The sequence below is a fragment of the Papaver somniferum genome, chromosome 1 (genome assembly GCF_003573695.1).
Source record: "Papaver somniferum cultivar HN1 chromosome 1, ASM357369v1, whole genome shotgun sequence".
Lineage (NCBI taxonomy): Eukaryota > Viridiplantae > Streptophyta > Magnoliopsida > Ranunculales > Papaveraceae > Papaver > Papaver somniferum.
The window spans coordinates 235,265,945-235,326,250 of record NC_039358.1 but is presented as its reverse complement, the minus strand read 5'-3'; the positions used below and the strand labels follow the sequence as shown (position 1 = coordinate 235,326,250).

The window sequence follows — 60,306 nt, the reverse complement described above, 5'->3', positions numbered from 1 at the left end:
AAACCTGGTGGTTGATGCATATATACTGTTTCAGCCAGATCACCGTGAAGAAAGGCATTTTTGACGTCTAGTTGACGAATGCCCCAAGAACGAGATGTTGCGATACTGAGTACAGTGCGTATAGTCGCTGGTTTAACAACCGGACTAAACGTCTCAAAACAATCAACTCCAACCTGTTGAGATTTGCCATTGGCCACTAGTCGAGCCTTGTAACGTTGCAAAGTTCCGTCAGCGTGAAACTTGTGACGGAAAAGCCACATTGACCGAATGATATGAGCGTTACTAGGGCGAGGAACCAGCTCCCAAGTGTTGGTCATAATCATAGCATTATATTCGTTCTTCATGGCAGCATTCCAGTTTGGGTCCCTAAGTGCATAAAGATGAGAACGGGGAAGAGGGGAAATGGGAATTGTGGATTGGACATGAAGATTGAGTTTTTGGATGGGACGGAAGATGCCCCGGGAGGCCCTGGTGGTTGGACGGGATGCCGCTCGAAGCTGTGGGCAGGAAGGTGTGGGTTGGTGAAGTGGGCTGGAAGAGGCAGGCACAGAGATGGGCTGAGTTTGTGAGGTTGTTGGGCTGTCGAGGGAGATGGGCTGTATAGAAGTGGGCAGAGGAGAAGTGGGTTGAGTGGAAATGGGCTGAGGAGAAGTGGGCTGAGTAGAAGTGGAAGTGGGCTGAGTGGAAATGGGCTGAGAGGGATAAGCCAGCCTGCGGTGTGGAGGAGTGTACAAGGTCGAAGGAGATGGGCCTTGTTCAGGAGGTGGAGCGGAAATGGGCGTGGGTACAGGCTCAAAGAAATTTGAAGGCACAGGTGATGGATAGGTGGAGGAATCTAGGAATGAATAGAGAGGATGGGTTTGTGGGTCGTGAGTATGGGAAGAGCTTGGACAAGAGGAAATAGAGAAGGGAAATACGTTCTCATCAAACGTGACATGTCTCGAAATAATGATTTTGTTTGTGGAAATGTCAAGACAACGATAACCACGATGATTGGGTGGAAAACCAAGAAAAACACACCTAGTGGAGCGAGGAGCAAGTTTGTGTGGTGTGGTGGAGGAGAGATTAGGGTAGCAAAGACAACCAAAAATGCGAAGATGAGTATATGTGGGTTGGCGTCTATATAAGATGGACATTGGGGATTGGAAATTGAGGAGTCTAGTAGGAAGAATGTTGTGGAGGTAGACAGCCATAAGGAGAGAATAAACCCAATATTTGGGAGGAACGGAGGCATGAGACATTAGAGTACGAGTGATATCATTGATTCGGAGAATCATGCGTTCAGCCTTACCATTTTGAGATGATGTGTGAGGACACGAGAAGCGAAAAACCATGCCATTTTTACTAGAAAAGTTGTGAAAGTGGAATTGTCAAATTCGCGACCCATGTCGCATTGGAATGATTTAATTTGGCGTTCGAATTGAGTTTGAACAAAAGATTGGAATTCCAAAAATTTGGTGAAGACTTGGGATTTTAATTTTAGTGGAAAAACCCATAAATAATTGGTGAAATCATCCAGAAATAGAAGATAATAACGAAATCCCGTATCTATATTCAACGGAGACGTCCATAAATCACTATGAATAATATCAAAAGGAGCAATACTAGTAGACTGAGAGTCATAAAAGGGAAGACGAACATGTTTGCTAATTTGACAAGAGTGACAAAGATTTGGAGAATTATCCTTATTACATTGAATAAAAGATTTTGTGCGTAAAGTATCGAGGACAGCTTTGCCAGGGTGGCCGAGGCGACTATGCCAAACGGTAGGTGAGCATACGGCAAGAGAATATTGGTGAGGTGGTGGCGAAAAAGAGGATTGCACGGCGGAGGTGGTGATGGGATAGAGCTCCCCAGAACTATCACATCGGAGAATAGTCTTCCTCGAACTCAAGTCCTTCACAGAAAAACCATAAGGATCAAATTCAACAGACACATGATTATCAGTGGTAAATTTTCGAACAGAGATTAAGTTTTTGATGATGGAAGGGACGACAAGGGTGTCGTTGAGGTGAAGGGTGTGAGTTGGAAGATTTATGTACTTAGAGCCACTAGCAGTTACCGGAATGCTATTGCCATTTCCCACCAAGATAGAACGAACATTACTAGAATTAAAAACTTTTTGTAATGTACCTGGATCCGAGGTGATGTGAGAGGTTGCTCCGGTGTCCATATAGAAATCATCATCAGGTGTCCGAATTTGGAAGCACTGGGCCTGTTGGATTTGGAAGCAACGGCGCTGTGCGATCCAGACTTTGTTGATGACGCTGTGCAACAACAGGAAGGTGATGGGAGGTGTGCGGTGTTCCGGCAGCAAGGGCAGCATGAGTATTTGATGTAGATTGATGTTCACGGCGAATCTCTTCAGTGCGTAGTTGAGATCGAGCAGTGTCAAACGATGGCATCGATTGTTGAATGAAGGAGGCAACAGTATTATATTCCTCCGGAAGTCCATTGACAAGCTGGATAACTAGTCGTTTTTCATCCATTGGAAACTCGAGGTCACTCAATCGACTGGAGAGTGCCTGTAGCTTATCACAATAATCATCAACGTTGTTACAGTCAATAAATCTTAGATTGACAAACTTACTTTCAAGGCTGGCAGCGCGGTTTCCTTTGTTGTCTTGGAAGAGACGTTTGAGATGATCCCATAAATCCTTCGCAGTTTTTCCAGTTTTGAGAACAGTCAGCATCAGATCTTTGGTCATGGTGGAGAACATCCATTGACGGCATAGGGCGTCAAGCTGTAGGATGGTGGCATCGTCAAGATCTGGTGTGGGGGAAGAACTATCTATAAGAAAAAGGAGGTTGTGCGCTTGAAGATGAAGTTGAAATAGGAGAACCCATGAAGAGTATTCGTCTTGTTTGATATCTAGTGTAACAGGGATCAAAACTTTGATGTTGGAAACGGCGAAAGCCGGATGTAAGGTGTTTTTATTACTCGGTAAGGATCGATTGTTTGCCATTGATGATTATTGGTGTTGTTGGTGTTTTTAGAGGAAGAAGAAGGAGGACCGTTTTTGGCCTCGTGATACCATATCGGATGTTAATTAATCCGTCGGTTATTCTTATTCCATAAAATCATATAAATAGAGTTACAGGAAAATCTGGGAGACTTTATTGCATATCGTATATTCTCCCAGATAAATAAGGTAACAGAAATATATTGTCTATTAAGAAGTTCCGTACAATCCCGTCACCACTGCGTAAAATCCCTTACAAAGATTTCCGCGTTGGTGGGCTCAGGTTGCTGGGAGATAATTTGTGCGTTTACCACACTGACGAATGCAAATTCGTCAACATATGGAAATGGAAACTTAACAAGGAGAATGGTCGTTGGAATGAAGAGTTCGGTATAACTTTGGAAAACTCCAACTTGGATTGGCCGGTTTGTCATCCACTTGCCTTCCTGAACAGCAATGAAGTTCTGTTACGGTACAATGGAAATCTCTATCTATGTGACCTGAAAACGTCTACTAAAAATATTCAACAAATATTCAAGCTATTCCTCACATGTACAGCCTTGTTTCTCCGAAAGCTCCTGGTGCACCCCCACTTAACCAGGGTGTGTTGGATATTTTCAATAACATAGAAAATAAAATGTTTTCGATTTCGGTTTTCCGCTACGATGGGGGAGCTTCCTATGTTGAATAAACACAATGGATGTTAGTTGGAGATGAAGAGACACCTCTAAAGGGTGTGATGGTTCATAAAAGACACAACCATTCTCAATAGACACCTTATGTGTCTTTTGGAAGTGAAGAGACATTTCCAATAGGCATGAGTTCCCTATAAGTAGTGATGATTTGTTTTCATTCAAACAATGGAAAATACATATCTAAAACACCTGATTTCTTTTCTCTCTAAGCATCATCAGAATCTAAATACTGTGTATTCTTGGTTGGGTCAAGGGAAGTGCAACTCTTGAATCCAATTACGTTGTTAGGGCTTCATTGTATCCTGAAAGCAATATTTTGCTGACCGGTTATACTCGCCAATTATTTGGAAATGGTTGAAATAATTGCTGAAAAGAATCGCAAGGCCTTGAAGCTCCACTGATACAACATTCTTTTTCTGTTTTTAACCCAAATTTCCAAAAGTTTTCAACAATTATCTTTCGATAATGGAGGATGAAGGTTTAACTGATCCCGCAGTAACAGAGACCCTTTCAGCGGTTCTGTTAAGCAAATTCAAGGAGATCAATTGGGTTTCAATAATTGATCTAAACGAGCGATGATTGAAATAAGTTCACACTGTTTTAACTTTTGGTTGGTCGTGCGCACACCTGGACGTCTGGAGTTTCTGGAACATATTAATTTTCTTAACTCCATTCAAATCATTTCTTTCCTTTTCCCTTAATGCATGGGCATTTATATTAATAATTCATGAAGGTTCTTCTTATTAATCGGTTTGATTTTGTTTTCATTTGGTTGTCGGAGGAAATTAAACTAGAAGAGTCAGAAAGGGAAAACATGAAGAGTGCCGCTGTGACTCCTTCTGGTGATGTCAACGATATATCCTAAGAGATTGGAAAATTTCTAATCAAAGTGTTGGGATTCTTTGGGAGACAAAGGGAACGGTTATTACTAGCGGCAACTTCCATCAAATCAGACAAGTAAATTGGTCTCTGTTCACAATTTTCATACCTTGTGATAATATCTTGTGATGATATATTTTAAAATTTACTAGTCATAACTTATAACGTATAATTCATGCATGCATTTTTCTGACTCGTAGTGAGTACACAATTCTCATGTGCTAATGCCATTGCTGTTGTGTGATTGCCTTGCATAAGCACGTTTGATATATATCAGGTGTCCCTTGAATAAATGATTCAAGTGAAAATTTGGGTATTATAACCAAACCTGGTATACGGATGCATTAGTGGGAGAAAATTTGAAGTTGAATATTCACAGTTTTTTTATGGTAAACCCGAGTATCAATTCTGATCATAATTCCTGTATTGGTGCCTTGGAGACAAATGCAGATGGGAAGATTTCATAAATCTTTGACTAATTGAGATCTGCAACAGCGTGATCAAACAAATCATGCTAAGGTAGCCTTTGCGTTTCTAGCAATAAAATTCTGAACGGAAGTTTATGAATGACTTCACGGCATTCATTTGGCTGGAAACTATTAACTTGCTTTGGCATGTTAAGAAAGTGAATGTTGCACTTAGAATTCAAGGCTATGTTTTGAGTTTCCCCATTCACTGGACTGTGTAGAGAGTTACATTTGTAACTATACAGTTGAGTCCAATCTACACTATTATAAGGATTTCACATTTGAAAAAAGTGTGGATTGTTGATTTTTAAAATAGTGGGTGGACTATCTTTGTACAGAAGTTTAGGCAGTAGCCGGTACATGTTATTATGGTGGTAAAGTACTGTCTGTACTATCAGTAGCGCTTTATGACAATTGACATTGGTCATGAAATGTGTGTATCCTTTGGACTGTGTTATACCGGTTCCATTTTCATGTGCAGATTTAAAGAATTTCAATTATGTATTCTTTAGTACCGTAAGGAATTGTTGAGATAACAATTTTTCTAGAAATGCCATGAAATGAAGATGTACTCTGTGCAGGTTACTTACAAAAGTAAAAGATCCATCCGTGAATGTAAAAGTATATTTCGCAATATGGCTGACTGACTATCACAATTTTTGGTGAGCCAAGTCCAAATGACTGGATTTGAAGATTTCTATTTTGAAATCGTGTGTGCCATGTTTTGGAAGTGTCAAAATTTTCTTATAAATTACTTGACACAAATTGGGAAGTGTTAAATGACACATTTTGGTCGCATGACACGGTATTATCATGAATGCTCTATGATTAGAGAACCAATAGAGATCACCAATAATTGTTCCGGAAACAATTTTATGGTACGGATATAATTCTTGCCATAAGAATTATAAATATTAACGCAGTCATAATTATTAAGATAACAATTGCATGGCATGAGCATAATTCATATCACAAGAATTATAGGTTCTAAATTTTGGAAATTGGCATGTCTTAGATGACATCGATAGGAAAATTCCGGTTAATATGTAATGTATTGGAAGATTGGACTGCCGACCAAAAATCCAACAATGAGGTGTTACGATATTACCGATGCATAAATTATGAACATTACATTACCTAATGTAAAATGTTAAATAGACATTGTCTATGTATTTGGGTATAAATTTGTAGAGGACTGGGCATGAGTATAGGAGTTACTCATGACGATATACTTGTTGAAATAACAAGTTGCCTACAATTCTTTTTATGCCTCCAGTGTGTGCAGGTCTATAATGACTACTTGTGAATTAACCGTAAATGTTAATTAGGATCACTAGAGAAGTTACAATTATTTTGTAAAATCAAAGAGGAACATTATGAATATTTCAGAATTGATTGCATGAGTAGATGCAATTAATGAGGAGGAATGGCTTAGAATCTAACTCGTAGAGATCCCATTTTTGGAAGAAGCCATCTCAAGCGGTCTTGATTAATTGTGAATCGGGCTATGATCTATAACGTCTCTAACAAAGACTTATAATGAAAAGTCAAGATATACAAATCGTGTACATTGAACAGTAAGTCAATTACTCAAGAAAGGAGTAATTGCAGTTAGCCATTGAAACAGAGAAAAACTTGGCAGACTTATCATGAAGAGTCTCCCAAAGGAATTGTTTTCAATGAAGTATACAGAATTGGGACTAAGGTCTGTGAATGAAAGTTCGATAACCCATAGCAGCAACCCAACCTATGTTTTGAAAAAGATAAACAAGGTTCAATGTGGTACCAACAAGTTATGGAAGTGATTATGGTGCACTAAGTATAAAACTTCTCATTTCTGTTTAGTGCAGGTTCTGCAAGAAAATAGGATGGATGAAAATCCTTAATAAGTAAAACTTTTATCACAAGGTGTCTCGCAGAAACACTTTTGAGACTTACCTATATGAGTATGGAAATCAGGTCGTTTCCTAAGGAAAAAAGACCGTTCTCTAAAGCAGACTCATGAATCAAGGATAAGCACAGGGCCATTAATGTGTTGAGCTACAGAACACACAATCTATGAAATCATTATGTGTGGAGATTCTGGTTTTATCACATGGGGTACTTGGTTCAAGACTGGTTTCATCACTGAACCCCGATAAGGCTTTGAATTTCTTACACTAAGTGAAGGTTCAAATCCAAAATATACCTATCATTTATGTATTGATTTCAACGATGATGCTTATTTTTCAATTGAGCTTGCTACGTTGGCTTGATCCCACTCGGGTACGTAGGCAGTCACTTGAGTGATGCAGCCACTCCGGTTTTGTAAGTTTTACTTTATTTTCTGTTTTGGTTTTTGAAAGTAGGAGGAGATTGTTGGATATTTTCAATAACATAGAAAATAAAATGTTTTCGTTTTCGGTTTTCCGCTATGATGGGGGAGCTTCCAGTGTTGAATAAACACAATGGATGTTAGTTGGAGATGAAGAGACACCTCTAAAGGGTGTGATGGTTCATAAAAGACACAGCCATTCTCAATAGACACCTTATGTGTCTTTTGGAAGTGAAGAGACATCTCCAATAGGCATGAGTTCCCTATAAGTAGTGATGATTTTTTTTCGTTCAAACAATGGAAAAAACATATCTAAAACACCTGATTTCTTTTCTCTCTAAGCATCATCGGAATCTAAATATTGTGTGTTCTTGATTGGGTCAAGGGAAGTACAACTCTTGAATCCAATTACGTTGTTAGGGCTTCATTGTATCCTGAAAGCAATATTTCACTGACCGGTTATACTCGCCAATTATTTGGAATGGTCGAAATAATTGCTGAAAAGAATCGCAAGGCCTTGAAGCTCCAGTGATACAACATTCTTTTCCATTCTCTGTTTTCTTCATCCTCTGTTTAAAATTTCCAGCAGGGTGCAGATTCCTCTGTTACTCGCTGGGTACGTTCTTTTAAGGATAATTTTTTCTAATATTAATTGTCATGCTTAAATTACTATATTAAAGAAAAAATCTTTTTGGTCAATTAATCATATCAAAATTGTGATTACATCATCGCTTAAAGAATAACAAAAACATCAAAATACAACATTTGCTTGCAACCAGTGGAGACAGAGAAATTTGCAGTGGTGAGTCGTCATTCACAGAATGCTACTGAACTGAAACAAGTAGAGGGATCCAGGAGTAACGCCTGGACTGAAATGCACCGTGAACCCATATAACTTGGACTGTAATTGTCACATCTGGAAAGCTGTCTTGGATAATTCAAGCAAGATGGTATAAAATAAAAGAATTATTCTGGAGGATTCAATTTGTGTATAGTATGAGAGAAATAAATTTCATACCAGATGCTATGGCAAAGAAAGGTGCAGGACTGGGGAGAGGGGTTTGTGAGATGTTCACTACAAGACCTAGTTTTCTCTCTGCACTGGAGATGCCTGACAAAATATATTATTGGTGGGTTTGTTTGCAGAATTCACCGTTTCCGGGAATTTATAATTCTATGGGATTACAAATTCTGGAATTCATATAAATTCCTTATGTGTTTGGTAACTCAATTAAAATTCCTATGATTTATAGAGTTTTCTTGTACTGAAGTCTTTGTACCGTTTGGCATTACCCTCAAATCATAAAATTGCATATATATGGGATTTAGAGTTAAAAAAAAAAAAGTGGATCCATAAATCCCTTGATAAGTTTCCCAGCAAATCTTAGGGGAAGGGGTCGGACTCCGTATGGAGGATTTGCTGGAAAACTGAATCCCGTAGAAAACGTGATTCCAAGGATTCGGGCAACCAAACATACAGTGGGAAACGTAATTCTACGAAATATCCTAGACCTACAAATTCCACCTTTAAAATTCTACATCCAACCCACCATATAAGTTCGGTTGAACTTAGGAGATAATGGGCTTGTTGTATAATTCTGGTTAATGGGCCTGTTTTTTATTTTTTGTTTTAAATTTCAGTTTTATTTTGAACGATTTTTTGGGGACCATGATTTTTTTGAGGGGACCATGATTTTATTAGGCCACCTTCCCTATAGTGATAAGGGGTGTCCTAAAGCATTGAAATGACTAACCTACCCTTAACCTAGTTTAATTTAAAACCAACCCAATGACCACCTACATATATAACCACCACCTCCTCCCACCACCACCTCCCACCATCGCCGATTACCACCACCACCACCTCCGATTATCACCACCACTAAACATCGATTACCACCACCACCACCGCCCACCACTGCCGATTACCACCACCACCACCTCCGATTATCACCACCACCAACCACCGATTACCACCACCACCTCCGATTACCACCACTACCAACCACCACCACCACTATATATATATAGTTTAATTTAAAACATTAACAAAGATATTCTCACAAACCCATTACTTGTCATTCGTTTTTGGTTGAATAAATGAGAAGTAATCATTAAAATGAGTTGAAAATGGAAGTTGCAGAGAGGTTTAATGGAGGGTTTTTTTTTCAGAGAAAAGTTCGGCTGTCACGAATTAAATTTTTAAAATTCGGTTGATTCGCAAAAAAATACGTTTAACCGAACTCCTTGTATTAGAACAACACAAGTCCATAAGTTCGGTTCCTTCGCAAAATAAGGATATCACCGAACTTTAGTTTACGAAAATAATGAGAAGTCCACAAGTTCGGTTCGTTCGCAAAAATATTAAGTTTTCTTTGTAACCGAACTCTACCTTTGAAACTTCGTAACCGAACTCTACCTAATTCACCAAGAAATAAATTTCGTAGTAACCGAACGTTTGCCTAATTGCATATATGCATATGATTCGCAAAATATGTTGAAGTTTGCGAACCAACCTTATAACACTAGGTTACTTTTAACCTGCAGTTCGGTTGGGAACTTGGTTGCATTGAAGTTTGCGAACTAACCGAACACACAAGATGTACCCAAATAAATTGTTAAGTTCAAAGTTCGGTTACCTACCATTTTATCTTAGGTAACCGAACATTACACTGTACGACCAAAACCTCCATTAACGAGCGAGTTTGGTAACCTGCGTGTTTGGAAAACGTAACCGAACTACACTTTCAGGTGTGTTCGGTTACATGTTCTTGACATATGGTAACCGAACTGGCCCAAATCTACATAAAAAATTGCATTTTTTTTGAAAGGTTGGAGCAATTCAACCAACATTATCTATGTTTGAAGCATACCTGGGTACCCCAAATACCCTTCCTCCGGTTGTGGTTGGTAAAATCCATCGTTTTTCATGTTTTCCTTCTTCATCTTCTCTAACTTTATTCTCTCAATAATTCTACTTCTTTAAAAAAAAACTATTTGATTTTTTAATCTCACTAATTATCTTTAACTTAATCATCTCACTAATCATTACACTAACTATTATTAACACTAACTAATCACCAACCAAAATTAATCAGGAGGGTAATTTAGGTATTAATATAAATATCTAGATAAGGGGTGACCTAGATTTACTTCTAATGTCTTTACCCAAAATAAAACAATGGTCCCCAAAAAAATCGTTCTTTATTTTGGATACGTAAATAACTCAGTTTTGACTTTGATTTGTAATTTTCCTTGATGAGTAATAAATTGCAAAAAAAAAAGGATTGTAATTGTCACCGCCACCAATTTCTTAATAATCTTAATCGATATTACTGGAACTCATCTAGTGTGGCTATAAAAAGAAGAAAAAAAAAAGGCTCAGAGAAAATGCATCTTAACTGAGTTAAGAATCTTAAGATAATGCGTCTGATGAGTTTAGAGAGTATATGTAAAAACTTCTGCTGGATATATTTATATAGCTCGGTCAATACATAGTAGTCTCTACCCTTGACGGATCCTGAATGTAAAAAAAAAAACACAAAAAGGTACAGAAAAGACGCAGAAGTGCGCCAAGTAACATTGCAATAATACATCAACTACACTGTACATTGAATATCATTGTGGTTTTTCTTTACTGTTCCTGAAAAACTTAGACTTGCAAAAAAGGATGGCAAAAACCCAGATGATGATATGGAAGAAAACCTCCAATATGTTATAAAAATCTTGAGGAAAAAAAAATGAATTAAATACTGTTCGGTGCTCAAAGGTCAGTTGACCTGACACTAAGAGAAGATAGAAGGCCGGCTGCCTGGACTGGTAACATGTCACCGAATGTCGACATGGCTGCTGCTGATTTGTCCTTTAGCCTTCCTACTTGTCCATCTGTAAGCATGGATCCTAGTTTCAGTGTGCTCTCACCAAATCTACTGCCGACCTGCAAATTTAGAAGAAGAAGATGGAAATCCAAGTTAAACGGAAAGCACAAAAGCAGGACATATTCGCATGTGGGTAGATATAATATGTTGCCATCCGTAAAACATGATATTAGAACAATCTTCATAAGATATATACAAAACCCATTCTCATTAAGTTCATAAGATATACAAAACTCATTCTCATTAAGTAACGGAACTTATGAATTCAAATATGCATTCTCTATCTTGACGATTTTCCTGCCATAATAAGATAGTTTCACTGCTTTCAAATCTATGATCAGAAGATGTTAATACAAACAAATCGTTATTTCACCCTTTTCTTTCATGTAAATCTAGTAGCCTTAGTAGATACTACCATGTAAAAATAAGTGTTTGAGAAATAACTAGGTTGGCCGATGACAGCTGAGCAGCACAGGCTTCCCAATCATCATATTCTATCGTAGCACATATGGCCATCAATTACCACCGTGACAACCCAACCACATTTCCTATAAGAGCTGTACAAACGCAAACAAGAAAGAATGATATACCTGCATGAAAGACTTAAGAAATGGACTGGCAACTCCAAAGCTAGATGTATCGTCATAATCAAGTTTTGGTGAGGTGTCTCCACTCGGATAGCTTTTCCAGGAGCTTCTGGAGGATATATCTTCAGTGGAACTTGGAAGAGCTGATTTAGCTGTCCCTCTTGAAGATAATGCTGGAGCACTGCATACCAACACGTGCAAGTTAGTACTTAGTACACATGTGCAAACAGAGAGTTCAAAGCAAAACCACACGGAGTAGTGCTTAAAATGCTCAAGCAAGCAAACTGAAATCGAAAAAAAAAATATTGTGAAGTTTGTCCAAAATTCTATTGCATTCTAGATCAGCCAGTAAAACAACTATGAAAAAGGATCTAATGCAGGACAATGGAACACCGACCTGATTGGAAGGTATTTGAAGCGTGGGACTACGGAACACCTCATTATGTTTGACTCAGAATTGCTAGGTAATTTCCGCTGGGTGTCAGTGTACATTCGATTAAGCTGCACAAAGAAACCAAAGAGGACAGCATGCCGTAGGTACGCCTGTTTCTCATTCTCCCAGAGATAAGACTCATACCTGTCATGCCCAAAAATAAAAGAATTCAACTCGATAATCTAACGCTGGAATAAAAAAATATATGAAACTGAGATGAGCATTTAAAAGCGCTACAATAAATCTACAAAAGACAAAAACTTAGAACCAGAGGGACCGACAGTTCCCCTGCATCTAAAAGAGTTGGCACAATTGGAATGTTGACTCTAAAGTTTACAAACTTCTATTGATACAATGAAATCATTAAATCACTGTCGTTTGACCCAATTGACCTCCGTGGTAAACACTCCCAACAATGGTTGGACGGTCAATTCAAAGAAATTCATTGGGAACTGAAAAAATGAAATTACTTACGTTTGCCAGTCTATAGGATCCAGTCTTTGTGAGAGACTACTTGTCAATTCCAGGACACGCTTTCTACTCTCAGAGGAGTTCTGTTTTTGCACCTGGCTTTTCATAGAGAGCTTGGACTTGGGAGTTTTAGATAACTCATCGTTCATGTTCAAGTCACCCCCAGATAAAACATCAAAAACAAACCTCAAGTCTAATAGAATTTGCAGCACTCCTCTTTCAGTCACCTTAGGACTGCGAGCATCTAAGGTAGAAACAAAGCTGCCATATATACTCAGCACCTACAACATCATTTTAAAATCAATATCTACAAAAGGTATAAATCATCAGGGCGTCGCAAATTTGGAATGCAGTGCTTAAATTACTAAGGGTTAAAAACAACAGGTCTCTCAAGGAAAAGTAATGAACAAGCTGAGAGTGTTTCCAAGAGAAAAAGTAATCCTACATTATTATGGTATATCTATCCTACTTTTATGATTTCACAAGCTCACTTTTTTATGTCAAGAATATATGCTAATGGTCAACGTAAAAAATTTCTAGTTTGCATTTTAAAAAATATACAGGGAGAAACAATATCAAGCAAGATTCAACCAAATGAAGCAAATCAGTGGCCAAATGTTCAACAAGAACCTGCTAGTGACATGTGAATGAAAATTATGAAGCTAGTAAACTACTTACAAACACACAGATATTACTGATACAGTAAAGTAAAATGTCATTATAAGTACACAACACCCTGTAGTGATTCTACGTAAGAATTAAACTAAGACATAAGGAGCGCATATTTACCCTTTCCAAAAGTCCCAGAGCAAACTTCTGCAGAATCAATTTGTCAAGGACGTGCCCTCCAATTCTATGAACCTCTTCACTAGCTTGATATAGGAAAGATGTAAGATAAAGTGAAGGCATGGAAGGAAGTTCTATCTTCATCTCCACAGGACCCTCACTGGAATTCTCTTGTTTAATTACAGTTTCTTCCCAGCTCTGCACGATAGTCAAATTAGTACATAAACATCATCGAAAAGAACACAAAACCAAAATCAAAAAAATATGATTACAACTCATGTTCTGTGTCCATACTTAACAAGAATGGTTAACTCTTTGGACAGATCAAGATAAAAGATTTTCCAGCTAAAAGTCTAAAACCAACAAAGACTACATACTTCAAAAAATCTCTTCTGATAGAAGTGAAATGGGAGTACAATTACATACAGAGAAGACTTCACTTACCCTCGAGGAAGATGTCAATGACAATGCATCATCGTTATTGATTTCCTTCGATAGAATGGCTGATAATTCATCAGATACCCAAGTAATCCACAAACTGTGAGCCCAAATACATATATCTCGGAATTTCGTGCTAAGTAAATCAAGTTTTGGACTGGCACTGTCAATCACCCCAGACAAGGCAGCCGAAGTAGATGAAGATTGTCTTCTGATGCCATTCAGACTTTGCCTTCTGGGGCTATCACGCATGGGAGAATCAAGGGAAATCCTCGAGTTAACTGGGTGGGGTGATGTTCCCTTATCAAACATCATAGAGCTTGTGGCATTCACCCATAACCTTGGAGAACCGAGTATCAAGGGTATGTGACTTGAGTGATTTCGAAATGCAAATAAGAGACGCCCAATGAATAGAGATCTTTCGACCAATATCGCTGGTGGTTCAGAATCCTCGTTGATATGCCTTATCGAAGATGAAAGGTGTCGAAGTTCCTCTTCAATTTCTCCCACTATAATTGATAAACTTTCGTAACATTCATCCTGCAGATAAGAAGATAACTCTCTCAACCTTGATGCAGCTCTGGGAGACCCTAAGAAGCACATAAAATCTTCTAGAATTTTCTGGCATCTGCTGTCTACTGCATCTCTAATTTGACCAACTTCTGGACCGAAATATGCATTCAGACAACTATGGAAGTCATTTTCATCTGTTGCCCCTCTAGATGTCAATCCTGTACCAGTCTTTCTAACATTTGGCTCCAAAAACCAAACCCCACCCCCTGTAGATGGTCTGTTTAAGTACGTTATGAAATCAATGCGACCTACTCCAGGAACTGGCACAATTACCCTGATTGAATCCCTCACATTAACAACTCTACTTAAATCCTTAAATTCAGAATCTATAATCTCTTTCATCCTCCGAACAAAAGCATCCTCAAAAATACCATCCCAGAGATCTTCGTCAGTACCCAAGACAAGTTCACGAATCCTATTCCAAGGAGACTCAATTTCAGATCCAAAAACACTCTTAAGCCACTCCAAACTCCCTTCCAACACCTTACGACTATCCAACGACTCTCTGATCAGCTTCTCAGCTGACGCTAACTCTTCCCCGCTAATAATACTATCAATTAAGTATCTCCCATTGACTTTACTAACAGTCTCTTCGCCACAAGTCTTCAACCAATTCAAACAAGTTTTAGCAATCAACTCTTTATCCAATACCAACATAACAGATTCAAGCTTCTCCCTATGTAATTTCCACTGTTTCACTTCCTCTTCCGGATTCGGTAACCCACCAAACAACTGCGAACCAGGTGGAGACCCCAATATGGTTTTATAAAACAACGGCATATCATTCAACACCTGCAAAAACATTTCTCCTACCTGCCCTAAACTAACCTGAATTATCTTAACAATATCACAAAAAACCGAAACCACATCCCCCGAGCCCCCTAATTTCAGTGAAACCCATGATTTCCTCGACTCCAAAAACAACCTCAACACCTCCTCCGGCCCCAACTCATCAATAACCGCAACGGCACCCAATGCATCAGCATAAGCCCCAATCCCCAAATCACAATCCATCAACCTCTCTCTACTCCTAGCAGATATCTGGCCTTTAAAACTCTCAACAATCCCCCATTGATGCCCCAACAACGGAAAATTCGTCAAAAACTCCTTATTCTCACTACTCACAACCAAATCATGAACCAATTTCGCCCTAATGTACCTCCCAGAAGCCTCTAAAAACATAGATTCATCTAAACAACCCCAAATATTCTCAGGAGTATCCACCAAATACTTAACCCTACAAGCAATTCCATACACCCTTACTCTAACAGGATTACTGTAATTCATCCCCCTAGGGGTATTATCGCCATTATCATAGTTATTATGCGAAAGGGAATGAATGTAATTCTCAATCATGGAAATGTTTGATGATATAGATTGACATGATGATTTCATACATACAATTGAATCAGCTGAATCGATTAGATCACGGTAACGATTACCTACTAATTGACGGAGCTCTTCTTTCTTTTCCTCGATTTCTTTCTGTGTTTTGACCTCGATTGTTCGGATTTCTGAGATTGGTTTTGTTCGGAAGAGCGATTCTGCGTCTCGGAATCCTGATTCGTCATTCGTTGTTGTAGATGTTGCCGTTGAGGCACGAGGTGTTCTCATTGTTGTATTGGAGAGGAAAAACCTCGAATTTGTGTGTTCTGAGTTCTGTCGGTTGAGGTTTTTGTAGATCAGATCCGGAGATGGAGAAGAAGAAGAGTACGATGATCGAATACAGTTGGGAAATTTTGTGAGTCGGGGAGTCGAGTGTATTTTAAATCTACGGGATTTTGTGAGAGTTTGAGAGAGTGCAGGGAGTTTGAGAGAGTTTTGTGTTTTTGATTTTAGGGAGTTTGAGAGAGTTTATTAGAAGGAGGTTGGGGGAGTTTGAGAGAGTTATTTGCAAATAACATTGATCTTTAATTAAAAGAAAAAAATAAATTAAAATGATCATATCTGTGTATCAATAGTATGTTATTTTGTGCAACGAGATAATTTTTTTTCCCTTCAATTTAACGGTCTCCATACAATTCTAACTCCCTTTGTTCACGAACATTTTCCCACATATCATCCGTTATGCTCTTTCTCCATGCATTAGCTTCTTGACGTTGTTGTTCTTGAGTTTGTTGTGTCAAAATTTCATCGTCATTTACAAGCTTTGATGGATGACTATCTTCCTCTTCCTAGACCGAAAACTCATTTGAACGGCATTCTTTTCGTAAGAAGTTGTGTAGGCCTGCACAAGCTGTCATTATCTCCACTTGCACCTGATACGGAAATGGAGGTTGAGACTTAAAGATCAAGAAACGAGACTTCACAACACCGAACAATCTTTCAACTACATTCCTCAAAGAAGCATGACGCATGTTAAATAATTCTTCAGCCTTTTTCGCATGATTACCCGTACCAGAAAATTCTTTCAAATGATAACGTTGGCCACGAAATGGTGTTAAACAATATCGTCGGTTTGCAAACCCACCATCCCCCAAGTAATATTTACCTGAATAAAACACAAAAAGAAAACTTCGTCAAGTAGAACCCGAATATAACTTAACCAAAAAACTCAAAACTTCACATTAGATAAAAGTAAAATTACCTTGCGGTATTTTCAGTCCATTTCTTTTTGTCATTGCGTCGTTAAGTATTTTCGAATCATGAGCAGACCCTTCCCATCCACTGAGCACGTATATGAACTCCAAGTCGAAGTTGCAAATCGCTAACACATTTTGAGATGTAATTCCATGTCGATTCCGATAAACGGCTACATTTCTTTTCTCTATCATTGCTGGGATATGTGTATCGTCCATAGCTCCAATGCAATCCTTAAAGTAAGGATAAAATCGTGTACTCTCACGAATTTTAAATGGAGTTGCACTTGTTGGCTTAGCCATCATCCTCGGAGCTATAGAATTTAAAGCTCGCAACATCCTGTTGAAGTTTTTACTAACTGTCCACCGAGAGCGACCAAACGTGTCACGTATTGTGCAATATCGTGATCTTTAGGCAACAACGAGTAAAAATGTACCAAGCATTTATTCAATAGAAACACATCTTGTATCACATAATGATGTAGTTTCTTTAATGATACAACATAGTTTTAGAAAAATATCAGGGTACATCATATAACTTCTTCGAAAGTCTTTTGGGTCTTGACGCAAAACTCTCCTTATATAGTTATATCCAAACAAAGTAACTGGGCGTCTCATTGATCTTTCAATACGCTGACTTTGTATGTATTGCAATTGCTTGATTATATTCATTAACCATGAATGCACCGCTGAAAGTATATTCAAAAATATGGATAGTTCAAATTCATTATTGCTGCTTACCTCTTCATCATCACTGCTTTCTTCTTCTGTATCAAAGGCTTCATCTTCACTATCAGTAGATAAATCCAAATCAGACATGTTCACCTAAAATGATGATAAAAGTACTTTTTTTTTTATTATAATCATCATTATTTCAAAAGCATAAAAGTATATGTATATACAAAATAAGCATATAGAATATAAAGTTCATAAATTCAATCATAATAACCATAAAGATGTCAACCCATAAAAATTAGTAGCAATCAATCCATAACAATAAGTTCTCAAATAGGAGAAAAGAAAAATTAAATACTAATAGTTATAAAGAAAAACGATCAAATGTTGTAACTCTAAAAGCCCATTAAACCTAATAGAAACTTGCAAAGATGACAAGTTTATGCTTTTAACTTTGAACCAATCCACAACTTTCTCTCTTTAGGAGTAAAACGTATGAATAAGTTCTTCTTGTGATTGTTGTCCAGCATTTCAATTACTTTCAGCTTATCTTCCAAAGAAATTTCATTCATGCCATAAACAAGATCCCATACTTGGTTATCTTTCTTATCCTTATCAATTCTGCGCATTTCTTTTTCAATTTTGCGGTCTTCTTTCTCTTTCGCAATAAGAGCATGCATTGAATCAATAGAAGAAGCAATCGATGAACTGTTGGCAATCAATTTCTCTAGATAATCAGACTGCCCAGTAGGATTAGTTGATGTAGAAGAGTCACCAATGTCACACCTTGGTCTTTTCTTTGGTGTCGTTTTTCTGACAGGAATTTTCTTTGTGTTCATATCTTGATTTTCATCTTTATCTTGTTCATCACTTTCCTCTAAGACATATCCCACGTATGATACGTTAAAAGCATTATCATATTGCTCTCGTTGAGTATAATCAACATCGAAGTAATCATCTTGTTCATCTTCCTTATCACAGGTTCTAGCACTTGTACCCTCATGGGTAAGATCAACTGTAACTTTTCCAGAAGCACATTTATTCCCAAAAATAATAAGCAAGTCACCATAGTCTTTACCATTATCTTCCCTTAAGTTAGTTTGGTTTGGATGGCTATGTTAACATACAAAAAATAAATAAAGGATAAAGCATGAATTAGAACTCTGCACAAAATAGAAGAAAAAAATATCAAATTTAGTTTTCAGTAAGTAACACACACAAACCTCAAAGTAATTGTTCCACATCTCGTCGGATCCAGTAATCATCTTGTTAGCATCATCCAACTGAATTCAGAAGTACAAGATTTAAACAAATCCTGGTATTGACCAAATCTAGTCTTCATCCATCTATGTTTCCCTTTATAGTTCTCAAAAGATTTGTCACAACCACATGCTTGGTTAAGTTTTGGAAGTATCTCCTCTTCCACTATTCTCTTAGTAAAACATCCACTAGTGTCTTTCTTCTTCTCAAGTGTAGCTTCTACCAACAGTTCCAATAATTTCTCAGTCTCTCGAGTTGTCCATTGTTTGTAATTTGTAGTCACTTCCATTCTATGGTGTGACATGTTAGCTACATTAGTACTTAGACTAATACTAGAACTTAACAAAGCAAGGATAGTAATAACACCAAACAGTCTAATGTAAACATGATAAAAAATTGTGATACTAGATTACACAGTACTAACACGCAGAGCTACTTAGCCAAATTGTTAATCAAATAAACTCCCTTAGCAAGTCCTTGCAACAAAATCACCGTATGAATTGGCTAAAACACGCCAATACGGAATGAAGTACGCCACTGTATTGAACTTTGGCATATAGAATAGAAGAGAAGTATGTGTCTAAATAAGAGGACTTAACAAGTGATAGTGATTCTCAATGACACCCATGAAAATTAGCAAGCCAATTAATGCATGATGACATAACAAATTATGAAGATAGCTGTAAAGGAATTATGTTTCACCGAAACACAGTTTCAGATTGTCCAATCTTTGCAGTACTAATACTTACCTGATCCTCTTTAAATTTTTACGGTACAATTACAACTCAATATTCCACAACACACTCAAAAATCATAGCATTCCAACGTTTCATTAAAAAGATACATTACTCAGAACCCGACTACTTTCAATACGTGCATACAGAATTCAGTTCTGGATTTCTCACACTTTCGTGTACCTAAAGTGATCAGAACTTCATGAAATTTCTACAGTAGGAAACCTTCGTATATACAAACATCATACTAAAATTTCAGCTTTGGCCGATAAGCGGAGAATGAGATAAATAGGAATCAGTCCCCTATTCAGGATTTAAACTCAGCAGACCATAGTCATATATTGTGCAACCTTTGCAATAGCAAACGTGACCTGATCCGCTTGAAAACGTTACTGTACTTCCATAACAAGATACACTACGACATACTCAAATTTCATCATATTCCAACGGTTGAATTTAAAGATATCATTATAACAAAAGCACCGTATGAATTGGCTAAAACACGCCAATACGGAATGAAGTACGCCACTGTATTGAACTTTGGCATATAGAATAGAAGAGAAGTATGTGTCTAAATAAGATGACTTAAAAAGTTATAGTGATTCTCAATGACACCCATGCAAAGTAGCAAGCCAATTAATGCATGATGACATAACAAATTATGAAGATAGCTATAAAGGAATTCTGTTTCACCGAAACACAGTTTCAGATTGTCCAATCTTTGCAGTATTAATACTTACCTGATCCTATTTAAATTTTTATGTTACACTTACAACTAAATATTCCACAACACACTCAAAAATAATAGCATTCCAACAGTTCATTAAAAAGATACATTACTCAGAACCCGACTACTTTCAATACGTGCATACATAATTCAGTTCCGGATTTCTCACACTTTGGTGTACCTAAATTGATCATAACTTCATGAAATTCCTACAGTAGGAAACCTTCATATATACAAATATCGTACTAAAATTTCAGCTTTGTCCGATAAGCGGAGAATGAGATAAATAGGAATCAGTCTCCTATTCAGGATTTAAACTCAGCAGACCATAGTCATATATTGTGCAAGCTTTGCAGTAGCAAACGTGACCTGATCCGCGTGAAAAAGTTATTGTACTTCTATAACAAGGTAAACTACGACATACTCAAATTTCATCATATTCCAACGGTTGAATTTAAAGATATCATTATAATCAAATCATGCAATTTCTTACCAAGATCTTTTGAACCACAAATTAGGGTTTTGACAGAGAGAGAGTACCCACAAAAAAAACTATACACACAATCAAAATAAACAATCATGGATATCAAAGATATGAAAAACAATCAAAATAGTACACAAATCAAACTATTATAAACAATCATGGAGATTAAAGAAGAAAAAAAAACATACCTGGAAAAAAACGTTTCCTCTTCTTTCTCCTATGGTTTTCTACGCACCAAACTCCTTCCCAAATCTCTACTCTTTTGAGAGATTTGTTGTGAGACCAAAATACACTAAAAACTCCTTCGAACTCCCCAAAGCAACCAACTCCCTAGTATTGTAGGGTTTTATGACTAACAGGGAGTTCAAGAGCTTTTGTTAAACTCCCCAGCGACTAACAGGTGTTTTCTAGAGAGTTTAGGAGACTCCTCTAAACTCCCCCACGACTAACGGAGATTTGGAGAGACTCCCTCAAACTCCCTCAGGACTAACAGGAGAAAACCTAAATACATTAAAATCTCTCAGACTCTCCCACGACTAACCCCTGTTAATTTTTGTGAGGAGATGTCCTCTTACATTCCGGTTACACTACTTTTGTTTCAGGCAGCTGCTTTATACTCCCTCCCTGCTATTATAGGCGGAATATTGCTTTTTCGTTGTATCATTTCAAAATGGTTTTTAACTATTTTACCCTTATTTATGTTACTTGGTTATCATTACAATTTGGTTTATGTCTCTAACATAGGAAATATAATAAAGGGCAAAACAGGAAAAGACATAGATATTTGTGAAATCAAAAAACATTTCTTAGTCTAAGAGAATTTTTCCCTCAGCCAATATATGTGATACGGAGGGAGTAGCCAGTTTGGCAGTCAGGATTTCGGAACAAAAGTGGTTTCTCTAATCCAGAATACCTCTTCAAGTCAGAATAATTTTTGCTTCAAATGTTTTTGGATACCTGGACCTAGAATATTTTGCTCTACAAAATCTTTAGAAGTTGTTCCCAAACTTTATACACAACTAACATTTTTTTTCTAAATTGTTTTTAATTTTCAATAAAATTACTCATATGAAAATAAATTACAACAAAAGTTGGTGGGTAGCCTGGCTATAAGTTGGGCACCAACACCCTTTTAGATAGCAATCCCATTTCTATGAAAAATAAAACTACTTATTCTAGAATGAATAGCCATGAAAAGCAAGACAATTTTTCAATCTCTTCGAAGAGATTATAACGTTTTCTCCAAGTTCCTCAAATGTGGTGAAGGCCAAGATACTAAATCATATCCATGCGCAGTACATTTGTCAAGATATTTTTTTGCGTTTACGAAGAATGGCATCGGAAACAACATGACCAAGTGTAAAAGGGCCACTACTTGTGAAAGGCGAAACACATGTGCCATCAAAACACGTGTCTTGTTTGTTCTCCCGATTATAAACCAAAATGTCGACATGACGCAATGCAATGTTGTTATCAGATAAGAACCCCAGAGAAACCTCTTTCATAGCAGCAACCCCGACTTTATAACAAATATCTGCAAAGACATCTCTGACTAAGTCATGAAAAAATTTAAGTCCAACATTATTGGTGCAATGTAAGACATGGTCACTATAAATGTGCATGTCCCGGTCACAACTGGAAAAAAATGTCCTTCTCAAATAAAGGAATGCCAAGTCGATAAGAGCTAGAGAATTTAACTAAATTTCCAAAGCCATCTTGCTTTTTGTTGTTTCTTATTTTTTTTTATTTTTTTTTTTGATGGTAGCTGATAGCCCATTTAGGGACATGCTGCCACAATCGCAAGACTCCGAGGTATGTATTATTTACTATTTTTTTTAGATACAGCATATGTCTGGACCAACCCCTAACATATGCAAAGCCATTGAGCTAACTCCCTTAGCAGACCCATCTCAACCCCATAATTTTTTTTAGAGAAGTTTTTATGAGATCTCCAAACTATTGAACGGAGACTCGAGCTGAGCTCAATTATCAGAGTTGGGCTGCTGGCCAACTGGGCTAATCCCTTTTGGTTCTTGCTTTTTGATTTCTAGAAATCGAAAAGCTGTTTCTAGAGAAAAAAAAATAATAAGCAAAAGGTTTTTTCCATCTAAAATTCGAGAAAATTTGGGAAGTAATCTATGACATTCGCTGTCCTGCCACACGGTCCCAAAAGTTTCACGGAAAATTAAGGGATCGGATTTTTCCTACGATTGGATTAGGCGATGAGAGTTCACTTGGTTAGGCTCGTAATCTCAAGCAAATTGGTGTAAAAATTTGTCGAAAATTATCTTAAAGACTGCGTTACTACAAACAACTTCCTTATTTTCGATTTCTAGAGATCGAAAAGCTACTTCTTGAAGAAGAAAAAAGAAGCTTTCTTGCTTAAAAAATTTGTGAAATATGAGCTTAATAATCTATGATAATTGCAATCTTGCCACCCGGTCTCAAAAGTTTCACAGAAAATTAAATTAGACTTATCTTAACATTATATTAAGCAACGAGAGATCACTTGCGGTTAGCTTCGTAATCTCATGCAAGTTCATGTAAAACTTTGTTGAAAATTAACATATAGATTCTGTTACTATTGAAAGACATAATTTCATTTACCATTAAATTTTTGCAACCATCTAGAGTATTGGGGGGTCTCTAAATTCCAGAATTTTTTGGTAAGAAATACTCTTGATTGTCTTAAAATTTTGATAGGTTTCCACTCACTAGTATTTCAAAACCTCCCTAACGGGTAGGGTCAATTCTACCGGTTAGATTGACACTTTGAAAGAAAACGACCGTAAACTGACAATCAATTTGCTAATAAAACTAGTACTCATTTTGGTTTTTTTTTCCACTCATAGCAGAGGTATCAATTTCGCAAAATTTTTACACTAAGGTTTAAACACAACAACTATCATGGATTTAATCAATTCCCTATCCCAGCTTACACATTAGTATGTTTGGGTATCATTTAAAAAGTTACTTTTCGAGTTTTAAAACCAAGAAAAGAAAAAAATTAGTTTGGATGCACAATTTCAAAAAAAAAAAAGAAAAAAAGGTTTTTTTGAAGCTAAATGTCTCTGCTTCTAATTTCTCTTTTTATGGTACCGAAACATCTTTAAGAGCAAGTCTTATGGTGGAATCCATCCATCTTCCATCTTCCACGCCACCTCAGCACTTGGAACTGTGGATGGAAGCGCAAGTGTAATGGTGGAATCCAGAGGAACGGTATTAAGAATAGCGTTAAACGCTAATAATGATAGCGCATCGGAACGTTATTAAGAATAGCGCTAGACTTGAGTCAACGGTCAGAACGCTATTGTTAATAGCGTCGAACGTTATTTTGAATAGCTTTTAACGCCATTATCAATAGCGCCGAGCGCTATTGTTCAGAACACCATCGATCTCTTCCCTAGTTCAGTTCGTTCATCTTCTTCTCTTCTCTCAAACATTAAGAAAAAACAAACCCTAAACCCCCTTGTTGATTTTTGGCATTAGATGATGCACCAGATGAAAGAATTCAAGAGACACAATTCACCCAAATGTTAAATAATAGTGATGGTTTTACTTGTGATGAAGTGCAAAGGATGTTGGGAATAGAACCGTGTGATTAGTGGGTTTACTGTGGTAACATAGATGTAGTCTTGAAGGTGTATGAATTCAAGAATGTGGGAATGAATGTTTCTTTAGTGTATGAATGTCTTTTCTTTATGGTGTTGCCGGAGTCCATCAAAAATCAAACCAGTTTTGGGAGCGGGTATTCGATACCTATGTAAGCAGCTTTGGGAATAAAAATGACAGAATTGTTCATAAGTTGCAAAATAGATTTGGTACCTTGAAAAATGATGTCAAAAACTGGGTTGGTATCTTAAGAAATTTGCATAGAAACAATGCAAGCGGATGCGGAATTGATGATCTTGTAAGTTTTATTAAGATTTCTTAATGTATATCATTTTATTTTATTGAAGGATTTCTAACTTGGGTTTTTGTTTGTTTTTTGTAGGAGAGAAAAGCTAGATTGGAATATAGTAAGGTTAGCAAGGGAAAACCTTTTCAAAATGAAGAGGTGTACCGACTTTTCAGAGCCCATGTTCTCGGATTCAATCCCGAAGAAATTGATCCTACTCAAAATGTGGAAGATGAATCGGATGCTCCTAGTGTTAATGCTTCAACAAGTAGTGCTCTCGCAAGAAGCGACCCAAAATGGCATGAAGAGGATGGCCCTCGTCGACCAACGGGGAAAAGGGCTCAACAAAGGGAAGCTTCGGATCTATCGGCCATCAACGACGGAACTGAGCGTATTTTGAAACATTTTAGTGAAGAGAATGCAAAGAAGATGGAAAGATTGGATGGACAAGAAGAATATTTATTAACTTTTGCAGAGACAAAAAAGAAATCCGTGGATTTGCCTTTGGAGAAACATGAACTCGAAGTGTTGGATGTGGTGGTTGAGACCTTGCCGGAATGGAAGCAGCAATTTATGTTGGATGAACAAAATAAGATTTTGGAAAAATATGGTTATCCTCCTAGAACACTTGGTTATCCTAGCACTAGCAATGTTCGTCATTTCAATATATGAAACCATGTAGCTTATGGAACTATGTAGCTTCAATTATGTTTTTTTTTTTTTTTTTTTTTTTTTTTTTTTTTTTTTTTTTTTTTGCAATTTGATGTAGTGGAATCAATGTAGTTGAAGTATTTTTAGTACCAATCAATTTTATCTTCTTTTTGATTTAATTTGATTTAATATATGAAACCAAAAAACTAGTTTGTTCAAGAGAAAAAAAATGAGAGAGTAGAAAAAAAAAACTAAGTATAGGATTGGAGAAGTGGAGTGGCTCCTGGATGTTTTTTGTGGTTAGTGCAATTAAGATTGGCGCTGAAAAACGTTATTGTTAATAGCGCTGAACGCCATTCTTTTTAGCGTTTGACTTACGCTATTTTGATTAGCGTTCAACGCCATTCATATTGGCGTTTCTTATCCTCTACTGAGCCAATCTTATTGGCGTTCAGCGCTATTCTTATTAGCGTTTAGATGGATTCCACGAACCCTTCCACCAAACCATGGAACGTTGCTTGGATTTTCTGTGGAAAACCCCAACTTGGAAGCCACTAGACTTGACATTCCATGAATTTTCCACACTTGGAATAGGTTGGATTCCACCATAATACTTGCTCTAAAACTATAATCCTTTATTTTTTTGAAGTTGTTCCGAAATTATATACACAAAATGACTTCTTGCTTTCATTGTTTATCTTTTTTTGTTATTTTTTTATTCATGGTATATGGACGGACCATCTCTCTGACACATCCAAATCCAGTGAGCCAACTCCCCTTAACAGATCCAGCCCAACCCTATAATTTCCATAATAAAAGGAGTTGTAAGAGTCGGGCTACAGGCCAACTGAGATAATCCCTGTTGGTTCTTGCTATTAGATTTCTTGAAATCGAAAGCTACTTCTAGAAAAAAAATAAAAAAAAGAAAAAAAAAGGTTTTCGGCCTCTAAAACTCCAGAAATATGGGCTTAGTGATCTAAGACATTCGCCATCTTGCCACATGGTCCCAAAATTTGCACCAAAAATTAACGGATTGGACTATTCCTACCATTGTATTAAGCGATGAGAGATCACTTGGTTAGGCTCGTAATCTCATGCAAATTCGTGTATGATTTCCTACTTTTCGAGTTCTAGAAATCGAAAAGATACTTATTGATTTTTTTTTCTAGAATTCGAGAAATCTGGGATGAATAATCTATGAAAATCGACGTCTTGCCACATGGACTCAAAAGTTTCACGCAAAATGAAATTGGATTTTTCCTAACATTATATTAAGCAACAAGGCTAGCCTCGTAATCTCATATCGGTTCGTGTAAATAATTGTTAAAAATTAATTTAGAAATTGTGTTATTATAGAAATACACATTTACCATTAGATTTTTGCAACCAGCCAGAGTACTGGCGAGTCTCTAAATTCCAGTTTTTTCTGCAAGAGATACACTTGATTCGTCAATTATTTTTTTTGAAGTTTTCCACTCACTAAAGTGGAAAACTAAAAAAAGAAGATATCTTCTCTTTTTCTTCCTCTTCAGGGGTTGGGAGGCATTGAGTAACATTGAAAAATCTCTCTGACACATCCAAATCCAGTGAGCCAACTCCCCTTAACAAATCCAGCCCAACCCTATAATTTCCATAATAAGAGGAGTTGTAAGAGTCGGGCTACAGGCCAACTGAGATAATCCCTGTTGGTTCTTGCTTTTCGATTTCTTGAAATCGAAAGCTACTTCTAGAAAAAAAAATAAAAAAAAATAAAAAAAAAAGGTTTTCGGCCTCTAAAACTCCAGAAATATGGGCTTAGTGATCTAAGACATTCGCCATCTTGCCACATGGTCCCAAAATTTGCACCAAAAATTAACGGATTGGACTATTCCTACCATTGCATTAAGCGATGAGAGATCACTTGGTTAGGCTCGTAATCTCATGCAAATTCGTGTATGATTTCCTACTTTTCGAGTTCTAGAAATCGAAAAGATACTTATTGATTTTTTTTTCTAGAATTCGAGAAATCTGGGCTGAATAATCTATGAAAATCGACGTCTTGCCACATGGACTCAAAAGTTTCACGCAAAATGAAATTGGATTTTTCCTAACATTATATTAAGCAACAAGGCTAGCCTCGTAATCTCATATCGGTTCGTGTAAATAATTGTTAAAAATTAATTTAGAAATTGTGTTACTATAGAAATACACATTTACCATTAGATTTTTGCAACCAACCAGAGTACTGGCGAGTCTCTAAATTCCAGTTTTTTCTGCAAGAGATACACTTGATTCGTCAATTATTTTTTTTGAAGTTTTCCACTCACTAAAGTGGAAAACTAAAAAAAGAAGATATCTTCTCTTTTTCTTCCTCTTCAGGGGTTGGGAGGCATTGAGTCGCATTGAAAAATCTCTCTGACACATCCAAATCCAGTGAGCCAACTCCCCTTAACAGATCCAGCCCAACCCTATAATTTCCATAATAAGAGGAGTTGTAAGAGTCGGGCTACAGGCCAACTGAGATAATCCCTGTTGGTTCTTGCTTTTCGATTTCTTGAAATCGAAAGCTACTTCTAGAAAAAAAATAAAAAAAAAGAAAAAAAAAGGTTTTCGGCCTCTAAAACTCCAGAAATATGGGCTTAGTGATCTAAGACATTCGCCATCTTGCCACATGGTCCCAAAATTTGCACCAAAAATTAATGGATTGGACTATTCCTACCATTGTATTAAGCGATGAGAGATCACTTGGTTAGGCTCGTAATCTCATGCAAATTCGTGTATGATTTCCTACTTTTCGAGTTCTAGAAATCGAAAAGATACTTATTGATTTTTTTTTCTAGAATTCGAGAAATCTGGGCTGAATAATCTATGAAAATCGACGTCTTGCCACATGGACTCAAAAGTTTCACGCAAAATGAAATTGGATTTTTCCTAACATTATATTAAGCAACAAGGCTAGCCTCGTAATCTCATATCGGTTCGTGTAAATAATTGTTAAAAATTAATTTAGAAATTGTGTTACTAAAGAAATACACATTTACCATTAGATTTTTGCAACCAGCCAGAGTACTGGCGAGTCTCTAAATTCCAGTTTTTTCTGCAAGAGATACACTTGATTCGTCAATTTTTTTTTGAAGTTTCCCACTCACTAAAGTGGAAAACTAAAAAAAGAAGATATCTTCTCTTTTTCTTCCTCTTCAGGGGTTGGGAGGCATTGAGTCGCATTGAAAAATCTATAAAATCGAACATCACCCACAGAGATTGAAAAGTCAGTCTTAGAAATCAGAAACAACACTATTTCGCTTCACATATAACTTTTTGTTAATAATTTGCTTCACAAAAGGTTGATCTTTTTTGCTATCAGAAATCATTTCGAAATTTTATACCCAGACCAACTTCTTGCTTTTTGAGTTTTACATATCGAAAAGCTACTTATGGATGTTCATCAAACAAGCACTTGCAAAATTTCAGAACGAGTTCTAGAAGCAAAAAAATCAACCTATTGTGAAGGGAAATATTTCTGCTTCTGCCTTATGCATCTGTCCCTCCATCTAAGATGTGGTCTGGCCACATACATTTTGTATGTGGCTCATCTTTATATTTTGACACATATATGACTTAAAAACCTTCCCCTCAAAATCCCCTAAATTGCTTCACTTTTTGAGAAAAGTCATTCTGAAATCTCATTCGATACTAAATTTTTGACTGTTCAACTTAATCATGTCGAAAGGTTACTTCTTAGAGTATGTACAAATGCCCAACTGTCAAAAAAAAAAAAACGAAAAATTTGGCCTCAGTAATTCATGAAATTCACCGTCTGTATTTAGCCACCTCCCACGAAGTTTCACTTGGTGTCATAAATTCTTCTATCGCTTACATAAACACTATGAGACATGGACCCTCAACAAACAATAAATTTTTGATAACAAAAGTGCTTTGGTCATTTCTTCCCGTCATAGTGGAAGCATTTGTTTCACCAAATTTCTTTACTAAACTTAAAAAGCAACAACCGTGGCCTTCATTAGTTCCCAATCCTAATTCAACACTTTTTCTTTTCCTTTTGTTGTTTATTTAAACAACAATCTTAACTCAAGACTAAAACACTGGAATCATTAATGCCATCTTTACCTAAAATTTCATCCAACTTCATAAAACTTTTCCTATTACAAGAAGGTTACCAAAGTCCATAGATTCATTAACCTAATCCCACATATTTGAAAGGTTATAACTCCTCGTGAAATTCACCAACCTCCTACGGAAAAACTCTTTTATTTTTGGTGTAAACCGTAAAAAGTGAAAAAAGAAAAAAAACTAAAATAGGATGGAAATAAAAAAATAGACATTTTTTACACTCCCACACACATAGTCTCGTAAAGTGATGATAATATCTTCTCTTTTATAACAGGAGGGTTTGGAAGAAACTAAGGTGGTTGATATAGATAACTACAACCCGAAGGTTATGCCTTTATTTATAACCTTACAATAGAGTGATTACTTGGAAACCGAGTTCTACTTCAATCAGGGAACCAAGCCATTCTCAATTAGGACAGCTAGGATAAACTAGCTAAAAATATGAAACCTTGTTTAGAACTTCAATCTAAAACTCCATTGGCCCATTATTAGGGACTACACCACTTGGGAAGGAATTACAAGACGCTCTTAAGAGTAGAGTGATGAGTGCTAAAAAGTGCATATTTCTATATATTTTTCTTGGAATTTAACTCATCTTTTGTTCATTAATTCTACATTTTAACCCATATTCTGTATTTTCATTGTTTTCAAGAATAAATATTTTTATTAATTAATTTTGCATTTTTAGGTAATAAATAAAGACTAGATGAGTTGCGGAGCGAAAAGTGCAAAGACACGGAGAAAACCGGCGGAAACTCTAGAGGAAAAGAAGTGCAGAATGCGGTATGGAAGACTCAAGGATGAAAATGGGCTCACAAAGGAAGAAATTGTTCTTAAAGAAGAAGTTGGCTCAAGATTGTTTAAGCCCAAACCCATTTTCTAAGTCTAAAATCAATACCCAAACCCGTTTCTCTCCTTCACCGTCAGATTGAATCCATTCCATCATCCAACGGTCGCTCCATCAGAGTCCATCGAGTTTTGATGTTCCTGTCTAACACTATAACACCTAACTCCATCTTGGACCGTCAGTTTTGATGTATCTCAGATCCAACGGTCGTTCCACACCCATCTCCATCGCGCCGTTGGATCATTCCTTCATCTTTTCATCCAACATCTTCCCTTTGCTAAACATCAAAATTTGATGAGCCCGCTCAACACCATAATCTAAAAAGCCTATACCGAAAACAAACACCACCTAACCCAAAAAAAACTATCGGGCTCTTCCTTCTTCTTCCCTCTTCTTCACTGCCTCCTCCATGTCCGCCAACACCAACTCCATGTTCCCGCTCAACCACCACCACAACCACCTCTACTAACTCTCAAATCACTCAACCACTATAACCCATCTCCACCACCATCATTACCATATATCTAGCCACCTATTTTCTCAATTTCTACACGTTTCTCTTCCAAAACCCTAACGTGTAAAATTGATAAATTAGGTCGGTCGAGTTAGAAGAGCAATTGGAAGTAGCTAGAGACGCAGGAGAAGAATAAGAGGCATGGGTCGAAGTCAGTAGCAGTTTTCAGAGATTAGGTATGAATTAATTTCATTTTTTATCAAACCCTAATTTCATAAATTGGGGATTTTGGGGGGAAAGTGATTGAATGTATAATTAGAGGCATGGGTCGACGTATTAGGGCTGTTATCAGTAGGTTAGGTGAGTCAATTTCACTTTTTGGTGAAACCCTAATTTTCTGATAATTTGGGGATTTTTGGGTTTTTGCTTGCTTGTATAAATAGAAGGTGTTGGGTGTGAAATTGGGGCATGCCTGGGCTAGCCAGAGCTTCACCCAAGGGGCCTGGAATAGCCAGTGCTTCCAAGTTGTTTTCAGTTCATGTTTGGAAGTCAATATAATTTCAATTTCAAATGTTAATTATGTTTATCATGTTCTAATTTCATGTGCTAGGGTTTAGATGAAACTATTGATTGTATGTTAAGATAGTTAGTAATCCTGTCACTGTTCTTGTAGTGTTGAAACTAAGTAGGATTGATAATTAGCTAGTTGAGTGAATGCATCTGTGATCAGCTGTGCTGTAAGAAGACAGCTGATTCTAGGGGTGTAAGAGTGAGAGTAGCTAAGGATTCAGTCCATTTGAAGGGCTATGCTTAATTGAAGTAGGGAAGTTAGTAAACTTAGTGATCAAATGCACCTGTGATTGAGTGTGCTGTAAGAAACACTCAATGCTAGGGGTGAACTAGAGAACTTAGGGGATTAACCTTCCACTAATGCGGATTGCTAGATGACTGGTTGAGCAAACAAGCTTGTGATCAGCTGTACTGTGAGAAGACAGTTGATGCTAGGGGTAAGTTAGTAAGATTAGTTAAGTAAATCATCCACAATCTTCCCTGAGATGAAACAAGAACATGATTGATTAGGATCTGCCTTAGTTTAGGATCAAGAAGTAGATTCAAAGACCCTAGTACATTCATTCTATACTTCACTGCCTTTGGCTCATTGCCATTGTAACTGTCACTGCCACTGTCACTGCCACTGTCACTTACTGTCACTGCTTAGCTTAGGAAACTTCAACTACACACACAAGTCCCTGTGGATTCGACCCGTTCTTGCACAAACTACAACCGACACCGTGCACTTGCGGTTTAACAAGTAGGCTTTCTTTTACTCTTATTTTCTACATCTTTAAGAGCCTACCAATTTTTTGTAATACCCCCAAACCTGAATTTTACTTGTCCTCAAGTAAAACAAAACTAAGGAAATCCTACCTATACCACTGTCGCTGGTCTCTCGAATGCATTTAGCGTATGCACTAAGCCTTTTAAACCACTAAGTGTCCCTAGTGGACGAGTGAAGTCTCGTGAAGGTTTGCTTGGAACGTACCTACAAAGTTCTAGGTCAAAATATAAGCTCAGATTCCATCAAATGTGACATGTGCAAGTCAGTTTAAGCTCACAGCAAAATGGAGATGTCAATCTAGCTATCAAAAGCACAATCCTAGCACTGATAACAAATAAAGACATGTGATAAGAGTGTAAAGTGTATCTACACATGTTTCTAGAATGACCTGAAGTTATGACTACTAACCACCAAGAGATAGTTTTTAGGCTAAGAACCGAATTCTAAGCCAAGCTAGCTGTCCGGCTTTACGAGAATTGTGAATGTTCACCCAATGAGTTGGTGATATTTCAGTTTACCCGCGTTATACATCGATGGCTGCACCCTCCTTGCTTATTACAAGACTATTTACAACAAAAAGATGACTCTTTACATGACTCTTATTTACATTGATTACTCTTTTTTATTTTTGGAACAAGAGAGAATATTGTCTTTAACATGACAAAACATGGAATAAATACTTGATTGATTTTTTTTTTTTTTTTGTAAGAAATAACTTTGATCTTTACAACATAGTGACACTTTTGATACATGAACAAAAAGAAAAACATAATTACATGACTCTTAGCAAGAGGTGGCCCTTATCGAATGCATCCGGTCAAATTCTATGGTTGCTTTTCTTAACGTATCCTCCAACTTCTATCCCAGCCAACCAAAGAACAAGCTAGTCAAGTCTTATTCAGTATTCTAAAGTGATTGGCAATCTAACTTCCTATCAAACACCTTGAAGATCGAGGCTATACATGTGTTGGTAAATCGTGCGCGTGCAAATTTCTTATCACTATGTGAATTGTGCTAGAATCAGGGTGCCTAAATATCTAGACTAAGACTCCTAAAAATTACATATTTGCACAAGAGTCAACATTTCAAGGTAAATGAGCTCCATTTTTATGTTTTTTTATCATTTTTTAATTTTTTATTTTCATTTTTTCATTTTTTTCAAAAAGAATGAGTTCTTGTTTTCAATTATGGCATATTATCAAAGTGTCTACTTTTCACCCCCAAACCTAAACTAAACATTGTCCTCAATGTTTCAAAATATGAACAAAATTATAATACAACATATGAAGAGGATCATGTTGAGTAGAGAAAAAGGAAAGAGAATACCCGATTTCGGCGAAAGCAAGATTAGAACTCCGTTATTCAAGGAAAAAAATCCAACATATTTCAGCCGAGATCATATTGGATTAGCAAAATATATACAAAAGGAACAAAAGGGTTTTAAGAAATTTTATCTACTGGATTATATACAAAAAATTCACCATACACTAACAATCTAAAGAGTTGAGGATCAACCCAAAAGACAAAGTGTAGAGGTTTCAACAGCTTCACATAAATATAACAGGAAATAAACGCAAGTGAAACTGTGAAACAAAATGAGCTACCCCCAAACCTGGATTTTTCAACAGATAAAATTTTGGATACAAAATCTCGCAGTTTTTGGGGTTCATCATGCACAAGGTCTAATTCGAAATGAACTTTGCTAGGGACGGGTACACATGCTAATTCCAACTGTGGTTCCTCAAAGATATTATACTTAGATGCAAAATAGTCCAAAAGGACTTGGGAAGCACACAGTTCCAAACCTAGATTAGGGACTCTCAGAAAAATTGGTTTGACAATATGGGTACAAACCAACTCTAGGTTGGGTGGAAGGGTATCAGATTGTGACTTAGGCAAGAAAGTGACATCTAAGTGTCTCACATGCATGAGATCAAGAGTATCAGTATTATCAGTCACATCAACATTATCTAAGTCACACTCAAGATGTGTAGCATGCTCATCATCACAAAAAATTTGCACAAGTCCTAATTCAGAATCGTGGTTATCCGATATATTCAAATTATCATCAACAGAAGCAATATATTGTGCCTTAAGTATGGAATCAGACACATCAACTATGTTTTCCTGCATAGGATCATTAGTGTCAACAGAAGATTTACCTAAGTCATGCTATTCACAGGATAATTGCACAATATCAAAATCAGTATCAACATCACATGCATATGGAATATTAGAAGAAATATCATTCATGCAGGTCGGGGCAGAAAAGCCTATTGTATTTGAAACCAAAGGTTCCACAACATTTTTAGCATAGACATGTTCTTCTAACATAACATTATCATTATCATCATCATAGTAATATGCATACTTGTCCCTATTAGCAGTTGTGGTGTCATTAGTCAACTCATGTTCCTCTATATTAGGTTCATATTCAATATCATACACATGAGAAGGACTAGACATGCTATTTTCAAAGTTCAATTCATTACCACCTATATCATGTGATAGTGTCCCAGTTTCCCTAATGGATTCCCATTGACGGGTTTTCTCCGCAATCTCAGCTAAAAATTTCCATGCATCATCCACAGTTTTATCAAGAAATTCACCATTACACATACACTCAACCATGGCTCGAGGTTTAAAGTCTAGTCCCTCATAGAGGATAGAGACAAGTCTCCACTTCTCAAATCCATGATGTGGACATTCGCTCAACAAATCATTAAAACATTCAAAATAGTCAAAAACAGTTTCCTCATCCAATTGGACAAAACAATTGATACTTTGACGAATAGCGATGGTCCTATGATGCGGAAAGAATTTTTTAAAAAATAGATCTGTGAGTTGGTCCCAAGTGTTGATTGATTGTGGTCTCAAACCGTAAAACCATGTTTTGGCCCTTTCCTTTAGAGAAAATGTAAACAAACGCAATTTCAGAGAGTCTTCGGACATATGATCAGGTTGCATATTCCGACAAATTTGTTCAAACTCTCTTACATGAGTATAGGGGTTCTCAGAATCGAACCCTCGAAATAAAGGAAGTATTTGTATCATGCTTGCATTTATTTTAAAAGGGTTATTGGTTTGAGGTAAGACAATACATGATAATGGAATTTTTATTGTGGGATACATGTATTCATGGAGAGCACGAGGTTGGCCCATATTGAAAAGACACAAAGCCCACTATTTGGTTTTTTATGGGTTTTCAAAACTTTGGTTTTTATGGGATTAAAAATTTGGTTCTTATTGGGATAAGCCCACTGTTTTGGTTGTGCTTTGGTGAGGCAATGGGTTTTGGGAACTGTTGTGAAACAGAGCCCAACTTTCGGCCTAGAGTTTGGGTACACGGCCCACTAACGACTTCAGCAAGCCCAGAAACTAATGAAGCCCAGCTGAGTTGGTAGGTTCAGTTAACCTTGTTTAGGTTGTTTGTTGGGTTTTTGAAACCCAAAATTTTGATAGGGACAATCCCACAGTTAAGCTCAAATACAAACCCAAAAGTTAACTTAAATTACAAGCCCAACAAAAAAAAATGGAAAAAATTATTACAAGCCCACAAATTAAAAACGGAAGCCCACAGGTTGGGTTCTCTTAATGGGTTTAGGCTTACCTTTGAAGCACAGTCCAGCTGTTCAGTTTGGTTGCAAAAGCCCAGTTGGGCTTTGGATCATCCTAAGCTTTTGTCTTTGTTCAGGCCCAGTTGGGCTTGGCTCAACTTGTTAAGCTTGGCAGCAACTTCAGCAGGCCCAGTTGGGCTTGATGGCTCAATTTAGCACCAGACAGCAGGAGTTGCAGCAGACTTGGCCTGGCACCAGCAGGAGCACCAGCAGGAGCACAAGTTCTAGCAACAATAGTGCAGCACCAGCTCCACAACAACAGTTCAGGCTAGCAGCACAGCTCAACAACAGCAACAGGCAGTTTGCAGGCTTGTTTATCAGCAACACCACAAGCTCAGGCACCTGGCAGCTCAGATAAGAAGTTCAGATCTCTGAAACAAATGGGTAAAGCAACAACCCAAGCCAGGAATGGACAGGACAATGATGTAGGTGCAGCTACAAACGGAAAACTAACATGTAGTTATAGAAGTTACAGATGAAAATGGAATGCAGGGACAGTGAAAATAAAAATGCAGTGATGCTAGGTTAACAACTACAAAATGGCAGGTAATCTACAGCAAGCTACACAGCTGATTATGAGAAGCAAGCAAAGAATGCAGCTGGTATGAGAATGCAGCTGAGAATGCAAGATGAGCTACAGCTGCCTATGCAGTGAACAAACTAAGATGCAGTAAAGAACTACAATTTACAGCTGAAACAAATAGGTACAGGAATGAAGTAAAAATCAGCAAAGTGACAGGAATGATGCTGAACTACAATGGTGCAGAACTACAGGTGGTACTAAGTTACAGCTACAGATGCAATATGCAAGATGAGTACACTAAGATGCTTATCAGAACTACACAGCAGGTATGAGTATGCAAAGAACAACAAGAAAAACTTCAAAAACACGGCAGCCAAGTCCCCGGCAGCGGCGCCAAAAACTTGGTAGGCTCTTAAAGATGTAGAAAATAAGAGTAAAAGAAAGCCTACTTGTTAAACCGCAAGTGCACGGTGTCGGTTGTAGTTTGTGCAAGAACGGGTCTAATCCACAGGGACTTGTGTGTGTAGTTGAAGTTTCCTAAGCTAAGCAGTGACAGTAAGTGACAGTGGCAGTGACAGTGGCAGTGACAGTTACAATGGCAATGAGCCAAAGGCAGTGAAGTATAGAATGAAGGTACTAGGGTCTTTGAATCTACTTCTTGATCCTAAACTAAGGCAGATCCTAATCAATCATGTTCTTGTTTCATCTCAGGGAAGATTGTGGATGATTTACTTAACTAATCTTACTAACTTACCCCTAGCATCAACTGTCTTCTCACAGTACAGCTGATCACAGGCTTGTTTGCTCAACCAGTCATCTAGCAATCCGCATTAGTGGAAGGTTAATCCCCTAAGTTCTCTAGTTCACCCCTAGCATTGAGTGTCTTCTTACAGCACACTCAATCATAGAGTTTCTCAATCAATTTTTGGACAGGTAAATTGATAGTTATGCTCTGCCATCAATGCGCAGCTTTATCGGGGGAGGCACCACTTGGTAAGGAATTACAAGATGCTCTTAACAGCAATGTAGTCAATACCGGATTTCGGTGAATATCGGCCAGGGACGAAATACGATATTTCAGGTGAAATATCGACCTCTCGGACAGAAACCGATTATCAACGATATCTCGGCCAGGCCGAGATTTACTACATTGATTTAAAAGTGTAAGTTAATCCAGATGGTACTATAGCGTGCCCCGTAACTCGTATTTTTGAGATTTGACGTGTCTGAGTAGCGGCATCGTACCGTAACTATGTCCCGCGTCAGTGTTTGTGCATCGACGCTCAATCCTAAAACAAAAATATGGGTTCAATAATTCATGACATTCACATTTTTGTTTGTCCACCTCCCAAAATTCCATTTAGTGTCATGATATTATGAAAGTTTGTGCATAAAATTGTTAAGAATTATCTTACCAAAATTCATAATTTTATTTTCCATTATATTTTTGCATTCATTCAAAGTGTTGGCTAGTCTCTAAAATTTGAGATTTTTCCTAACATATAAAATTAAATTGAGTAAAACTGTTTTTATTCACTAATATTCCAAAACCTCCCTAAAAAGTAAAAACTAATTTACTGGTTGTAGATGAAAACTATAAGAAAATGACCCTCAACAAACAATGAATTTTTGCTAATAAAAGGGCTTTTGTTAGCTTACGTTCCCCAGTCACACTGAAAGTATTTGTTCCACCTGACTCTTCCATTAAATTCTAAAAGCAACTACTATGGCCTTCATTAATTCCCAATCCAATGCTGAAACACTGGAATCTTTAATGGGATCTCTATTTTCACCAAACTTCACAGAACCTTTCCTATCATCTGGAGGTTACCTAATTGTACGTGGTAGAAAGATCATGACTCCTCGTGTATTTTGGTAACCTCGAAAGATCGGCACTCCTCAGGAATATGGGTTTAAATTGTAAAAAGTGGTTACCAAAGGGAAAAAATAAAAACCAAAAGCACGGGTGGAAATAAAATAATAGTCATTCTTACACTCCCACACAGTCTGATAAAGTGAGCGATAATTCTCTTCTTCTTTTCCTCTTCAGTATCGGGCGGCGTCGAGTCGCGTTGAAAAATCTATAAAATCATACCACCAACACAAACCCACCGAGAGAAATTCTTTTCAGAATTTTCCCCCTCCTCCTCCGCCGTTCTCCGCCGGGCCTTTTATCAAAACCCTAGAAAAATATCCCCAAAATCCCCTTATCTAATGGCACCAAAAGAAGTAGAATCAGTAACTGAAACCCTAGAACCGTCATCATCAACATCAATAGATCAAAGCAGAACAGAAACTGTAGATTCATCGTCAGTACAATCGTCTTCTTCGTCTACGGCAACGGCATCGTTGAATAGGAATGGATCTACTGGGAAGAAACTACTTAATGCTAAGGCGCCGGAATTTGTTCCTAGAACTAATTCTAGTAATGGTCGGAGTACCGATTTGTCAACACAGCAACCGTCTAGAATCGTGATTCAACAAATTCAGACTCCAATTCATTTGTTTCCTTCGCCTAATTTTCATCATCAGTTTCAGAATTATGGATTTGGTGGTGGTGGTGGTGGAAATAGTAGTGGTACTGGTACAGGTGGTGGTGTTGGTGGTGGGGATCATCATGATGTTGTTGGGAATACTCAAGTACAAGTACAAGATCCAGATCCTGTTCCCAGAACTACTAATGGGTTGTCTGAAGAGATTTCTCTTAAGATTGTGAAACAGGCGAGTTTTTTTTCTCTCTGAATTGCATGGTTTTGGGCGGTTTTTAGTGATTTTAGTGAGCATTCTTAGTGTTTTGAGTGTTAATTACTCTGGATTTTGGTTTTTTGGATTGGAATTTTGCGTTTTTGGTTGAATTTTGAGTGTGAATTATCATCAATTTTGGGGGTTTTGGATGGGTAATAGTGGGTTGGGACTATGGGTGAAAAATTGATTGAGTGTTGTGTTCTTACTTGTTTGATTCTGTGGATTTTGTAGGTTGAGTATTATTTCAGTGATGCGAATTTGGCGACAACAGATCATCTTATAAAGTTCATCAGTAAAGACCCAGAAGGATTTGGTATGTTGTTCTAATTCATTCATGTTGTTGAGAAATAGTGTATTGGCTTTAGTAGTTTCATGTTGTCAATTATAGTATTCTCTATAGGACCATTTGATCTGGTAAGTACCAAGTCCCACATCGAATTGGTGAAAGTGTTCTATTACTTATGCAAATATGTGATGGCAAATTGAACCGATAACCATCGACTGAAGTTCTGTAGGACTGCTGGATTTGGTAATGAGAAAGAGGAAACTGTATGGGTTATGAATTGAATTGTAGAAATGATTTGTGTTGTAAAATTGGAGTCCTTAAACTTTGACTGTTGCTTTCTGTTTCAGTGAGATGAATTTAATCTCAACTGTCTACCAAATGACAAACTAAAAAGAGGCTTGTGAAATAAACCTAAATGGTCTTGATCTACAAGAAACTTAGATCATGGATTATCATTCTTCTGATTTTAACAAGGCTTTGTTGTTTTTAACAGTGCCAATATCTATAGTCGCGTCTTTTAAGAAGATTAAAGCCCTTGTTAGCGGGCATGCTCAACTAGCTTCTGTTCTCAAGAAGTCTTCAAAGCTTGTAAGTGGTTAGCTTCATTTAACTGTTTTCAGTAATCATGTCCTGCACATTAAAATGAATTTCTAAGTTCCATTCTCATGTTGTTTTGGTGCTGAAATCTGCAGGTTGTAAGTGAAGATGGGAAGAAGGTCAGGCGTCATACTCCATTCACCGAGTCAGATATGGAAGAATTGCAGGTACTATCTGATGTATGTTGGTTGTTGTATCATGAAAGGAAGTACCTGCCTAGTATAACTTTTTTTTTGAGTAGCCATATCTTGTCATAGGCTGTGAATGCACAACACTACTGCTTTTTAAATTAACAATCTTATACATGGTTGGTCAGTGACACTTTTAAGTTAGTAAGTCTAATATTTCATTATCTGCAAAGAATTCCCAAGGTGTAGTAATGAAGGTAAGGTAGGTACATGTAGTTTTACTCTAAAGATTTGGCAGTTTAGGAACAGTTAAAAAAAGACTAGTAACTCTTTTGTGGTTATTAAATATCATGATTTCGTGAGTTTTTCTTTTGAAAATTGAATTGCTCTCTTGGCCATTCATTTAATAATTTGAATCTTGGCATTTCCCGACTTTTTTTTGGTTAGGATAACTTTGGAACTTATGTATTGTTAATTATTTTTGTCTATAGGAAGGTTGTTTCCACTGACCATATTTGATGCAATGTTTCTCTCAATGTGCAGTCACGGATTATCATTGCTGAAAACTTACCTGAAGATCATTCCTACCAGAACCTCATGAAAGTATTTTCTGCTGTTGGAAGGTAATAAAGTTTATTTGTTTACAACTACTACTCTTTCGTTGGTAATTGCTGTTAGACCTAATTACAAGAGTTGATTCCCTTTTGGTAGTGTCAAGACAATACGTACCTGCCAACCTCAGCCCTCTAATGGTGCTGGTGGTGCATCTGCAGCATCTAAATCCGGAAAAGGCGAAAACATGCTTTACAGTAATAAGGTGCTTGTCTTCCATGGTGTAGTTACTATTAATATCTTGGACATCTGAATTTGTGGTTGTGGCTTTGACCAGGTATTTTCTGTTATGTTACGACAATCTTAGCAGTTAGTGATTTTTTTCTATTAATTGTGCAGTTGCATGCGTTTGTGGAATATGAGACTGTTGAGCTAGCTGAGAAAGCTGTAAGTGAATTTGATATTTTTATTTTTCGGGACATCGAATAGTTTTTTTCCATCTCTGTTTTTTGTAGCTGTTATTCTTTCTTCTGCTAATTCGTTTTGGTTGATTTTATCCTCTTGATGGGCAGGTTTCTGAGCTTAATGATGAGAAGAATTGGAGAAGTGGTCTAAGAGTCCGTATACTGCTTAAGCGCAAGGTATTCCCACTATCTGATTCTTGCGTGTTTTAAATATCCTAGAAGTTAGTATTGATATATGTATGTAAAATGCTGTTGCCTCGTTGCATCTGAGTAGTAACTTATTTGTTTGTCGAAGTTGTACCAGAAGTTGATTATAGCAAAACCCATCGATTTTGTGCAATCATTAAATCTTAACTAGATGGTTTGCTTAGACATTCTGTGTGGTGGCCTTTCTGTAAAACTGGAATATTCACATAAGTTCTTTTCTTATCATTTCCCTTGTACAGTCGAAACCTGCCCAAGGCAGAAAAGCAGTGCGTGAAGATAAAGCAAATGGTGAAGAAGAAGGCATACCAGTATCTGAGCAGCAACCAAATGAGAAGCAGCAGGCGGATGATCCTTGTCAATCCGTGTCTGCGGCCACATTGAATGAACAGATTGTAAGTTGACTTTCTGAATGTTGCTAGCTAAATTCTGCACTTAGTTACAAATAATATCCTAATTGTTGAATGTAACGATGATACTTCTACAGGGTGAGGAGTGCACTGATAAGGAGGGTGGACAACCTAAGAAAGGTCGGTCCCGTGGAAGAGGCAAGGGTCGTGGTCGAGGTCAGGGTCAGGGTCAAGGGCAAGGGCAAGGGCAGTACCACCACAATAACCACCACAATGGCCACCACAATAACCACCACAGTAACCACCACAGTAACCACCGAAATGGTCACATAGGTACTCCCCCTTCCACCAATGCATTTCAGAAAGAACATATAACCTTGGTGACTAAACCGCCTCCAGGTCCACGAATGCCTGATGGGACCAAGGGATTTGCAATGGGTCGGGGAAAGCCTCTTTTAACCAGTACTGCATAGGAACTTCTGGATCTCCTGTGTGAATTAGTAGTGGCGTTACTGTATGTGACGCTCGTAATCTATTCCTGGTTTTGATGGTGGGTTTTAGTTAGGGTGCTATCAATCCATTTGTTGTTCGTAAAAAAGAAAATGTTTCTTGCTTATTTTAGATTCCTTGGTAGAGTTTGGATTAAGCAAACTTATGAGTAGATTCTTTCTCCTAGTTTATGATGTAAAAATTAAAAAAAAAAAATAGAAATAGAAAAAAAAGAAAGAAAAATCTAGTTTAATCTAATATATACTTAGGGATGGATAATTTCTTGTCTGGTAAAGATTTGGAATTGCAATATATAAATTAATGAAACCCTTTCAGCAGTCTGTGTTCTATGTATCCAGGTACAGTAGAACTTCGATAAATTGATCTTTGATAAATTAATTACTTCGCTAAAATAATAAAATTCTTCGGTCCCAACTAGGCTTTTAACTCGATAAATTAATAATTTCGCTAAAATAATAATTTTTTCCGGTCCCAAGGCTATTAATTTATGGAAGTTTTTTTTTGGATTCAGTTGTAAAATGATGAACACAAAGTCACAAACATGTGAATAATATAGCTCAGAATGATTAGTTACGATGGCTGTTCAGTTCAGTGATAGCAAACCAGAGCAACAACAACAAAAGATATTATTCCGTCTTTCATTCTGACCAGAAACATCTTCATATGCTTCGTATCTTCATAATGATGTAAACAACCACAGCAACAACAACAAAAGACATCATTCCGTCTTTCATTCTGACCGGAAAATCAAACTCGGTCTTTCCGTTTGACCGGAAAATCAAACCACCTTAGGTCTAAGACAAACAAATTGTACTTGCACCCTATGCATTTAATTTTCCAAATCTTTAATTTGTACTAAATCAAGTATTCGATGCAATCGATAATTTTAATTGTGATTCTTTCTGATTCAATATAAACATTAAATTGCTCATGTATACGCGCCGAACTTTTTGTATACAATTAGTAACGCTCTTACATCTGTAATTGGGAACGATTTTTTTCTGATTTCAAGCACTAAAAATGATTTTCATCATTCTATCTTAGCATTGAGGTTCTCCAGTTGGGGATCCAATCCACGCTGTTTTTCGCCTTTCCTTGTTTGCAACCAACAACCGCGAATATGCATGATTCTGTACCAGTAAATAAAAGTCAGCCAATAAGGTCAGAGGTTTGATCCCAATTTAGAGTCACAAAAATCCCCCACCTCTCCACGTTTCAGTCTTTAACACCGGTCAGGTGGATTGGCCTAAGCCACTCCCTCGGAGACAGAGACATCGGAGGAAAGAACGGTGTCTTGCTTGTACCGCCGGAACTTATGTTGCGTCCCAGCACTATTCTATCAGGATTCAACCAGGGGTTGAAATGCTGAAAAAATTAAGCGGCCTAATTGAAACAAATAGCTATGTAATATTATTTTTATGCAACATTAAGTAATTGGTGTTCTAATAGAAGATTTCGAAAGTGGTTGGGAAATAGTAGTTTGCTGGTAAGATGTTATTCCTACCTATTTCACCCCCATGATCATCCATGATCATGTTAACAACCTTATCATGGGTCCTCAGAAGCTTCTTTACTAGATTCGGGAACCCAATTCCTTCCAGAAAAATCCATAATGCTATAGCCTGCATGAAAAATCCTAAATAGGACTCTTGCATCTGAAATAAAAGTTTTTAATATCCTCCGCAGTGACATTATCAGCCATTGTGGTAGCAGATGAGACTGAGATGTGGATGAAGTGAAGTGATGTATGGAATATGGATAATGGATCGACTGATTGTGTTAATGATGAGATTAGATGCTTGGATTGCGCCTAATTGGCACCAAAGAAACATAATTTTGTTATTGTGCTCTCCTAGTCAACAATGGCGGTACTAAGATTGAATTTTAGGGGGGTAAATTTTTCCGTGTAAGTGGTCGATTCAATTTTCTGAGAAAAAAAATAATCTAGAAATTGTGATTTCTACTCCCATTGCTCCCGTTGTTTCAAATAATAACCTGGTTTCATGGCGATTCAGTTTCTATTAATTCTTAATTACTTCTTCTTCCTTTTTATCATTTTCTTTTTGTAGTGATAAAGATGAGAATGATAGAGAAAGAGGCAGAGTTTCTTATTGATCATCAGCAGGTTTACATGGAACAATGTCCTTTATATACATGTAGAAGGGAGACCCTAGATATCTACCTGGGCCGCACATCTATGGGCCGTAAGCCCTACAACACTCCTCCTTGTGCGGTCCAATAAAACTTTATAAGCAGTGCTTCACATTTAGTGCTTCGAATGTAGTTCTTCAAATGTCTTCCTCTCCTTGATGACTTGTGCCGAAATCAATTGCCTTATTAAACCAGTGGGATAAAACCTTAGTACAACTCTTTACATTACTTCACATGTTTTGTTGTACTTTACATGTAGTTCATCACATGGAATACGATCTTCAAATACAGACGAGTCTAAGTTAATTGCCTCGTTAAAACTTCGTCAGGAAAACCCAAAGGGACAAAAGCTGAACTAAAGAAAAAAAGTACAATATTAAGTAAACTTAGAATATAGTTGGATGCGTGCGTATACGTTGCCTCATTAAAACCTTGACAAGGAAAACCCAGTGGGATAAAACCTTGACGAAGGGAAAAGAGTACAACGTGACATATGCAAGTAAAGGTGACCGTTGCAGATGATCACTTTGCTCCGTGAAGTTGACTAGTTGCTTCACAACTCCTAAGGCAGAAAATCCTCGTGGGAAAGATAATAGCCTTAGCTGGGAAATTATATTCCCGGTATTTGTTGTTGTCTCATTAAAAACCTTGCCGAGCAACAAAACCCCATGGGAAAAAGTAACCTCGGTGAAGGAAAAGAGTTCAACACACTATTAGATGCCCCCCCTGATGTCAGACAAATTTCATTAGTCTAATGCAGTCAAAAGGAGTTTATCACACATTACTTTGGTGACTTAAATGTTTATAACACCTTGTTGTTGATTCTGGAAGTTACGTTGTTTAACCGACTATCGCGTTTGATTTCTTTGATTCAGATATTTTCAGTAATATCAACGCGATCTTTATGTCTTCAACGTTCAACATACTTTATGTTTTTAGTGTCGTCTCACTAAAAACCTTGTCGAGTAACAAAACCCTTTGGGAAAAACTATTCTCGATCGAAGGAAAGAGTACGACACAACTTCAATTTGGAAGTAAATTATTTCGACATCATATCCTTGGATCCTCCCCCTGATGTCGGCATCTCCCCCTGATTACTTTCAGAGTTGTTCCAGACTATTTCTTTAGTCATGTACTTTTCGAAACTGAATATCGGTAACGACCTAGAAAATAGTCTACCGTATCTCCCCCTGATTACTTTTGTTGGAGAGGAGATTATTGTTCCTTTATAATCAACAACTTTTGGATTGCACTTTCGTTAGCATTCCTTTTAATGTCTTTGCAGGGATAAAACAAAATTATGTCAATGGTTACTTTTAAGCACATGATTGCATTCACTATACAATTCCAATGACGTTGCGTTGGCGCTGAGTTATATCTAGCTAACAAGTTCATTGAGGATGTAACATTTGGTCGAGTACATTATGCTAAGTACAATAATGCGTCTATTATACTTAGATAAGGAAAGTTCATCTCCCGACCTAACTTCGTCATCTTCCTTTAGACGAATTGGTCATTTATGTACATTTGAAACTCGACTAATCATGGGAGTGCTAGCAGCATGCACGTCCTTGTTAAATTGTCTGACAATGAACATATGCAAGCTGGTGGAATAATATACCACAAGCTCGGTCTTCTAGTTTAAAACATAGATAAGATCGAGATTTCCCAGGATTTTCATCTCAAATTCAGATTTTAAATGGCTTGTAAGATCTCTTATTCCATTAAGAGTACTTATCATGTCCATACTGTCGACATAGATAGCTATAATTATGAATCAGGAACTTATTTAATACGCCTGGAAAGAAACCTTACTTGTTTATCCCTTCCCAATCATTAATCCCTTCCCAATAAACTAGTTACTTAGACGGGTATACCACATCCGCCTGATTGTTTAAATCAATAAGTGAGTGTTCCAGTGTAACTGCAAACATACTCCGTGGTTTAGAGTCATTCGACTTGGGAAGCAAAAGTCCATCATGCACTTTTGCAAATATCTTTGAGTCTAAATCTCCAGAAATATAACCACATCTACTATGTTTCAAGTTCTTTTGAAACTACCAAGAAAACTAATTAACTGAACATTATGATGTTCAAAAGAGTAAGTGATCCAGGGGTTTGAGAGAAACCTCGCGCCACAAGGTGATTCTTTATACTTTAAGATCTCATTCTTCACACTACACTTTATGACAAATAACCACATATGTCCCACAAGATTTACACTAGGTTGGTTAGCACTACCACACCAAATACCCGTATATTTGTCAAAGAACTAAGTTCTGCCTGGATTGCATAGGCCAAATATGTTATTTATTTAAAATTAATCAAAATAAAGCATGGTTCGATCTTATTGTGCTCTACTTCTGGAGCAACTATTTATGGATTATTTCATCATTGTGCATGCATGATCCTTCCATTGACTCATGTGCATTCTCATAATCCGTCAGGATTTCACTGTTCTCTAGAATCATTTAAAACTTCGAAGCGTCCTCCAGTTTGATTCATGGACATAGTCAGAGACAATCTTATGAGATGGTTTCTGATGATATAAATACGTTGTGCCTTACTCACCTACTTCCTTTCTAGGTGAGGATTGATCGAACCAAGTGGTCTCTCCAACTTTCTTTATGGAGCCACAGCCTCAACCACACTTCCATTGAGTGTAGTTGCAACAATGGTGTATATCCCGTATTGAGGACTTGTAACTTTGCAGGTAGATTTGCAGCTGGTATGTGTGATCTCATCACTTTAGCAACATCAGTATACATTCTGAAAATCGAATATTCTTTATCACTTCACATTTACATTTGTGGAGTACAAGAATCAATATGAGACATAGCAGGAACACACCACGACAATTCCTGTCGTTCCCTTAGAAAATACTTTTTCTTATCTCCCCCTAACGACGGGAAGACCATCTCATTAAAGTGATAACCCGCAAATATAGCGGTAAGAGATCTCCTTCCAAAAGTCTTAAAATACGGATAATTTTTGGGAACTCATTTCCAACATAACAACTTAACAGTTTTGAAGACCCATCATAGTACGATGTGGAGTCGTAATGGCACATATATAGTGCAACCAAAAATGCGTAAGAACACGAATGCCAGGCTTAAATCCAGTTACCAACTGGTACGCATAAAATGTTGACTAATATTGGGTTCTAAAAACGAATTAAGTAAGATGCGTGTAATATTGCATATCCCCAAAGCAATAAAAGATAGGTTGGTACGCATAACCTATTCCTTAGGCACCATCTGTAACCTTTGATGGTAGCCTCTGAGAGACCATTGGGTATAAGATGCTCTATATTGATCCTATTAAACATGCAATATTCATCAAGTCCTTTTGATGTATATTCTCTAGCATTAATAAGGGTGGTGATCCTTTGTACTTTGTATTGTGTAATATGTGCCAGGAGTTTTTAAACGCAAATTTCTTGGGAAATATAACTAGTCCAAAATGTCAAAACATTCACCAGAGCCATAAGTCACTTTAATGGTCCACATTCTGCATGAATATTTTTCTAAATTTCACCTTGTTATCTTTGTAATATGGATTGTTTACCATTTGCATCTTAGGATGGTCTCGATCCTGTTTTACTGAAGACTTTGTAAAATGAGTGATATGCTCTCTTACCTAAAAGCATAATGGGAGGGAGGATGAGGTTGTGCATCTGGTACTTTAGAAAACACTTACTGAGAGATATGTCATTACTTCGCCTTCGGTCAATCTTTTTCCCGTTGTCTCGTCCACTCAAACACAACGATGTACGTATGAGTCCTTTCAAAACGAAACATCATGTCACAACCAAAGTGCCTTTATGGTTATGACAAAGTTTGTATGAGTCAATTTCCAACATTTCATCGCCGGAGTCAATATGGATTCAATAATCCAAATTAATAATATAGTGATTTACATTTCACTAAATTGACTCATTAGTCTCTCTAAAGTATGCTTCCTTTCAAATAATTTAGTGACTATAAAAGATGCAATCAATTACATTATCATCACAGTCAGGATTCACATGATATCCATTTGCATGGTTTCTTTGGAATTTAAACAAGGTGTGATTATCTCTCGGTACATATAGAGATTTTGTGACGTCTTTGTTCTATCTTGAAAACATTTTTTTTGAGCAGCGTTGTGGTCGATGATTCAATCCTCGTAGTCACGTTATAAGGAAATAGTTCAACAACTAGTTTAAATTCCTTAATTAATCTAGTGGAAGAAAAAACAACTATGAGTTAGACATTTGGGTCTTGAGAGTTTTAATAAGTGGTGTGTCCTTATTACGTAATAAAGTTGGATTCACTCAAGTACTTTAGAATGGATATATATTACGTTTCACCCAATATATCTCAAGTGCTTTAGAGAATTTATGTCTCGCGTTTTCATTCCGTAGGTGCAGATATTGGATCTAGTTCAACTGAATAAGATAATCAATTGGCCCGGCAAAGTTCTTGTTGCCATTAAAGTTGAAGTGAAAATTGGTTGCTACTATGATACACACATTACATTGTATATATCAACACCTATGACCAGGTGCATTTCCAACTCTTTCATTTATGATGGGAGCTAGAATTACATCTTAGCTTCATCCCATATTCAGTTGATACCTGTACTTTGGTGTCATTACTACTGGGAAAAATACATCTTTGTCTCATGATATATATATATATATATATATATATATATATATATATATATATATATATATATATATATATATATATATATATATATATATATATGTCCCTTTTCACATGCTTTATATAAGTCATTACGTCTAACCCTTATTACTTCGGGGTTATTACATTTTCAATTTTGCTACATTTAGCTTAATTTGAGAAATTTCTTTATCTTAATAGGCCAAGAGAATCTCACTACACATGTCAACCACTTAATTTAGGTTGAATAGATTATTAAAGGTAATTCTCTTGTTGTCATACTTCAATATATACTGGTTCGTTAGTATCATTGGTGAAGTAGAGAAATGAAAATATTCTGACTCATATAACTTTTTGTGAGTTCTTCCACAAAAAATTGGGATGCATACGTTTAGAAACACAAGGGAATATGTATCTCTACCTTTTAGACAGTGCGTTCTCAGTGGCATAAAATTGTATGAAGGAATATATTCCTTTTTCTTTTTCAAAGAAATGATTTCCACCTCTAATGCACAATAATGATGCTCAAGTACTTCTGAGTCCAAAATGTCATTTTTGAGTCAAGTTGGGTCCAACTGGAAAAAAACCTTACTAAAAAAAATTATAAACCGGTTTGTCGGCCAAATCACGATGATCCAGTTAGTAGTGTTAACTCCTTAAGGCCATAACGTGTCCAAGGCCCACAGAGAGTTACGTGCCCATTTAAAAAGGAAATAGTTTAGTTTAATGTGTTGGTTTCACATGAATTAAAACATATAATTAAATGACATCATTTTTAAATAAGTGTGATATTTGTATATGTGCTATTTGTGGAAACTAAATAGTTATCTCTATATTGACTTTGCATGAATGCATGAATATATTTTAATTATTATTATTTTTAGGTATTTTTTGGAAATAAACAATTTTGGAAAAATTAGCTCGAAAAGTTGCCCGGGGCAACCTTGAAGGACAATTGTTATTCGGACTCTCACTATTGGTTAAGGGGCACCTCAGTTGGACACCTGCTATTCGCACCCCAATTCAGGATAAGGGGACACCCTTCCTTCTTCTCAAATTCAAATAAACTTTTTGGCGGGAAAATATTTTTACTCTCTGGAAGATTTTCAATCAACAAAATGAAGGTGTTATAGGGAGATTAAATCGCTGAAAATTTGTGGTATTGTTCCTGGGACATTTAGAAATCTATTGCGAGTGTTGTGGTCGATTAAATTTGGCTAGAATTGGCTAGGGAAGCCACGAACTGGAAACATGGGAGAACGTGCAGAGAAGAATTATTCACGGGATTTCTTGTTTTTGCGTATGGCTGAGATGATCTGGGAGATTTATAACTATTGTTTGATGCGTATAAAGTCTAAAAAAGGGAAGAATCAGAGCTGGAAACGCGTGGAGAAAGAAAATATCTCAAAATATTCTCTTTTCACTGCCCGAGTAAAGAAGAATTATTTGGAGTTATTGTGAGGGATTTCAGCGTGCATGTGAGTATATAAAGGCTCCTTGGGTCGACTACCAGGGCTGTCGAGAGTTTGGGGTCTAGAGGAGGTCCAGAGAAGCAGAAATCAAGAGTTGATGAAACTCTATTGCTGCTGCTGCTGCTGATGAAGAACACCAAGAACAAGAAGAACGGACTAGCGAGGGAAGTCGTTTATCACCAGTGTCTAAGACGCACATCCGTGGGTGGCAGCGCAGTCTAAATATCAGCAGCACCTGTCTCTTATCGTTCTTTTGTGACGCCTTTTGTGGATCGTACATTCACTGTTTTACTCATTTTTATCATTTTAATCAACTTTTGAGCAACATACATGTTTTCCTCCATTCCCAACACTGGGGCAATGGAGGAAGCCTTATTTCATATTTGGGTAATTATATTCAATTCTTTTCATGACTTTTGCATTAATTTTAATTGAAATTATGATTTAAATTAATTAGTTGTGTTTTGATTTGGTGGGTCATGCTTAGCTTAGATGATTTGATGTCCCATGCTTAACATTTACACCTAATATTTTGAGAATCAATCTTGGCAATAAATTAGAGTCGATATATTTAATATATTTTTCGAGCTATTATTGATAAAAGAATTATTATTTGAACCTTAAGAAATGAAATTGGCGGAATCCTAGTCCCAGTACCTCTCGCCCATTGTGACAAATATTGTGTATATATTTTTATTTTTAAATCTTTACAAGTCCGAGCAACGAACCTTTACTACCACTTTCAAAATTATAACAATGTGCACGAATGTATTTGTGGAAATTAAATTGACTTTGCATACATGAATATATTTTAATTAATATTATTTTAATTGTATTTGCATGTGCATGTATGTATTTGTGGAAATTAAATTGACTTTGCATTGAAAATATTTTATTAATCTTATTTATGAGTGGAAGATAATTATGGAAATTATATATTAGTTTATGTACACGTTACAATCAACAGAGCAAGCAAATGTAACCGCCACATAATGAGTACAAGGCAAAATAGTCATAAAGCAAATAACGATCATAATGGCAGACAAAAGAAGAAAAATAACGCACATGCAAGTGTAAATTTTAGACATGAACAAACATCATTTGGCACGCAAACAGACAAACATGGATTTTCATTTTTTTTTTCTAAGAACAAAATATGGATTTTGCAAGCTAATACATGGATTAGATAAAGAAAAAAGACAATATCATTGGAGTAGAACACGAAGAAGAGACAAAGTGGGACATAGTGATACACACAAAAAAAAAATTAACTATGGATAAATCAACAGAAACAAGTAAACATTAAAAAAATTATGTCACAATCATCATGGATTAAAAGAAAAGAAAATATAGTGAAAAAAATACATCATTGATACTAAAAAATCATAGTATGGACATGAATTTCACAACTGATCATACAAACATATACATCAATTTCATACATATGATAATAGGACAAAATAGATGTTATAAAATTATCTACTCCAAATAAGATGAACATGAAAAGGGGAAAAAAATAGATGAATACAAACATGAAAGAAAATAGATGAATATACACAAACACATTACATATTTACATACATCAAACAATTGTATCAAGAGACACAACAACATGGCAGACAACTTTTTTTTTTTCGTTTCTTAAATGGGCAAAAACAAAATAGAAGAGAAAGAAGAGTTTTAGGTATACCTCCGACATAGAGCAGTCTGATTGATTGGGGGATCAATAGAAATTGAGCTTGTTTCTTTAACTACTCAATCCAAGAACAAAACTACAGATCCAATAATGACAGATTTCTGAAACTCTCGAACGTATTGCGGGTGATTGATTCGGGAGATTGTACTAATTACTAGAAAGAAAAAAAAACGGCAGGGTAAAGCATCGTGTCTGATAACGTTTTGTAGTGATAAAGATGAGAATGATAGAGAAAGAGGCAGAGTTTCTTATTGATCATCAGCAGGTTTACATGGAACAATGTCCTTTATATACATGTAGAAGGGAGACCCTAAATATCCACCTGGCCGCACATCTATGGGCCGTAAGCCCTACAACATTTCTATTATTTTTCTATGTTATTTTTTCACTAATTCACCACCTTTGTAATCAAATTCATGCTTATTGATGGGATTTGGGTTGGTTGGTCGGGTCAAAAGGTTTGTCCTACCCAACCTTGAAATATTTTGCTCAGATTGTCATCAAACTCATGGAACCCATGAAATTGAAACGCTGCCCATGTCCGGACAACAACGATATATTGGGTTAATCCCCTATTTTGACATCCAAACTGGGACGGTGGGAGTATTAAATGATTTGTAATTTATATTAAATTCTTTATAATAAAGTTTTTTTTTTTCTTCATATTTAGTGATTATCGAAAGTCCTATTTCTCCGCCACACGTCTCTTAAATCCCATCTCAGATACAAAATTTAAATTTTGTTTAACTTAATTTAGATTGGTAAGCAAAACTCATGTTAATCTGAATCTACGTAACTAATCTAAATTGTTACACCACCACCAAATACTTAGATTTGAAATTATTTTACAAATTACGATCTTAATCAAGTTTCAAGATCAAATTGAAAAAATTTCTTTTATTTCTTACTGGTGTGGACAAATACAATAAAAAAAAACTGTTAGAACAAAATTGTTATATCTGATGGTAATTGAAAGGAGGATATGATGAAAATAGTATATAATCAGTTCGAGGTCTTCTGCCCTTAGTTTCAGTAAATACAAAAATTTAAAAATCCAATAAAAATGAAAAAATTGAATAACAAATTCTTGGATCAAACTATAGTTCTTGTGCTTCTCATTTTTGGATGAAGCAATACTGGATACAGTGTTAGTAGTTTAGACGACATTGTGGTGGACTGGTGGTAGTATGAGTTACATAGGTTGCAATAAAAATAAACTTAGGTTCAGATTTGAGAAAGAGTTATACAAAACTAAATTTGAATTTTGAGTTTTTTTCTCCAATCTAGAAAGAGTTATACAAAGTTGAATTCATTCGGTGAGGATGATATTTATGGAAAGTGAAGATGGGAATATATATATACACACTAGAATGTAATCCAAGTCTTAAAGACACGGCTCGATAATAAATAATTTCATGTGTTCTGTTAGTATGGTTCGACTGCAATTATTAAATAACCTGACAATTGTTTCTAGTATGTTTTTTTTAATTATCATGGGTTTTAGCCAAGTTCAATTCAATATTAAAATGTTCAACCACGTTTTATATTTTTTTTAATGTTAGACATTTTGTGGCATCATAAAATTAACATAGTTTATTATTACTCATCAATACCTACCACTTCACCGGAAAATCAAACCACCTTAGGTTGCTCGCCGTTTTAGACAAACACGCTATACTTACACCCTTCACAGTTAATTCTCCAAATCTTTAATTTGTACTAAATTATTCGAAGCAATTGATAACATTAATTGTGATTCTTTCTAATTCAACATAAACATTAAATTTCTCATGTATATGCGCTGAACTTTTTGTATACAATTTGTAATGATCGTACATCTATAAATTGGGGACGAACTCTTTCTGATTTCAAGACTAAAAATGATAATTTTCACCACTATATTAGCATTGAGGTTCTTCAATTGGGGATCCGAATCCACGTTATTTTTCGTCTTTTCTTGTTTTCCGTGAACATATGCATAATTCTATACCAGCAAACCAAAGTCTGAGAATAAGGTCACAGGTTTGATCCCAATTTAGAGTGACAAATATTTCCCACCTCTTCACATTTCAATCCTTAACACTGGTCAGATGACATCTTCCTAAGCCACTCCCTCCAAGACAGACACATCTGAGGAAAGAATGGAGTCACACTTGAACAGACGGAACTTATCATGGATCCCAGCAGTATCAGGATTGAACCGACGCCTGAAATGCTGAAGAAAAATCACGCAGCCTGATTGACTCATCGTGGGATGATAAATAGGCAGTGTATTTCGTATGCAACATCAAATAATTGGTGTTCTAACCGAAGATTTCGATAGTGGTTGGGAAATTGTATTTTGTTGGTAAGATGTTATTCCTACCTATTTCGCCCCATTAATATGAAGGTTGGGATGTAGCACGAGAAGGAAGGATTGGAAGCTTATCCCCGAGAGGCATTTGGATTGTGCCTAACTAGTTGATGAGAACAAGATCTTGTTCCACTGCTTTTCTGGCAGGAAACTCGCTATGAGGCTTCTCCCTTGATTCCTCCTTTAAAGATGCTTGGATTGCGCCTAATTGGCACCAAGGAAACATAATTTTCTTCCTCTCCTCTCCTAGTCGCGGTGGCTTATCCAAAATTAAATTTTAGGGGGTTAATTTTTTTTATGCAAGTGGTTGATTTTTTTTATTTGTAAAAAAGGTATCTAGAAATTGGAATTTCTAGTTTAGACATTTATTTAGGGCGAAAGATCTGAATATGCAAAAATTACTCAAATTTTATTAATTCATAATTTACTTTTTTAAAACCAATTTATATTATTTTTTTCCACTAATTCACCACCTTTATTATCAAATGATTCAAATCCATGTGTATAGGTGGGATTGGGGTTGGTTGGTCGGGTTAGAAGGCTTGGCCTAGCTAGACCCGAGCTTGAATTTTTTTTTCCCAAATTGTTCATCAAACAAGGAGAACCCATGGAATGGAAGTGTGGCCTATGTCTCTAGACAATGATATATCTCACGTTTTTTAGGCTCATCCAAGCTTCAGTGCATGTAATAATTGTTTTAATTTAAGGGTGTAATATTGATTATAATTTTGTGCAATTTCAACAAATTTTAGTAACAATTAGATTAAATAACTTGTAATTCATATACTTTTTTTTTCAAATAGTTTAGTATTATTTATCATAACATATTTTCTTTCATAGTTATTATCGAAGGTTTTACCTATTTCCCTTACAATTTTCCTAAATATCATCTCACCTTCAAACTTTCTTACTGGTGTGGACAACTACAATAAGAAAATTATTAGTATAAAATTGTTATATTTGATGGTAACTGAAAAAAGAATATGATGAAAATACACTACAAGAAAATCTAGCTATTGCTACACCATATATTGGCACACCTTTAATATAGGTGTTGCAAAAGCAAATTTCTAGTCACAGTACTTTTCATCTGCAGCTAAAAAGTATAATTTACTGCTGCAAAATGAAGCTTTTGCCACACAACTGTAGCAATAATATGAAAAGAGTATGACAAAAAAGTATAATCTCTTGCTGCAGCAATAAAGATTGAGTGCAGCAATAGACTTCTACATAGGTTATCGCGACACTAGTAGGGGTTTATGCCATAATCATTGGGTGCTGCAATATATTAAATTTCTTGTAGTGATAGTATGTAAGCATTTCGAGGTCTTTACCCTTCATTTCGGTGAACAAAGAAACTTAAAAATACGATAAATGAAGAAAATTAAATAATCAGTTTTGCGATCAACCATAATTCTTGTTCTTCTCATTTTAGGGATGAATCCTTTATTAGATCATATCTACGGAAAAATATTAGATACAATATCGATGATAAAAACACATAGACGGCACTGTGGTGGTAATATGAGTTACACATGATGCAATAAGGATAAAGTTAGGTCCAGATTTGAGAAGGAGTTATTCAAAATTTAATTTGATTTTTATGTTTTGTTTACTCAATGTAGAAAGAGTTATACAAAATTTGATTTATGAGGATGAGTTTTAAGCATAGTGGGGATGAGATATAAGTAAAACCTTACCAAGAAGATATGTAAAGGCAGAGAAGGTGTATTCTCTTAGAATAAGAAAACACTTAGTTTTCATAATCTTTTTCTTACTTGCCTAATCTACCCTTACATAATCCCAATAAAAATATTAACCTATGTATCTCCATCTAACATTTAATTATATTGTATGATACCCAAGCATCATAAACAAGGGTGTTTTTGGAAAAAACAACCTTGACATGGAGACTCCGACTATCAAATTAAACTACAAATTTTCTAAACTTCGCCTTTATAATAGGGATGGAGGAGTATTAGATTTGTGGATAATAACTAAAATTACTTCAATTATAGAAATAGTTTTATATATAATTATAGAGGGAAGTTCCGTCAACACTCTTAGATGGACACTATTATATATGATTTGCATGATTTTTCCCAGAAAACCCAAACGACATTGAATTTAAATCTAATATTTTGATGGTATGTTCCTCTTATAAGATTCTACATTCCTACCAAATACGAGCACATTTCGAGATGTATAACACCGCCATATACCTCTTTGAATATCATCCGTTAGAAGTTAATGGTTGAAATTAAGATTGGTAGATGGTGAAGTTTGGTATCTTAGATCATGCTCATATTTGGTAGGAATACAGAGTCTTATAAGAGAAACGTACGTATCACCAAAATATTTGATTTAAAGTCAATGTCATTTGGTTTTTGTAGAAAAATGGCATAAATCATGTATGATAGTGTCTATATAAAAGTGTCCATGGATCCTCTCTCATAATTATGTACTGTAGTTCTAATTTCTAACAGTATGTTGTGAGGTTTTGCTTGTGTTTTATAGCCTTGGTCGGATACTTAGTCATTTTCGTATGAGTGGATGAAATAGAATCTTTAGTCCCACATTGACCAAAACCAAAGAGGAATTCCACTATATTACTAGTTTTTTCATATGGGTATGCTAGGTTATGGGCTTGGGCTTGCACGTATGTGTATGTTAGACTTGTTTTAGACTTGTCTTAGGGCTTGGACTTGTGCTTCGGTAAACCAAGATCTACTTTTGCCAAAAAAAATATTTTTGGGTGTCTTTTCTTAAGAATTTTTTTTTTACTTAACACAAATATTTTCTCAATTATTTTACTTATGGAAGAATTCTGTTTCTTTTTTTATCTTGATTTGTTTCACGAGAAACCTAAAACTTGTTTTACAATAAAACAGAAATCCTAGACTTCATTTTCTCCAATAAAAGAAGAACTCGATTTTATTGAGAAATCGAGTCAAGAAACGGCTACTATCCCAACTTATTTGTGACTCCCCAACCTAATGACCTGCTTAGCTAATAGGATTACAACCTAATTGAAGCATCAAACCTAAATTGTCGATTCTAAGAATCATAATTACATAAAGTGCTAATAACAAACCCAAACTCTCTGATATTATGCATGACAGATTTCTCGAGTGATATGAATATATTAATGTGATGTTTTACAGATTAAAAACGGAATATATATATATATATATATATATATATATATAAAAGATTCACAACATCTCTAACATCGCTAAAAGCTTTAAGCTACGAAAACGAATATCTTCACGCGCACCATTGAATCTGATTTCTGAAACTGAAGTGGGAACGAGTGAGCACATCATCCCAAAAGGGTGCTCAATAGAAACATATAAATCTCAAGTAATCACTAACATGCTTCACAGTTCTAAAAGAGTATAAATCGAAAGAAACAAGAAGAAACTAATTTTACAACTATTTATGCATCATGAAGCAAGTGTCGCTCTAACCTCGCCAAACTCATTGGAGAAGACGATGCGAGAGCAACTCTAATCAATAATAATAACATCGTCCACACAGAGTGCCCAAACACCCCATGATTCAGAATATTACCATCAAAATCAGAAAGTTAGATAAACAAGTATAATATGCACACGAGTGATTTCCCCAAAATAAAATATTATATATAATAACGAAATGGGGAAGAAGCCGCCCTACTATATATTATTTATATACTATCGAAACGGGGAAGGAGACGCCCTACTAATATATTGAAACAGGGAAGAAGCCGCCCTACTAAGTAATATTAAAACGGGGAAGAAGCCGCCATACTTAACTTAGCTAAGAGCCGTGGGGAATCACAGACACTCCTTGCGAGGAAATCATACAACGCATATTACACGCATATCAAGACACATACAAGCATTTACATAGATAGTGAAACACACAAACATGCCAAAAGTAATAAAGACTCATCATGCTCGCAATAGAAAGAATGCTCAATGATTACAAGAAGGTTACAGAGTTCCCACCTGATTTGATGACAAGCCATGCCTACCTCGAGATCCACGAGTCACTGATTCACCCTTTGAATCGACCGTTGTTAATAAAAGAGTAAATGTTAATCACCCAAGCACTCTAAGAGTTTAGCCAAAAGGATCATACAAAAATCATACAAGTCTACCTAATGATTCTAGGCCCATTTAGGATATCACATTCTCTACCTTTATCATAGCTAAAAGTTTACTAATCCAAATTATCCAATTGGGTTGGTTGTATAGTCATTTGACAAGTCTTATGCATATCTACAACATAGTAGAAGGAAACATGTGCTAATTAGAACCATAAGGGGTCCAATATAAAAAAATAAGAAAAACATAGCACTAAGCCCAAGCCCATAAGGTCTGAATTGACACGACCCATTAACTTAAGGCCCAGCTCATTAAGGTTAACTAATGGTCAATAACAGTCAACGTCAGGTCAGAGGGTCAATTGACGGTCAACGTTTAAGGTCAGGTCAATAGTCAAAGTCAATGGTCAAGTCCGGTCAAATCAAGTCAAAGGAGTTAACTCGGTCAAGGTCCACTAAGTCAAGTATGGTTAATGAGTCAACTCAGGTTAGACTGATTCATCTCAGTCAGATGGTCAGCTAGGCTGACTAGGATGACTAATAAGCCAAATGCCTAAGCCAAACTCCTAGTGCACACTTAGATGTAACATACAATATGCCAAGACCAAAAGATGCATTTCTAACTGCAATAAGCCTTTCAATTGCAACAACATTTCTAAACACACTTCTGCAACATTAATCAAATCTTCATACTTTATGAACTTCATTACAGATGACAATACACCTTCTATCTGAGTTTCTACATGTTCACTTGAACTCAGATCCTCCCATTCCTACCACTGCAATACAACTCAACATTGTTGCAAAAACCTGCAACACCAGTTCCGCCAATCTTCATTTCTTCAGCTGAAACCATACTACTCCTTCGCTATGTAACATCTGTAGCTCAACTACAACTCCCATTGTATTATCACCACAATTTATCAGTTAAGCACATTCTTTGTCAATTCCACAACTCAATTAAGGCAGTGACACTTATTCTAACTTCAACTGTAATGTCCTAGCTGCAACCAGCCAACACCATTTACTTAACTGCCCCATCTGTATACTATTCTAAGTCTTGTAAGCTAATCCATACATCACCTGCAACACCAACCATTATGCATAAAGATCACTAACAACCTCTTCATGCTCTCAACCAACAACTTCTATAACAACATCCACACTTCCCCCAATAACTCCTTGTTAACCATTTCTAAACTAAACTACCACTACAAATCCAACTTCATTACCACCTCAGTTGAGGCCATTCTCAAAACCCTATATCAGCACCAATACAAACTTTGAAGTATCCAGCCTCCAGCATCAAAACCTGCAGCTATCACAGTTCACCACCTATTCAGTTCAACAACACCACAACCATTACCATTTTATTTGACTATCCAATATTCAGTTCATCTCCATCTTCTGATCACATAAACCTAATTCTAAATCACCAACAACAATTCCAATTCATCTTCCTCCCAAAACAATACAATTAATTCTCAATTACAAATTCAAACCCTAGTTTCTATTTCTTCATTGCAGAACCCTAAATCAGAAATTCAACTTCAATCATCACTTCTCAGTTCTTTATCCTTATCAGAAATACCCAATTCAGGAACTCTAATCTTCATCCTCAATTCATTGAAACCCTAACATGTGAAACTAATTTCC

General features: G+C 36.4%; 3 protein-coding genes across 3 annotated transcripts; 1 reads left to right on the top strand and 2 right to left on the bottom strand.

Moving 5' to 3' along the window:
- Positions 1–2,186: 2,186 nt before the first annotated feature.
- On the bottom strand, positions 2,187–2,966 carry LOC113272981. Its single transcript, XM_026522762.1, has one exon. The coding sequence runs from the start codon at positions 2,964–2,966 to the stop codon at positions 2,187–2,189; it is 780 nt and encodes a 259-aa protein (XP_026378547.1).
- A 7,802-nt stretch (positions 2,967–10,768) lies between these two features.
- Positions 10,769–16,309, bottom strand: LOC113319652 (conserved oligomeric Golgi complex subunit 1-like). The gene is made up of 6 exons (XM_026567902.1): positions 13,918–16,309; positions 13,477–13,671; positions 12,691–12,968; positions 12,181–12,360; positions 11,787–11,964; positions 10,769–11,255 (listed from the first exon to the last, which is right to left on the bottom strand). Exons 1-6 carry the CDS (start codon positions 16,096–16,098, stop codon positions 11,082–11,084), a joined length of 3,186 nt encoding a protein of 1,061 aa, XP_026423687.1. The 5' UTR covers positions 16,099–16,309; the 3' UTR covers positions 10,769–11,081.
- Positions 16,310–38,411: 22,102 nt separating this feature from the next.
- Positions 38,412–42,535, top strand: LOC113319646 (la-related protein 6B-like). Its single transcript, XM_026567895.1, has 10 exons — positions 38,412–39,103; positions 39,359–39,440; positions 39,907–40,001; positions 40,106–40,177; positions 40,682–40,761; positions 40,850–40,955; positions 41,090–41,137; positions 41,263–41,331; positions 41,601–41,753; positions 41,846–42,535. The coding sequence occupies exons 1-10, from the start codon at positions 38,597–38,599 to the stop codon at positions 42,179–42,181; spliced, it is 1,548 nt and encodes a 515-aa protein (XP_026423680.1). The 5' UTR covers positions 38,412–38,596; the 3' UTR covers positions 42,182–42,535.
- Positions 42,536–60,306: the final 17,771 nt, after the last annotated feature.

Bases quoted from the DNA above. Each gene is read 5' to 3' on its own strand.
- LOC113272981 (XM_026522762.1), bottom strand. From the start codon at position 2,966: ATGGCAAACAATCGATCCTTACCGAGTAATAAAAACACCTTACATCCG.
- LOC113319652 (XM_026567902.1), bottom strand. From the start codon at position 16,098: ATGAGAACACCTCGTGCCTCAACGGCAACATCTACAACAACGAATGAC. The intron at 12,969-13,476 runs GTAAATATGCGC...ATGATGTTGTAG, and splicing joins CTCTGGGACTTTTGGAAAGG to GTGCTGAGTATATATGGCAG. The intron at 12,361-12,690 runs GTAAGTAATTTC...TGGGCATGACAG, and splicing joins GATCCTATAGACTGGCAAAC to GTATGAGTCTTATCTCTGGG.
- LOC113319646 (XM_026567895.1), top strand. From the start codon at position 38,597: ATGGCACCAAAAGAAGTAGAATCAGTAACTGAAACCCTAGAACCGTCA. The intron at 39,441-39,906 runs GTATGTTGTTCT...TGTTTTTAACAG, and splicing joins TAAAGACCCAGAAGGATTTG to TGCCAATATCTATAGTCGCG. The intron at 41,754-41,845 runs GTAAGTTGACTT...ATACTTCTACAG, and splicing joins CCACATTGAATGAACAGATT to GGTGAGGAGTGCACTGATAA.